This window comes from Pipra filicauda, unplaced genomic scaffold (assembly GCF_003945595.2).
Source record: "Pipra filicauda isolate LSUMZ 115617 unplaced genomic scaffold, ASM394559v2 scaffold765_size102362_pilon, whole genome shotgun sequence".
NCBI classification, from domain to species: Eukaryota; Metazoa; Chordata; class Aves; order Passeriformes; family Pipridae; genus Pipra; species Pipra filicauda.
Window position 1 is genome coordinate 1 of NW_024104937.1, and position 70,037 is coordinate 70,037.

Genomic DNA, 70,037 nt, shown 5'->3' on the forward strand with positions numbered 1-70,037 from the left:
GGGGTTTTTCTGGTTATTGGGTTTTATTTGTTATTTGCTTGTTTTTTGTGTAGCTTTTCGTAGTTTGATTTTTTGATTGTTCTTTTTTCTGATTATTTGATTAATTGGTTTTTCTGATCATTGAGATTTTTTTGTTTTTATTTGTTATTTGCTTGGTTTTTGTGTAGCTTTTGGTAGTTTTGTTTTTTGATTATTGTTTTTTCTGGTTATTTGATTATTTGGTTTTTCTGATTTTTGGTTTTTTTTGCTTTTATTTGTTATTTGCTTGGGTTTTGTGTAGCTTTTTATACTTTGATTTTTTGATTGTTGTTTTGTCTGATTATTTGATTATTTGTTTTTTTTCTGTTTTCTTTTGTTTTTATTTGTTATTTGCTTATTTTTTATGTAGATTTTTGTAGTTTGCTTTTTTGACTTTGTTTATTTTTCGTTTTGCTTTGTTTTTTTTTATTATTATTTCGTTGTTGCCGTTGAGGTTTTTTTTGTTGGATTTTGCTTTTCTTCGCTTGTTTTTGTGGGACATTTTTGCCTGTTCTTCCCAGCTGCACTTGGGATGTTTTTATCTCCTTCAAACTCACATTTTCAGCCTTTTTGCAGTGGTTTGGGGACACAGGAAATGCAACCAACCCGAGGTGTTACCCCACAGCTGAGGGGTTTGGCAGCCCAATTTTGCAATGTGGGCAGAAATATCTGCTCAGAGTGGTGAGAAAATCCCCTGGGGAAGGAAAACTCCTCCTCCAGCTCCTTCCTCAACAATGGGATGAGCCTGGCAGGAAATGTGGGCTTGGATCACACGGAGAGGTGTCAAAACAGAGCCTTGCTAATGAGTGCAAATGAGCCTTGTCATTAATGACTCTCAGGGGAGGAAGAGCTTGTCATCATCTTCCTCACAGACATTGATTACAGTGCTCAGAGCCTCCAAAATTCATCTGACATTAATTAGCTCAGAGCCTCCAAAATTCGTCTGACATTAATTAGCTCAGAGCCTCCAAAATTCGTCTGACATTAATTAGCTCAGAGCCTCCAAAATTCATCTTGATTTTAGTGGTTGGTCCAGAGAAATCTGGTCTTTATCCAGAGCTGGAATGGGCCTCCTGCCACGAGCCAGGAGGATTTCAGGCTCCTGTTCCAGGATATTGTTTGGCTTTGGCTTTAATTAAATCCTCCAAGTCTGAGTCGAGCTGCTGCATGTCCTGGGTTTGCCTCAGAGAATTTAGGTTTGCCTTGGGAGCAGCCAACTCCCAAGTTTTCCAAGTTTGAAGGTGTTTATGGTGAAGGTCATGTGATTCCCCCACACCTGGGAGGCCAAAATTCCCTGTGGTTTGAGGGAAAACTGGGAGAAATCGAAGCTTCATCCCTTCACTCCTGTTTAGTTTAAACTATTGTCAGATTTAGGGCAGATTTAATAACTCAAAGGAGATTTTGAGGGTTTGTAGGGAATAATGCAAAGGGTTTAATCTGGGATTTTTGGGATGTGTTGGCTCCAGTTGCTGCCACTTTACTGACATCACTGAAGCTTCATCCCTTTGCTCCTGTTAGTTTAAACTATTGTCAGATTTAAGGCAGATTTAATAACTCAAAGATTCTGAGAGTTTGTAGGGAATAATGCAAAGGGTTTAATCTGGGATTTTTGGGATGTGTTGACTCCAGTTGCTGCCACTTTATTGACATCATTGAAGCTTCATCCCTTCAATCCTGTTTAGTTTAAACTATTGCCAATTTTAAGGCAGAGAATTATTAACAACTCAAAGGAGATTTTGAGGGTTTGTAGGGAATAATGCAGAGGGTTTAATCTGGGACTGTGGGATGTGTTGGCTCCAGTTGCTGCCACTTTATTGACATCATTGAAGCTTCATCCCTTCAATCCTGTTTAGTTTAAACTATTGTCAGATTTAAGCCAGAGAATTATTAATAACTCAAAGGAGATTTTGTAGGGAATAATGCAAAAGGTTTAATCTGGAATTTTTGGGATGTGTTGACTCCAGTTGCTGCCACCTTATTGACATCATTGAAGCTTCATTCCTTCAATCCTGTTTAAACTATTGTTAAATTTAAGCCAGAGAATTATTAACAACTCAAAGGAGATTCTGAGAGTTTGTAGGGAATAATGTAAAGGTTTTAATCTGGGATTTTTGGGATGTGTTGACTCCAGTTGCTGCCACTTTATTGACATCATTGAAGCTTCATCCCTTTACTCCTGTTTAGTTTAAACTATTGTTAAATTTAAGCCAGAGAATTATTAATAAATCAAAGGAGATTTTGAGGGTTTGTAGGGAATAATGTAAAGGGTTTAATCTGGGATTTTTGGGATGTGTTGGCTCCAGTTGCTGCCACTTTACTGACATTATTGAAGCTTCATCCCTTCACTCCTGTTTAGTTTAAACTATTGTCAGATTTAAGCCAGATTTAATAAGTCAAAGGAGATTTTGTAGGAAATAATGCAAAGGTTTTAATCTGGGATTGTGGGATGTGTTGGCTCCAGTTGCTGCCACTTTATTGACATCACTGAAGCTTCATTCCTTCACTCCTGTTTAAACTATTGCCAATTTTAAGGCAGAGAATTATTAACAACTCAAAGGAGATTTTGAGGGTTTGTAGGGAATAATGCAAAGGGTTTAATCTGGGATTGTGGGATGTGTTGGCTCCAGTTACTGCCACTTTATTGACATCATTGAAGCTTCATTCCTTCACTCCTGTTTTGTTTAAACTATTGTCAGATTTAAGCCAGATTTAATAAGTCAAAGGAGATTTTGTAGGGACTAATGCAAAGGTTTTAATCTGGGATTTTTGGGATGTGTTGGCTCCAGTTGCTGCCACTTTATTGACACCATTGCTTTGGCTGCTGGAATCTCCACCTCCGGGGTGGAAGTTTGTCCTGAGCCACCTTTTCAAGAGCTGGCGCTGCTGAAAAGAGACTTTGAGCTCTTGGTCCAGCTCGTTTCCTGCCTCTAACGAGCTCCTGGCAGAGTAACCCTGGATTCCTCCTCCGCAGGGAAAGCTCTCCTTCGCCAACGGCTTCGTTTTGGAGGGAACCTTCACCAACAAGTCGGGCCAAGGCCTCCAGACCCACGGCGTCCTCAACACCTCCAGCGAGCAGCTGGATGAGAGGATCACCAAAACGTGAGCAGAGCCGGCGGATTCCCCGGCCAGGGCTTGGATTTGGGCTCCGGGAGGGGTCGTGGATAATTCCTGTGGGGATCAAAGCAGCCCTGGCAGAGATTGGAGCTGAAAACTGGGTTAGGGGAGAAGGAGGAAAGGAGAGCAGAGGTTGTCGTGGTGTTAATCACAGAATTATAGAATCATGGAATCAGCTGGGTTGGAAGGGACCTCCGAGATCATCCAGTCCAACCCTTGATCCAACCCCGCCGTGGTTCCCAGCCCATGGCACTGATGCCACATCCAGTCTCAGCTTAAACACCTCCAGGGATGGAGAATCCCCCCCTTCCCTGGGCAGCCCATTCCAATGGCTGAGCACCCTCTCTGCAAAGAAATTCTTCCTGATCTCCAACCTAACCCTCCCCTGGCACAGCTGAAGACCCAGCCCTCTTGTCTTGCTGATGGTTCCTGGGAAAAGAGACCAACCCCCCCCTGGCTCCCCCCTCCTGTCAGGGAGTTGCAGAGAGTGAGGAGGTCTCCCCTGAGCCTCCTCTTCTCCAGGCTGAGCCCCCCCAGCTCCCTCAGCCTCTCCTCACAGCACTTGTGCTCCAGTCCCTTCCCCAGCCTCGTTGCTCTTCCCTGGACCTGCTCCAGGACCTCAATTAATGCCAGGTGGGAAGGGGAGAAGAGATGTTCTCCTCCCACCCTGCCACTGCCCTCCACGTGGAAGATCAGAGCTGCTGCTCCTGTTTTGGCAGGAAATGGTGGGAATACAAGGCAGGAATGGCTGAGCTGGAGCCATCAGACCACATCCCTCATTTCAGGGCTGAACCCTGCCAAGGGATGCCAAGCTGGAGGACCTGGATTCAGCCAGTTTAACTCACAGGAGGGAGTCCCAGTGGGGAAAAAAACCCAGCTGCCTGTCCTCACAAATTCCATTTCCTCTCACAAACCCCAGTTCAGTTTCCTCCTCTTTCCTCTGCAAAACATTTCCAGTCCGTCATTCCTGTTGCAGAAACAGCTCCTGTTCTTTCCAGGCAGAAATAGCTGCTGGTGGTGGTTGCTCTTCTGAAGGCTTTGGGGTGAGATAAATGGTCTGGGTTTAGGGACATCCACCAGGGGCCAAGGAAGTCTGTGACCAGCAGAAGTTGAGGTTATTTATGTTCCACACACCAGGAATTTTTCTTCGCCCAAAGCACCTCATTGTCAGGACAAGGGACCTGAGTTGCTTTTATTGAATTCCCAGTTGGGCACTTCCATGTTCCTCTGCTCCTACAGAACATCAGGGAGTCAGCATGGAATGGTTTGGGTGGGAAGGGACATTAAGGTCACCCAGTCCCACCCCCTGCCATGGGCAGGGACACCTTCCACTAGCCCAGGTTGCTCCAGCCTGGCCTCGGACACTTCCAGGGATCCAGGGGCAGCCACAGCTTCTCTGGGAAATCCATCCCAGTTCCTCCCCACCCTCACAGCCAGGAATTCCTTCCCAATATCCCACCTAAATTTATCCTTTTATAGCTTAAAGCCATTCCCTGTGTGCTGTCCCTCCATCCCTTGTCCCCAGTCCCTCTCCAGCTCTCCTGGAGCCCCTTTAGGCCCTGCCAGGGGCTCTCAGCTCTCCCTGGAGCCTTCTCTTCTCCAGGGAAACCCCCCCAGCTCTCCCAGCCTGGCTCCATCCCTGAGTTAATCCCAACCCTGGAGAACCTCCCCTATTTGAAGGTGAGGTCTGAAGTGATTAAAGGGGGATCCAGGAAATCCTAATGCCACGTTCCACTTTCCAGTCAGCTGGGCCTCAGGGAGTTCCCAGTGGAGAAGAGGTGGAAGGGAATCTATGACCAGTTCCTGGAATTCCTCCAGTCTGGCTGCAAGGAAGAGATGGAAGAGTCTTTCACAGGGTTCCACATCCAAACCAGCAAGGAGCTGAGGAAATCTCAGGAATATCTCTTCTGCCAAAGGTAGGAATATTCCAGGGCCTCGTTGCCACAGAGGAACCCATTTAAATCAGGGTCTGATTGAAATCATGTTTTAAAGTCGTGAACTTGAGCATTTTCCAGTTGTTCCTTCTCATGAAGCAGGAGGAGGGATTTTACCCCTCAATTTAAAGTCGTGCTGTTGAGGTTGAGTCTGACAAGTGAAAAATTCATTCCTTCTAATTGTTTTATTGCCCCTTTGGAATCTACCTGTGATACCCACCTGGATTTATCCCAGAGCTTCCTTGTGGGAAGCTCACCTCTTTTTTCCTCCCTCACTTCTCATCCTTTCAGGGGGACTGAGGACGTATCCTGGAAAATTGAAGATATCCTTGAAGAGCTTGTCCAGCACCAGGAGCTGGAGTCGATACAGAGTTATTTAGAGAAGGTAAAAAGCTTAAAATAATCCAGGTTTGGCCACCAGACATGGACACAGGGCCGGGCAAATTGCTGTTAATTTGACAGCACATAAAACATGGCCAGAGGCTTCAAGAACTTCCCTAAATTATGTCAAGAACAGGCTTGTCCCTCATGCTCTTTGGCCACTCATTTTGTGCAGAGCTGTGGAGAAATCTTGGTTCTCCAGCTGCTGGAAATGATGTCACCTCTGGGCTTGTCCTCCTTTGCTGCCAGGAGGAGGCTGGGGGGCCTTTTGGGGTGTTTTCCTCCACTGATGGCAACGCCGACGTGTGGCATTGAATTTTCCCGCCTCCTGCAGGCGTTGAAGTCCTCCCTGCACCCTCTGGGCAAGCTGCTGAAGGCCCTGACAGTCGCTTTCCAGGCAACATATTCCGGGATCGGGGCCAACAGGCACCTGCTGACCATGGCACAGGAGGAGGTCAAGTACTACGCCAAGAAAATTTGGGAATTCTACCGGTGAGTCGAGCGGGTTGAGTCCTTCCAATGGGGAGGAGAACATTGGGATGGTGTTTACAGGGGATGTGCTTTAATCACATGTTTTTTGGGGGGAGGTGCTTCAGAATGGTGTTAAATTAAGAGTTATTTGCAATAACTGAGATCATATGGACCTGGAAAACCTTTATTATGGCTATTATGTGGTTATTATATGACCCAGGGGCTTTATTGGGAATCTCACTGAGCTGTGGCAGCTCAAGGAGCTGCTGCCCATAATAACACTTCATTTAGACGAATAGGAAGCAAAAAAACCTCCCTAAGAACTGAGGGCAGCAAAGTGTGTCAGGGCACACAGCAGGGGTGTGATATCCGTGTTTGAAGGAGAAATAGAATCCCAGAATGGTTTGGGTTGGAAGGGACCTTAAAGAGGATCCAGTGCCACCCCCTGCCATGGGCAGGGACACCTTCCACTAGCCCAGGTTGCTCCAACCTGGCCTTGGACACTTCCAGGGATCCAGGGGCAGCCACAGCTTCTCTGGACAACCTGTGCCAGGGCCTCCCCACCCTCCCAGCCAGGAATTCCTTCCCAATATCCCATCTATCTCTGCCCTCTGTCAGTTTGAAGCCATTCCCTGTGTCCTGTCCCTCCATCCCTTGTAAACAGTCTCTCTCCATCTTTCTTGTGGCTCCTTCAGGTCCTGGAAGGCCACAATTATTTCCTCCCAAAGCTTCTCTTCTCCAGGCTGAACAATCCCAGCTCTCCCAGCCTTTCCTCCCAGCAGAGCTGCTCCAGCCCTCGGATCATGTTGGTGCCTCCCTGGACTCTTTCAGGCAGCTCTGCAAGGAGGGGGTCTCACCTGAATTCCCCCCTCCCCAGCTGTGGGGTCATCCCAGGACACCACTGGCTTTCCAGGCTGCCAGAGCACATGGATGGGGCATGTCCAGCCCTTTTTCCACCAACAGCTTAAGCTCAGCAAGGCCCAACCCAGCAGGAGTTTAGGACGTGCAGCGTAAGCACGACATTGAGCTCGGCCTATGTGGGCAGAGATTACTCAACCATGTGGGTAATTAAGGCCTGTGGATCAGAATTAAGGCCTGGATCAAAGGCATCACTGGGATCCTGTTGCTCTTTGATTATCCCTAAAAAAAAAAAGGAGGGAGGGAACTAAACCTTGTTCCTGCTGCTCTTTCAGGGGTTTGCTCCATTTGGCACTGGAACAGAAAGGCCAACTGTCCCCAAGGGCTGTGGATGGAGACATGAGGTAGGTGTCACCACTGGGAATGTCATTCCAAGCTGTTTGGACAATGGGGTGTCTCCTAAAACACATCAGGTACTGAACTCTCTGTGTGGGTCCCTTTGGGGCAGGTTTAGTGCCCACACTTCCCTCAGGGTGCAAAGAGTTCAGGAGTTCTGCTTGAAGCAAGAAAACAACTTCTTCTACTCATGTTCTGGAGCAGAAGCCACTGGCAAAGGAGGGAGAAGATGTGTTGTTCCTAGAACAGGAAAGTGGGAATAATAGTGGGAGACACAGATTTGGGGTTTTTGGGAGTGAGAAGAAGCCTCTTTTCTCAGCTGTCCCTGTTTGGCCTGGATTTCTCTTTGAACCTGAAACCATTCCCATGGGGGCTGAACGAAGCCAAGAGGTTGGTGGCATTGTGGGCAGCTGGAAAAGGGCTGCAAGGGAATTTATTTGGGGCTTTTCCCTTAAGAAATAACAAATGCTCCACTGAAAAGAGCTCAGAAGGAAAAGCTGGAGATGAATTTCTGCTGAAAGAGCTCAGAAAGAAAAGCTGGAGATGAGTTTTTACTGAAAGAGCTCAGGAAGAAAAGCTGGAGATGAGTTTTTACTTAAAGAGCTCAGGAAGAAAAGCTGCAGATGAATTTCTGCTGAAAGAGCTCAGAAGGAAAAGCTGGAGATTGAGTTTCTCTTGAAAGAGCTCAGGAAGAAAAGCTGGAGATGAGTTTCTGCTCAAAGAGCTCAGGAAGAAAAGCTGAATTTCTACTGAAAGAGCTCAGAAAGAAAAGCTGGAGATGAATTTCTACTGAAAGAGCTCAGGAAGAAAAGCTGGAGATGAATTTCTACTGAAAGAGCTCAGGAAGAAAAGCTGGAGATGAGTTTCTGCTGAAAGAGCTCAGGAAGAAAAGCTGGAGCTGAATTTCTGCTGAGACAGCTCAAAAAGAAAAGCTGGAGATGAGTTTTTACTGAGACAGCTCAAAAAGAAAAGCTGGAGATGAGTTTCTACTGAAAGAGCTCAGAAAGAAAAGCTGGAGATGAGTTTCTGCTGAAAGAGCTCAGAAAGAAAAGCTGGAGATGAGTTTCTGCTGAAAGAGCTCAGGAAGAAAAGCTGGAGCTGAATTTCTGCTGAGACAGCTCAAAAAGAAAAGCTGGAGATGAGTTTTTACTGAGACAGCTCAAAAAGAAAAGCTGGAGATGAGTTTCTACTGAAAGAGCTCAGAAAGAAAAGCTGGAGATGAGTTTCTGCTGAAAGAGCTCAGAAAGAAAAGCTGGAGATGAGTTTTTACTGAGACAGCTCAAAAAGAAAAGCTGGAGATCGAGTTTCTCTTGAAAGAGCTCAGGAAGAAAAGCTGGAGATGAGTTTCTGCTCAAAGAGCTCAGGAAGAAAAGCTGGAGATGAGTTTCTGCTGAAAGAGCTCAGGAAGAAAAGCGGAATTTCTACTGAAAGAGCTCAGAAGGAAAAGCTGGAGATGAGTTTTTACTGAAAGAGCTCAGAAGGAAAAGCTGGAGATTGAGTTCCTCTTGAAAGAGCTCAGAAAGAAAAGCTGGAGATTGAGTTCCTCTTGAAAGAGCTCAGGAAGAAAAGCTGGAGCCAGGTCTCTGGTGCTCCAGGTTTCTCCCAGGGATGAAGGAAATCTTGTGGAGCTCTGTCCTATCCCACAGCACAGGATGCAGCAGGATCTCCAGCTGGGATGAGTGTCCTGGAGGTCACTCCAGCCCAGCTGGGACACTGAACTCGGGAGGGGGAAGGAGGGGAGAACAAGGAGAACACCTCGAGGTCTTGGAAGCTGCCTCTTCCCTCGTGTGCCGGGTGGTTTGGGGAATGTTTGAGGTTGGAATGTCACTGTAGGATTGTTTTTCTCTGCCCCAGTGACCAGAAGGCCTCCAGTGTGGTCCTGCCCCTGATCCTGCCCTGCTTCTACCCCGAGCTCTTCATGCTCTACATGCTGTACCACGAGAGGGAAGATGACCTGTACTGCCAGGGCATCGTGGACCTCAGCCTGTTCCCTGACATCAAGCTCCTGGAATTTCTGGATGTGCAGAAGTAAGTGGCGTTTTTCCATCCCTGGATACGTGGCTGGGATCCTGGGAAGGACCTGGAGCCTGTTCCTGGTCCGTCAGTGGCTGTAGCACTGAGGTTTTGTGCTGCCAGAGGAAATCCTGCCAGGAAGTGCCTGCCTGTCCTGGAAGGGCAGCATTGACTAGGGAAAAGCTGCAAATAGCTGGACTAATTTTAATTTTTGGCTGGAAAACCCTTTTATTACCTCAAAAAAAAAGCTTTGTTCCGACTTGGGACCGACCAGCCAGAGCTTATAAATGTGTCTTAGAAAGGGCAACAGTGGTGTCTGCTCTGAGAGTGGAGACACACAGACTCAAAAATGAGGAGTCAGGTGATCCCTTCAGCCATTCCTGCTGCTAAATCCACCTCTGGAATGGGATGTGGGGCCAAACTCCACCAGCTTTCCCACCACAGCATCATCTGCACCTCAGGGACACCCGGAGTGCCCGTTGGATTCAGTCTGGGCTCAGTGGGAGGAGTTGAAGCTGAAGGTTCCCAAACTCTCCCAAATTGATTATTTTCAGGAGAATCTCGGAGTAAAATCAACCCTTTGCCTGGATTAATGAGCCAAATTAATGAATAGTAATTATCCCTGGAGCAGTGGAGGTGGATTTAGGGCGGGCTCAGCCCTTCTCAATGTCTCTGTGATCTCCTTCCAGGCACCTCTGGCCTCTCAAGGATCTCACCCTGACGACCAACCAGGTGAGAAACATCCCGGAATTCCGGCTCTTCGGGATGGGATTGGGAATGTGGCGCGGGGCTGGAGCTTCCTTAGGGATCCATCACCTCCTTGGCAATTCCTTTGGGGCTGGGAGATGTTCCAAAGGCTCTGTGTCTCCTTTCCAGAGGCGCTCCCTGATCAAGGACAAGTGTTTCCTGTCGGCCACCGAGTGTTTGCAGAAGCTCATGTGAGTCCGGGAAATTTGGGATTTCATTCAATGTTGTTAATATAGACGGGGGAGAAAATTGAGCTAAAATGGAGGTAAAATTTAGATAAAATAGAGAGAAAATTGAGAGAAAATTCAGCTAAAAATCAGCTGAAATTTAGATGATATTTAGCTAAAATTTAGATAACATTTAGATAAAGTGTAGATAAAATTCAGCTAAAATTCAGCTAAAGTTTAGATAAAATTCAGTTAAAATTTAGCTGAAATTTAGCTAAAATTTCACTAAACTTTAGCTAAAATTCAGCTAAAATGTAGATAAAATTTAGCCAAAATTCAGCTAAAATTCAACTAAAATGTAGATAAAGTTCAGCTAAAATTCAGCTAAAACTTAGATAAAATGTCGATAAAATTCAGCTAAAATTCACCTAAAATGTAGATAAAATGTAGATAAAATTTAGCCAAAATTCAGCTCAAATTCAACTAAAATGTAGATAAAATTTAGCTAAAATTCAGGTAAAATCTAGCTAAAATTTAGATGAAATGTAGATAAAATTCAGCTAAAATTTAGATGAAATGTAGATAAAATTCAGTTAAAATTTAGATGAAATGTAGATAAAATTCAGCTAAAGTTTAGATAAAATATAGATAAAATTCAGCTAAAGTTTAGATAAAATATAGATAAAATTCAGCTGAAATTCAACTAAAATTTAGCTAAAATGTAGATAAAATTCACCTAAAGTTTAGATAAAATTGAGCTAAAATTCAGGTAAAATTTAGCTACAATTCAGGTAAAATTTAACTAAAATTCAGGTAAAATTTAGCTGAATTTCAGCTAAATTTCAGCTAAATTTCAGGTAAAATTCAGCTAAATTTCAGGTAAAATTTAGCTGAATTTCAGCTAAATTTCAGCTAAAATTCAGGTAAAATTTAGCTAAAATTTAGCTAAAATTCAGCTAAAATTCAGGTAAAATTTAGCTAAAATTCAGCTAAAAGTCAGGTAAAATTTAACTAAAATTCAGGTAAAATTTAACAAAAATTCAGCTAAAATTTAGCTGAAATTCAGGTAAAATTCAGGTAAAACTTAACTGAAATTCAGCTAAAATTCAGGTAAAATTTAGCTAAAATTCAGGTAAAATTGAGCTAAAATTCAGGTAAAATTGAGCTAAAATTCAGGTAAAATTGAGCTAAAATTCAGGTAAAATTGAGCTAAAATTCAGGTAAAATTGAGCTAAAATTCAGGTAAAATTGAGCTAAAATTCAGGTAAAATTGAGCGAAAATTCAGGTAAAATTGAGCTAAAATTCAGGTAAAATTGAGCTAAAATTCAGGTAAAATTGAGCTAAAATTCAGGTAAAATTTAGCTAAAATTCAGCTAAATTTAAGGTAAAATTGAGCTAAAATTCAGGTAAAATTTAACTAAAATTCAGGTAAAATTTAGCTAAAATTCAGCTAAATTTCAGTTAAAATTGAGCTAAAATTCAGGTAAAATTTAACTAAAATTCAGGTAAAATTTAGCTAAAATTCAGCTAAATTTAAGGTAAAATTGAGCTAAAATTCAGGTAAAATTGAGCTAAAATTCAGGTAAAATTGAGCTAAAATTCAGGTAAAATTGAGCTAAAATTCAGGTAAAATTGAGCTAAAATTCAGTTGCTGCCTGTGGAGTTGGGAGCCCCTTTGCCAGGGTTCTTTTCCCGCCCGCAGCACGACGGTGGATCCCAGGGAGAAGCTGCTGATCCTGCAGAAAACCTACGAGGAGCTGGAGGGCACCGTGGGCAGGGTGCTGGGCAAGGACTACAAACTGCCCATGGATGACCTGCTGCCCCTCCTCATGTACGTCGTGTCCAGAGCCAAGTACGTGGCACCTTCTCCTTTCCTGATCCTGCTGCTAAAAACTGGGATTTTGGGGATTTAATGGGCTTTTGCCTCAGCTTTTGGGTTTCTGTGGGTTGGGATCTGCCAGCTCTGCTGGGATGGGGTTGGCCAGCATGTAAAATGACTTCCTGAGTGTCCAGCTCTTATCCCAGAGGATAATAAAGGGTTTTCCTGGGAAATGGGGTCCTACAGGCCAAAGAATTCAAAGTAAAAACTGGGATTTGGGGTTTTAAGGGGCTTTTTCCTGAGCTTTTGGGTTTCTGTGTAACCCCAACCCAGCTGGTGTTGCCCAGAATATAGAGTGATTGGGGAATTCCTGAGTGTCCATCTCTTATCCCAGAGCATAATTCTGGGTTGTCCTGGGAAATGGGGTCTCACAGGCCAAAGACTTTAAGTAAAAACTGGGATTTGAGGATTTAATTTGCTTTTTCCTGAGCTTTTGTGTTTCTGTGGGTTGGGATCTGCCAGCTCTGCTGGGATGGGGTTGGCCAGGATATAAAGTGACTTCCTGAGTGTCCAGCTCTTATCCCAGAGGATAATTCTGGGAAATGGGGTCCTACAGGCCAAAGAATTGAAATTAAAAACTGGGATTTTGCGATTTAATGTGGTTTTTCCTGAGCTTTTGGGTTTCTGTGTAACCCTAACCCAGCTCTGCTGGGATGGGGTTGCCCAGGATATAAAGTGATTGAGGAATTCCTGAGTGTCCAGCTCTTATCCCAGAGGATAATTCAGGGTTGTCCTGGGAAATGAAGTCTCATTTTCCCACAGAAAACAGGGACATGGAGCTTCTGAAGGCTGATTTTTGGTGCCTTCAAGGCATCATCTCCCTCCTCCATCTCTTTTCCATTCTCTGCAGGGCACTGGGATCCAGTTTGGAGACTGGGAAGGTCTTGGCCGTGATATTTGTTAATTAGCCCATTAGATTAGAAGGTTATATTAATTATTAGAACCTCAGATTTGTTTTCCTGGCTGGAATGCCTGTGGGTGTGACACATTCCTGCCAGAGGCTTCCAGTGGAACTGCAGGAATTTGCCTCCATCCAGCCCAAGGAAACTGGATCTCCTGGCAAATTGGAGCCAAAATCCTTGGCTGATTGTCGAGGATTCCTGGATATGTTTGGCCTCCAAAAAAAAAAAAAGGGTGGAATATTTAAAATTTTTATATGGAATCTTAGAATTGTTAAGGAAAAGACCTTTAAGATCTTCAGTCAACTCATGTTCACCACTAATCATGTCCCCAAAGTGCCACATCCACGTGTTTTTGAACAATTCCAGGGATGTGATTCCACCACTGCCCTGGACAGTCTGTTCCAATGCTTGGCAACCTTTTCCATGGAGAAATTTTCCCTAATATCCAACCCCTGGAGCACCTTGAGGGTGTTTTTTCTCTTTTCCTGTCAGAATATCCCATGGCCGTGCTGGGTGAGGGAGGTTTTCTAAGGATCTTCCTGGACTGTAAATGAGATCAGGAGGGAATAAAAGAGGGAAAAATGAAGTTTTCTTATGCTGGAGCATCAATAAATTGTGGCTGCCCCATCCTTGGAAGTGTCCAAGGCCAGGTTGGAGCAGGCTGGGATAGTGGGAGGTGTCCCTGGATGATCCTTAAGGTCCCTTCCAACCCATTTGTCCAAACTGGGACCTTTTCCTTCCCTAGAATCCAGCACCTGGGAGCTGAAATCCATCTGATCAGAGACTTGATGGATCCCACCAACCAAGGAGGAATGTTTGACTTCCTGCTGACAGCACTGGAGGTGAGGGAATTTTTTTCCACTTGCAGCAAAGCTGGGCTGGGATGGAATTTTAGGGGCTGGTTTTGTGCCTGGAACAGGAGTTGATTTTCCCAAACAATCGGGAGAATATCCTTATCCTTCACTGACAGCAGATTTAATCCTGAACTTGGGAGCAGCACAGCTTCTTTGGCTGCAAGAGCCCTTATTTTGGCCCCAGAGTTCCCAAATTTTAGCCCCAAAGTTGCCAGATTTTAGCCCCAAAGTTCCCAGATTTTGGCTTCAAAGCTGCCAAATTTTGCCCCCCATGTTGCCAAATTTTGGCCCCAAAGTTGTTAAATTTTGGCCCTGAGGTTCTCCAGTTTTGACCCCAACATTCCCAACTTTTGACCCCAACATTCCCAACTTTTGGCCCCAAAGTTCCCCAATTTTGGCCTCGAACTTGCCAAATTTTGGCCCAAGCTGCCAAATTTTGCCCCTGAAAGTTGTCAGATTTTGGCCCCAAAGTTGCCAAATTTTGGCCCCAAGGTTCTCAAGTTTTGGCTCCAGTTCCCAAAATTTGCCCCAAAGTTCTCAAATTTTGGCCCCAAGTTCTCCAGTTTTGGCCTCAAAGCTGCCAAATTTTGGCCCCAAAGTTGCCAACTTTTGTCCCCAAAGTTCCCAAAATTTGCCCCACAGTTGTCAAATTTTGGGCCAGAAGTTCTCAAATTTTGACCCCAACATTCCCAACTTTTGGCCCCAGAGTTCTCCAATTTTGGCCTCAAACTTGCCAAATTTTGGCCCCGAGCTGCCAGATTTTGGCCCCAAAGTTGCCAAATTTTGGCCCCAAGGTTCTCAAGTTTTGGCCCCAAAATTGCCAACTTTTGGCCCCAAAATTCTCAAATTTTGGCCCTGAATTTGTCAATTTTTGTCCCTAAATTCCCAACTTTTGTCCCCGAGTTCCCAAATTTTGTCCCTGAGTTCCCAACTTTCTCCTCACTCCCTTGTTCTGCTCCTTCCCAGTCGTGCTACGAGCACATCCAGAGGATGAGGCTCCACCCGAGGGAGAACTGCCCCCTGCCTCCCAGCTCCTGAGCCCCAGGATCCCAAGGGAACGTCCTTCCCGCTGCACTTTCCTGCTGGATGAGGAATCCCTCGTGTCCCTGCTGCTCTGGCTGCCTTTCAAAGGGAAGAATTCTTGGATCAGCTGCGGGTTTCCTTGGAATAACCCTGCTCCTAAAGCACACGCGGGGGTGCCGATGGATAAAACCCTTCGCTATCCAACCTCAGCTGGTGGTTGGGAATCTCTTCCCGAGTGGAAAAGGTTTCTTTTGGCCCTGGGGTTTCGTTTTCCTTGTCCTGCAAATCCCAGGGAGCTCCTTTCCCTGCTCTGGTGAACGGACAGAAAGGAGAAGGGTTTATTGGAGAGAAACCACAGGAATTCGGGTGGGACCATTTCTGGTTGGAGAGGTCACCCCCACATTCCTAAAAAATCCATTCCTGGAGGGCAGAGGGGGTTTCTCCACTCCTCTTCCTCCCTGGGCTAAACTCAGGACCTGTCCATGGCATTTGAAAGCTGCTATTCCCCAATTCCCATGGTTTTAGGAGACTAAAAGATGTGGATTTATTGAAGCCTCAGGGAATGTCACACCCGCACCTTGGATCTGCTCCTGCTGCTCTGGAATTCTGCAGGGATTTCCCGTGGGCTTGGAAGAAAAGGAATGTTGGTCTGGGGGGAGAAATCCCAACTCCTGGGAAGAGAAAACATGCAAACACCTGGTTTTCCTGCTGCTTTTCCGAGGAGATTTGTGCTGACAGACCCCCCTAGACACCAAAATCAGGTTGGGATTTAGCCTTCCTTTGGAAAATCAAAGGGATATTTGGGATTTTTTGTCCCTCCCAGTCCCGTGTGAGGTGTATTTGGAGAGGTTTCGACACAGATTTTAACCTGCTTGTTTTTTTAAATTATTTTTTAAAGTTTGACTCTGAATTAATTGTCCAGGTAACTAATGAACTATCCAGGCAAAACACAAGCTCTTGGCTCCTGTTTCTCACATGGATTGATGCTTTAATAAATAATAACACTGATTACAAGAATTAATATATTGGGATGAGAGTCTCCTACTGGATGTATTTAAATAAAGCTGGTTGGAAATTTGAAGGGAGATTCCAGGCTTGCCTCCTCCTTATCCCAATCTCTTTGCTGCCTTCAAGCATTTGGGAATTTGCTTGGATTCGTTGGTTTTTAGTGCTCATTCTTGGGAATGAAGGGATTGGAAGTGCCAAATCTGGATCCATAAATCTCATTTTACGTGGTTTTAACCACCAGTGTCACAACATGCAGGAATGCAAGGCCCAAAAACGTGCTTTTCCTACCAAAAACCAGGATTGGCAGCTGGGAATCCTTGTCCCTCACCTTTAGGAAACGTCCCTTTCCTCGTTAAAAAGGAGGAAAACTCCAGCTTGAGTTTTGGAGAATGGAAAGAGCCCCGAGGACCAGGCTGTGAAATTGGAATTGTGGAGCTGCTTAAAACTGGTGCTTTTCCAACCTCCTGCCAGAAGGTTGGAGCACTGGGATGGTTTGATCCAAAATAAAAAAAGAAAATGCTGTTTTCTCCACGTTTTTTTCCATGCTCTGGGTGAGGAGTTTTTCATTCCAGGTACCACTTGCTACTCAAAAATGCAGATTTTTTTTTTTATTTCTACTAGAAAAAGGACATGCAAAAAGTGCATGCGAGTACAAACCCAGGGAATTATCTAGAAAACGAGGGAATTCTCAGCCTACTCCGGGTTTCTGCTGTTGCACTTCCTAAAAATACAGTTTGTAGCTGCTTTTCCTTGGGGGGGAAAAAAAAAATTGAGGAAGTTCTTGAGCAAGAATTCAAGTGAGCCCTAAAGTGGTAACAGTGTGCAGCCATTTGTGCTTCTCTGGAAGAGCTAGAGGGAGGTTTCCCCGGGAATATTTGGGCATTCCAGTTGGGAATTGTGCTGTTGGAACCATGCAAAGGGCTTGGTTGGTGTGTGCCCACCACAGTGGAGCAGCTGAGAGGAGGCTCCTGGCTGACTTCCCTGATCAAAGAAATCCCTGCTGTGCCTTGGAATTGTGGGTGGGAATGTGGGAGTGCATTCCAATTCCTCCTTTTCAGCTTGGGGGAAAAGGGGTGGGGGGGGGGGTCACATGCTTAATTAATAGTGCTCTAATTGCAATCAGGGCTCCAGTGTCTTAATTAGGATGTTAAATTTAACCCTGGAGCTGTTGGAGGGCTGATTCCACCTGAGAATTCCAGCTTTGGAGGACACAAGTAGAGCCAGCACTTCCAGGCTCCAGCTCAGGCTTCCAAGGGAGCAAACTAGCTCAAATTCCCTAAAAAAAAAAAAGAAGGAAAAGATAAGCTGAGCTGCACCTGGAAGCCTTCAAATCATGGAGCTGTGAGGAGACAAAGCAGAGCTGGAGTGCAGCTTTGCTCTTGGAAGCACAGGGAATTTGGTTATCCACAGGGAACTTCTGTCCCCCTTCCCTGACTGGGAAGAAAATCCTGCCAAGATTTGAGGGGGGTTTTCCTTTATCTGGGATTGTTTTTTCCCCTCCTCCATCCAATGACTCCCAAACGAACGTAGGGAAGCTCTTTGTGCTTCAGCCGGTGACCGGGGGAGGAGGAACCTTCTCCAAAGCCTTTGGGAAAGGTTGGTTTTCCCAAAGAACCCAGGGACTGGGAAGTCAGAGCAGGGCTGTATCTATGGCAGCTTTGAGGTGGTGCAGCAAAGCCTCGGGAGGGGGGGAGAGGGAGGTCAGATCCAGCTTCTTGAAATCCTCGTTGGCGCTCAGCGACGTCAAGACCTTCACCGTCCTCTTGAGGTCGAACACGGCGTGGAGCATTCCCAGGGTGGAAATGGCAGCCTTGGAAGTGTTCTTGGCCAAAGCCTCGTCATCCAGGCCCTTTTCCAAGACGGAAATCCTGTTCTCTGCAATGACTTTGAGGAAGTTGTAGAACTCCTTGTAGTCGATGCCCGTGCAGGACTTCATGATCAGCTAAAATCGGGGAGGGATTGAAATGGAAATAACACTGAAAATTCCAGGGGAAAACATCACCAAATCATGTTATAATTGTCTGGAATCATAAATCATTGTGTTTCATAGAATTCCAGGATGGTTTGAGTTGGAAGGGACCTTAAGGATCATCCAGTGCCACCCCTACCATGGGCAGGGACAACTTCCATTATCCCGGGTTGCTCCAGCCTGGCCTTGGACACTTCCAGGGATCCAGGGGCAGCCCCAGCTTTCCAGTCAAAATTCCAAAAATCAGATTTTATCAAGGTAATAATTATATGGGATCATAAATGATTATATTTAATCATTTTTGGTGATCTGTGTTTGAAGTGTCACCGGCCCCAAAACCAACGGCCTGATTTTAATCAGGACTGAATTGCTGTGTTTTCCAAGGAGTTCTGGAGGAAATCCATCCAGGAACAGCCTCCAGAAATAAGCTTTGCATTTGTTTCATGGCAAAGATTTTGGGAGGGAAGGAATTCTTTCCCAGCCAGAGCCAGGAGAGCACCCAAGGTACAACCCTGCTCAGCAGAAATATGGGCTCTTAAAGCATCAATTTGCAGACATAGAAAATTCCCCTAAATTATCCTTGTTTTAAATTCACTGTTTCATAGAATTCCAGGATATTTTGAGTTGGAAGGGACCTTAAGGATTATCCAGTCCCACTCCTACCATGGGCAGGGACACCTTCCACTGGCCCAGGTTGCTCCAACCTGGCCTTGGACACTTCCAGGGATCCAGGGGCAGCCACAGTTTCTCTGGGAAATCCATCCCAGTCCCTCCCCACCCTCACAGCCAACATTCCTTCCCAACATCCCATCTAAATTTATCCTCTTTCAGCTTAAAGCCATTCCTTGTGTCCTGTCCCTCCATCCCTTGTCCCCAGTCCCTCTCCAGCTCTCCTGGAGCCCCTTTAGGCCCTGCAAGGGGCTCCAAGGTCTCCCTGGATCCGTCTCTTCTCCAGGTGAACCCCCCCAGCTCTCCCAGGAATAGTCTTGAAAGGAGAAGTTGAAGGAGAGCAGTTGAAACATTTGCTTTCCAAACAACATCCCAACCAGGACATACCAAATATCCTCTGGCACAAGCCATTCCCAAGCTTATTAAGGGAATGTTTTGACTTCCTGCAAAATCAAGCTGCCACCAGTCCCTAATTCTTTAGGAAACACGTAAATTCCAGGTAGGAAGGGAAGGAATTCTGTGTCTCAGAGTGCTAATAAGTGACACAATAAATCCCTGGAATATCTGATCCCTTTGGAGAGTGAGATCCATGTTGTACCTGGCACTGGAGGTGCCAGTCATCCATAGGATCCTTCCACTGGTTGATCTCCCTCTGGACAGCTGCCAGTTCATCCTGCAGGAAGCACCACATGATGGCCACGTTGCAGCCGTTCACCCAGTTGTGGTTGATGGAGATGGTGTCCTCCTGAGGGAATAAATCATGGAATCATGGAATCAGCTGGGTTGGAAGGGACCTCCGAGATCATCCAGTCCAACCCTTGATCCAACCCCGCCGTGGTTCCCAGCCCATGGCACTGATGCCACATCCAGTCTGTCCTTAAACACCAACAGGGATGGAGAATCCCCCTCTTCCCTGGGCAGCCCATTCCAATGGCTGAGCACCCTCTCTGCAAAGAAATTCTTCCCAATGTCCAACCTAAACCTCCCCTGGCACAGCTGCAGACCCAGCCCTCTTGTCTTGCTGATGGTTGCCTGGGAAAAGAGACCAACCCCCCCCTGGCTCCCCCCTCCTGTCAGGGAGTTGCAGAGAGTGAGGAGGTCTCCCCTGAGCCTCCTCTTCTCCAGGCTGAGCCCCCCCAGCTCCCTCAGCCTCTCCTCACAGCACTTGTGCTCCAGTCCCTTCCCCAGCCTTGTTGCTCTTCCCTGGCCCTGCTCCAGCCCCTCCATGTCCTTCCTGAGCTGAGGGCCCAGAACTGGACACAGCACTCCAGGGGTGGCCTCCCCAGCGCTGAGTCCAGGGGCAGAATCCCTTCCCTGGCCCTGTTGGCCACCCTGTTCCTGAGCCAGGCCAGGATCCATTGGCCCTCTTGTCCCCCTGGGCACACTCGGGCTCCTGTTCAGCTCCCTGGCCATCCCCACTCCCAGCTCCCTTCCTGCCTGGCTGCTCTCCAGCCCCTCTGGCCCAGCCTGGAGCTGCCGGGGGTTGTTGTGGCCAAAGGGCAGGACCCGGCCCTTGGCCTGCTTGAACCTCATCCCGTTAATCTGCTGCCTGATGAGCAGTTTGGTGCCAGGGGTCTCACCAGGTTGTAAACCTGGTGGTGCCATCCACTGGGAATGAAGACAATCTCTCCTGCTTCCTGAACGATCTCCACGGGGGGTTGGCTTTGGCTGTAGCGAGGGTACACCCTCCTGTCCTGCAGGCTGGGGGCAGTCACGTCGAAGGGTAGGTTGCCGTGTCTGTCCTTCAGGAATTCCTCCTGTCCTGCTGGATACAGCAGCCACTTCTTCCTGCCACAGATGTTTGCTGACCAGCTGTAGGAGCGGAACACGTCGGCATGGAACGGTGTCCTGGGGGAAAAACAGAGGTTGGAGTGAAGGCAGAGCCAAAACACTTTAATGTAAATCCTAAAAACACCAAGAATCTGGGACATTGAGCCCTTTTCTTCCTGGAATTTTGGCTGGTTTAAGTTGTTTATCTACAGATTTATCTGTATCTCCATAGTGTCGAGTGTTTCCTGTCAAATCCAGTGTTTGTCTCTCCAATCCCTCCATTTGTGGGATATTCTGGGATGGAGACTGCAAATGCCACTTAATAACTGAGGCCAGGTTGGAATTTTCACCTGCAGAACATCTGAGTCCCGAGGGAAAAACAGAGGTTTAAGGAAAGGCAGAGCCAAAACACTTTAATGTAAATCCTAAAAACACCAAGAATCTGGGACACTGAGCCCTTTTCTTCCTGGAATTTTGGCTGGTTTAAGTCGTTTTCTCTATCTACAGATTTATCTGTATCTCCTTAGTGTCGAGTGTTTCCTGTCAAATCCAGTGTTTGTCTCTCCAATCCCTCCATTTGTGGGATATTCTGTGGGATATTCTGGGATGGGAACTGCAAATAACTGTCATTAATTCCGGGCTGGAATTTTCACCTGCAGAACATCTGAGTCATCGGTGCCTCCACGAGGCTTCTGCTGACCCTGCAAATCACAAGTGGCTGATGATCCCAAGGGAATTCCTGCTCCAAATCCTTAAATAACCTGGGTTTGGGGTGCACAATTCAAGGCTTTTCCTGTGGCTGATGCAGGAGTTCAGCTCACAAACAGAGACGAGCTGCCTGGGACGGATCCAGGCAGATCACTGGACTCTGCAGCGTGGTGAGATCCCGAAGGATAACGTGATAATTCCCTGGAATATTAACCTTCAAAATGGGTGTCTAAGGATGACAGAGAGGCCATTTCCTTACCATGAGCCCTTGGGTCCCATGTAGACAAACCTATAATCGTCCACAGCCACAGCATCCCAGTACTCGTTGAGCCAGTCGGAGGAGAAGTACACGGGAGTCGTGTAAACATCCTGCTCTGGGAAAGCCCTGGGAAAGGGAAAGGGTTGGAAAGGGGGCTCAGGAATATGTGGCATTGCTACCTCTCCCTTATGTCCAAAATCTCGATCCAAAGACCGATCATCCTGGATTAAGAATCATGGAATGGGCTGAGTTGGAAGGGAGCTTAAAGATCATCCCTGCCATGGGCAGGGATGCTTCCCACCATCCCAAGTTGCTCCAACCTGGCCTTGGACACTTCCAAGGATCCAGGAGCAGCCACAGCTTCTCTGGGCAACCTGTGCCAGGGCCTCCCCACCCTTCCAACCAGGAATTCCTGCCCAATATCCCATCTATCCCTGCCCTCTGGCAGTGGGAAGCCATTCCCCCTTGTCCTGTCCCTCCATGCCTTGTCCCCAGTCCCTCTCCAGCTCTCCTGGAGCCCCCTGAGGCACTGGATGACCATCCCCAGCCATGGTTCCATGTGGGATCACGTTCATGGAGTCATGGAATTCTACAAGGGTTTGAGTTGGAAGGGATCTTAAAGATCATCTCATTCCACCCCCTGCCATGGGCAGGGACACCTTCCACCATCCCAGGTTGCTCCAACCTGGCCTTGGACACTTCCAGGGATCCAGGAGCAGCCACAGCTTCTCTGGGAAATCCATTCTGGGGCCTCCCCACACTCACAGCCAGGAATTTTTTCCCCATATCCCAGCTAAATTTATCCTCTTTCAGCTTTAAGCCATTCCCTGTGTCCTGTCCCTCCATCCCTTGTCCCCAGTCCCTCTCCAGCTCTCCTGGAGCCCCTTCAGGCCCTGCCAGGGGCACTCAGCTCTCCCTGGAGCCTTCTCTTCTCCAGGTGAACTCCTCGAGCTCCCCTAGCCAAGAATTCCTTCCCACTATCCCATCTATCCCTGTCCTCTGGCAATGGGAAGCCATCCCCCCTTGTCCTGTCCCTCCAGGCCGTTGTCCGGAGTCTCTCTCCATCTTTCTTGGAGCTCCTCCAGCTCCTGGAAGGCCACAACCAGTTCCCCCAGGAACAATCCCAAGAGAATCCCAAATCCCTGAGCCTCAGGAGCTGGGCACTGAGGGCACTGCAGAGCTCCCACCTGCTGAGGTGCCAGTCCTTGAGGTAGAGGCAGCCCCGGGAGGAGCGGTAGCCGTTCCGGATGTATTCCTGCCAGTACTTCACGTAGTCCTTGAAGGGCAGCTGCTCCTTGGGGTTGGAATTGTATTCCTTCATGTCACAGTTGGCCACGGGCACCACGGCCTCGCCTGGAAAACACAACCACCCTCAGGGCAGGGCAGGAGGACAGATCACCCTCAGAGACCTTCAAAGGTTCCCAAAGATCCAGAGGAACAATCCCTATCCCAGGATCAGCATTCCAGGCAAACGGGACCCAAAATCGGGATTGATTTATTTAATGCCACCTGAATTTTCCAGTTATTTCTTGAATGTGACCCAACTTTTCCTGTTATTTGGTGACAGGCACCACGGCCTCTCCTGGAAAACACAACCACCCTCAGGGCAGGGCAGGAGGACAGATCACCCTCAGAGACCTTCAAAGGTTCCCAAAGATCCAGAGGAACAATCCCTATCCCAGGATCAGCATTCCAGGCAAACGGGACCCAAAATCGGGATTGATTTATTTAATGCCACCCGAATTTTCCAGTTATTTCTTGAATGTGACCCAACTTTTCCTGTTATTCCACGGCTTCTGCTGGAAAACACAACCACCCTCAGGGCAGAGCAGAAGGACCACGTCACCCTCAGGGACCTTCAAAGGCTCCCAAAGACCTGGAGGAACAACCCCTATCCCAGGATCAGCATTCCAGGCAAACGGGACCCAAATTGGGATTTATTTATTTAATGGCACCTGAATTTTCCAGTTATTTCTCCAATGTGACCCAATTTTGCCTGTTATTTATTTAAAATGACCTGGATTTTCCTTTGAAACTCCACTAGAAGTGGGGTACTGATGCTATTAAATATTTATATATACATAGGTTTAGATCTATCTTTATATAGATATATATGTATGCTTAGAAAATATATATTTTATATATATTATTATATATGTATGTCTATAAAATATATATTTATATATACTATTACATATGTATGTATATAAAGTACATATTTATATTTAATTATATATGTATGTCTATAAATATAAATATATATTTATGTATTATGTATATATATTTAATATATATATGTAATATTATTACATATATATAAAACATATGTACATATATACATATTATATATATTATACACATGTAATATGTATATATTATACATATATAATATAGATATTATTACATATGTATATAAAATATATATTTATATATATTATTACATATGCATCTCTATAAAATATATATTTATGTATATTATTACATATGTATCTCTATAAAATATTTATCTATATATTATTACATATATATGTATATAAAATATATATGTATATTATTATATAAGTATGTCTATAAAATATATATTTGTATGTATTATATATGTGTAAAATGTATATTTTATATATATTATTAATATGTATATAACATATATTTACATATAATTATATATAACATTTTTATGCATTATACTTAAATATATATGTTATTATTTTAATATATATTATATATAATATATTATATATATAAATATATATATAATATATATATAAATAATATATAAACATATGTAAAAATATGTATTATTAAAGGCACATTAACTATTTAAGTATATTAACTAATATATATAATTTAATAGAAATATATTAACTATAATAAATATCTTAACTAACTTGTTAATAATTAACTAATGGCTATTCTAATTAGTCATTCTTTAAAAAGATTAGGCCTATTATTTCCAAATATTATTTTTATATTGAGTAGAAATATTATTGTTTATATTACTTGGAATGTACATGTTCACTTTTATGTATTTATTATTTATTTTATATAGAAATTTTACATATGATACAATATCTATATATTTACCTATATTATAGATAGACATTATATTAGTTATTATTTATAATTATTCAATCTATTAATATTTTAGAGAGATTTTACTGTGACTACAGAACCTTTTCCCCTTTCCTGAGGGAATTTTCAGGCTGTTCCTCTGGTTAATGTGAAGCAGGGGAAGAAATTGGTGTGGTTAAATTATAAAAGGGGTTTTTTTTTCAGTTATTTTATTGTGGAATTAAATTTGGGATTGGAATCTGCGAACCAAAATGTGAATAAATCTCCAAAAGTATAAATAGAATAGTTATGTGGTTAAGATTAAATATATTGTAGTTATTAAATATAATAAATGTGAGATAAGGAGAGAAAAAGTATCAATTAATAAGGGAAACGAGGGGAAAAGTATCAATATAAAAATATGATAAGTAGGGGGAAGTATCAATCTAAGAAGGAAAAAGGAGAGGAAAAATATCAATTAAATAAGGAAAAAGAGAGGGAAAGTGGAGGAAAAAAAGGAGAAAAAAAGGAGAAAAGGAAAAATAATAAGGAAAAATAATAAGGAAAAATAATAAGGAAAAATAATAAGGAAAAATAATAAGGAAAAATAATAAGGAAAAATAATAAGGAAAAATAATAAGGAAAAATAATAAGGAAAAATAATAAGGAAAAATAATAAGGAAAAATGGAGAAAAGATGGAGAAAAACAGAGAAAAAGGGAGAAAAATAATAGAGAAAAACAGAGAAAAGTGGAGAAAAAAATTGAAAATAATAGAGAATAATGGAGAAAAAAAGAGAAAAATGGAGAAAAATTGGAAAAATTTGGAGAAAAAAATGGAGAAAAATAATGGAGAAAAATTGGAGAAAAATAATAGAGAAAAACAGAGAAAAATGAGAATAATAGAGAAAAAATAGAGAAAAATGGAGAAAAATCGGAGAAAAATAATAGAGAAAAATGGAGAAAAATAATAGAAAAAATAGAGAAAATGGAGAAAAATTGAGAAGAAAAGTGGAGAAAAGTGGAGAAAAAATATTGGGGAAAAGGTGGGGAAAAGGTGGGGAAAAGGTGGGGAAAAGGTGGGGAAAAGGTGGGGAAAAGGTGGAGAAAAGGTGGGGAAAAGGTGGAGAAAAGGTGGAGAAAAGGTGGAGAAAAGGTGGAGAAAAAAATGAAAAAATAATAGAAAATAATAGAGAAAAGTGGAGTAAAGGTGGGGAAAAGTGGAGAAAAAATTGAAAAAATAATAGAAAATAATAGAGAAAAGTGGAGAAAAGGTGGGGAAAAGTGGAGAAAAAACCTGAAAAAAATAACAGAGAATAATAGAGAAAAGTGGAGAAAAGTAAAGAAAAGGTGGAGAAAATTAATTTTAATTTAGGAAAAAAAATAAAAAGGTTGGAGAACTGCTTTTGTTTCTGGTCCCACTCCTAAAATCAGCTGAAGTCAAAGGTGTGTCAGGGAGGACTCACCAAACTTCTGCAGCAGATGCTCAAAGTTGGGCTTCCCATCCCGGGTGACCCAGTTCCTCCTGCTGCCCCAATCCTCGGTGAACTTGGCTGAGAAAATACAGGGCTGGTTGGGAATCAAATAATCCCGGAAAAAATCCGAGTACGTGAAGGAATCGACTCTCTCAATGAAGTCAACGTGACCCCCGGGAAGGCCTGGAGCAGCCTGGGATGAGGGGCTGCAGTCATGGAAAAAGGCAGTGGAACAGGCAAAGGTTGCCCTGTCCATGCAGGCTGGATGCAATTCCTGGCTTAGCCAAGAAAGGCTGGATGCAATTCCTGGCTTAGCCAAGAAAGGCTGGATGCAATTCCTGGCTTGGCCAAGAAAGGCTGGATGCAATTCCTGGCTTAGCCAAGAAAGGCTGGATGCAATTCCTGGCTTAGCCGAGCAGATTCCGTTCTCCCACGGCAAAAATAAAACGGGATTGGAGTCTCTAAATCTGGGAAAACTCACGGCAAAGGAGAGGGAAAACAGGGAGTGGTGCAGGAGCATCCCAGCAGGGCGGGATAATTGGGATCTTCCATAGTTTGTGGAGGTCAGATGGGGTGGGATGGCTGGCAAGAGGCACCCTGGGGATGGTGAAGGTGCTGCTTGTCCCTTGTCACCTTCTTGCCAGGGCTGGTTCCTTCCTGGAACAGCAGAGACATTAAAATCAGTGGGATATTCCTGATAAATTCATTAATTGAAGGGATGGAGGGAAGGAAACCCCCTAAATATTTGGGAAAGTGATCGTAGTGGGATCATCCCTTTGTTGGAACATACAAGCTCTGGCACCTCTCCCCTTCCCCAGACCTTTTTCTCAGGATCTGGCAGCAATCATCCTAAAAATAAGGGGGATAATAGGGAATAATAGGAATAAAAAGGAGGGAAGGGGGAAAACTGAGCCCAGAGGGGAAGAGAGGGCAAATAAATCACATGGGATGTAGGGCTGGGATTGGGGAGACACTGAGGGTGAAGGGGGGGATAAAGGGGCTCCAAGGGAATACAACAGTGGGATTAAGGGTTCTCCATGATTGGATTCCAAGGGAACACCAGGACACCACAGCAGGATGAAGTGTTTTCCATGAGGGAATTCTAAGGGAACACCCGAACACCACAGTGGGATTAAGGGGCCTCCATGAGGGAATTCCCCCCTCACGGAGCCCCAAGGGAACACTAAAATGGATTAAGGAGCCTTCATGAGGGGATTTCCCCTCCCAGAGCTCCAAGGGGATACTTCAGTGGGATTAAGGGACCTCCAGGAGGGATTTCCAAAGGAACACCTGGACACCACAGCAGGATTAAGGGACCTCCTTGAGTAAATTTTCCCCTCCCTGATCTCCAAGGGGACACTCCAAGGGATTAAAGGACCTCCATGAAGAAATTACTCCCTCCCAGAGCTCCAAGGGAACACCACAGTGGGATTAAGGGTTCTCTATAAGAGGATTCCAAGGGAACACCAGGACACCACAGCGGGATTAAGGGGCCTCCATGAGGGAATTCCCCCCTCACGGAGCTCCAAGGGAACGCTCCAAGGGATTAAGGGACCTCCACGAGGGAATTCCCCCTCATGGAGCCCCAAGGAAACACTAAAATGGATTAAGTAGCCTCCCTGAGGGGATTTCTTCTCCCAGAGTTCCAAGGGGATACTTCAGTGGGATTAAGGGACCTCCAGGAGGGAATTTCAAGGGAACACCTGGACACCACAGTGGGATTAAGGGACCTCCAGGAGGGAATTCCCCCCTCACGCAGCTCCAAGGGATTAAAGGACCTCCATGACGGGATTCCCCTTCCCGGACCTCCCAGCTGGGGGGGGGGGGCACCCGGACACCACAGCGCGTCGCACACCCCATCCTCACATCGCGCTGCCGCTCCACCCGCCCTCCCGCTTCCCGCCGAGGCTCCGAGCCCACAGAGGGAGCGATACTCACCCGCACCCCCCGCGGGACATCCCTCCGGAGCGAGCGGTGGCGGCAGCGGGGACGGCGACGGGGCGACGGGGCGACGGCGGGCGCGGCCGGAACCTCTGCGCGGGGCGGGCGGGGTGGGGGGGGAGGCGAAAAGGGGAGCGCAGCGGCGCGGGGCTCGGCCAATGGGAGCGCGCGGTGTGCGCAGGCGCGGAGCGGGGCCGGGGCCGCGCCGAGGGAGGTGCGAGAGGGGAGGGGGGGAAGGAACGGGGGGGTCTGGGGGCTCGAACCGGGGACGGGGGGGTCCGACCGGGGGGCTACGGCCCGGGCGGGACTCCCACCGCGGCCGAGGGGGGCACGAACCGGGGCGGCTTCGAAATGGGGCCGGGGGGGAGCTCGGGTTGGAGCTGGGGGTGGAGGTGGGGTTGGGGGGATTCGAACCGGGGTCGGAGGGGCTCCGGCCGGGGCTGGGGGGGTTGGAATTGGGGCTGGGGAGCTCCGAAGTGGGGTTGGGGGGACTCGAATTTGGGCTGGGGGGAGCTGGAATTGGGGTGGGGGGGGTTAAATTGGGGCTAGAGGGGGTTAAATTGGGGCGGGGGGGTTAAATTGGGGCTGGGGGGGTAAATTGGGGCTGGGGGGAGCTGGAATTCGGGCTGGGGGGGCCTCCGATCAGTGCTGGGGGGGCCTCCGATCAGTGCTGGAGGGGCTCGAATTTGGGCGGTGGGTGGAGGGAGGGACTTGAAATGGGGCTGGGGGGGTTCGAACCGGGGCCGGGAGGACTCGAACTGCGCCGGAGGGCTCCGAGTTCGAGTCGGGGGGGCTCGAATTGGGGCTTGAACCGGGGGAGTTCGAACCGGGGCGGCTTCGAAATGGGGCCTGGGGGGGAGCTCGGATTGCGGCGGGGGGGTGGGGTCTGGAATTGGGGCTGGGGGCTCTGAAATGGGGCTGGGGGGCTCTGAAATGGGGCTGGAGGGACTGGAATTTGGACTGGGGGGGCTGGAATTTGGACTGGGGGGACTGGAATTTGGACTGGGGGGACTGGAATTGGGGCTGGGGGGAGCTGGAATTGGGGCTGGGAGGGGTTAAACTGGGGCTGAGGGGGGTTGAATTTGGGCGGGGGGGGTCGAATTGGGGCTGGGAGGCTCCAAATTGGGGCGGGGGGGGGTCCTAAAATGGGCCGGGGGCTCCGAATTGGAGCGTGGGGGGCTTGAATTTTGGCTGGCGGGGGGGCTCTGGCTGGGGGCCAACGGGGACTTGAACTGGGGCCGGGGGGGCTGGAATTGGGGCTGGGGGGACTTGAACTGGGGAGGCTCCAAATTGGGGTGAGGGAGAATGGAATTGTGGCCTGGAGGGGCTCGAATTGGGGCTGAGGGGAATGGAATTGGGGCTGAGGGGAATGGAATTGGGGCTGGGGGGCAGCTGGAATTGGGGCTGGGGGGCAGCTGGAATTGGGGCTGGGGGAGGAGCTTGATTGGGGCTGGGGGGACTTGAAATGGAGAGGCTCCAAATTGGGGCCGAGGGGGAATGGAATTGTGGCCTGGGGGGGAGCTGGAATTGGGGCTGGGGAGGAGCTGGAATTGGGGCTGAGGGGGAGCTGGAATTGGGGCTGGGAGGACTTGAACTGGGGAGGCTCTGAATTGGGGCTGGGGGGGGAATGGAATTGTGGCCTGGAGGGGCTCGAATTGGGGCTGAGGGTCTTGGCCAGGGGCTGGGGGGAGGAGGGGGAAGGCAGGGAGGGGGTGGAGGTCTGGCTTAGGCAGGAGCAGGGATTTGGGGAGGACATTTGTGGCAGGGGAGGGATGGATGGGATGTCCCCAGGGCTCAGGGGGAGCCCAGTCCTGTTTGATGTCCCTGTCACTGCTCTGGGTGGGGGGATCCAGGGCACCCTCATGGATAACACCAGGTTGGGTGGGATGTGGATCTGCTGGAGGGCAGGAAGGCTCCACAGAGGGATCTGGGCAGGCTGGATCCATGGGATCCATGGGCCAAAGCCAACGGGGTGTCAAAAGGACCAAGTCCTGGGTGACAACAACCCCATGGAATGCTCCAGGATAGGGCAGAGGGGCTGGAAAACTGGGAAAGAACCTGGGGGTGCTGGTGACAGAGGCTGGACGTGAGCCCAGGTGGCCAAGAAGGCCAAAGGCAGCGGGCTTGGATCCCAAATAGTGTGGGATCTGGAGCAGGGCAGGGATTGTCCCCCTGTGCTGGCACTGCTGAGGCACCACCTGGAGTTGTGGGTCCAGTTTTGGGCCCTGGGGACAAGCCATGGAGGGGCTGGAGTGTGTGCAGGGAAGGGAACAGAGCTGGGAAGGGGCTGGAGCAGCAGGAGCAGCTGAGGGAGCTGGGGGGGCTCAGCCTGGAGAAAAGGAGGCTCAGGGGGGACCTTCTGGCTCTGCAACCCCCTGACAGGAGGGGGAGAAGGGTGGAATCAGTCTCTGCTCCCAGGGAACAAGGGACAGGAAGAGAGGGAACGGCCTCCAGCTGTGCCAGGGGAGGGTCAGGTTGGACATCAGGAGGAATTTTTTGCTAGAAAAGGGTGGTCAGGCCTTGGCAGGGGCTGCCCAGGGGGGTTTGGAGTGCCCAGCCCTGTAAGTGCCCAAGGAAGGCCTGGATGTGGCACTCAGTGCTCTGGGCTGGGGGACAAGGTGGGCATCGGGCACAGGGTGGGCTCTGTGACCTTGGAGGGCTTTTCCCACCTCTGGGATTCCATGAGGAGAATGGAGGGTTCTGGAGGACACAACAGGGCTTTGGGTGACTGACCTGCAGCTTCCCCTGGTAGGTTTTGTAGGGCGGGGGCGGCTCCTGGGATGTAAAAAAGGGCTCCAGGCTGAGATTTTATTAAGAAAAAATCTGGTAGGATTGGGATAAAATGGGCTGTTTTCTGGTATTAGGAAAAGGGTCCAGGGAAAGATCCTTCCAGGACCTGAAGGGAGCCCTCAGGAGACACGGAGAGGGACTTTTTACAAGAGTGTGGAGGGACAGGACACAGGGAATGGCTTCAAACTGCCAGAGGGCAGGGATAGATGGGATATTGGGAAGGAATTCCTGGCTGGGAGGGTGGGGAGGGACTGGAATGGATTTCCCAGAGAAGCTGTGGCTGCCCCTGGATCCCTGGAAGTGTCCAAGGCCAGGTTGGAGCAACCTGGGATGGTGGAAGGTGTCCCTGCCCATGGCACTGGATGATCCTTAAGGTCCCTCCCATCCCAAACCATCCTGGAATTCTGTGCTGTAGCTGGTGACTGTGTTGTGTTTGGGATGAGGAGGAAGAGAAGGACTTTGGAGTGGGGGAAAAAGGAAAAGGAAGGGCTGGAAATCCTTTCCAGGATGGAGAAGTTGTGGCTTGGGGTGAGGAAATATCTGGAGAGGGTTGGGATTGGCACTGGAGGAGAGGGAAGGGAGTCTGGGAGGAAACATGGGAGTCACCTCTGAGTACTTGGTGTCTTGTAGCATCTTGTGGAGAATCCCAGAGTTAAAAACCTCCTGGAAGTGTGTCTTGGTTAAAAAAAAAAGGGAAGATCCAGTTGTTAGGCCTTGGGAACATCTTTATTGAGGGTTGTTGGGCTCCCAGGAGCTTCAAACTCCTCATTTCCCAGGTGGTAAATTGGGAATAAACCACCCTGGGAAAACTGCAGCCAGGAGGGAGGAGAGAAAACAGATAAAACAGGAGATGAAAATAAACCCCAAACCCCATAAAATACGGGATTATGTGCAGGAATGTCGTGCAGATCGTTCTCAAGGGCAGGAGAGAAAAATCCAGGATTGGAATTTTGGTGGAAAACTGGCAGAGGGAAGGTGGCAGCTCCTTGTCCTGGTGTTTGGAGCAGCTCCTGGGATAATTAGTAACACTCCCAATTAATTGGGGAGCTCACACGAGGTGAGTCACCTCCTTTTCATGGAAGCACAGCTGAGTCTCGTGGAAAGAATTCCCACATTGGGGTGACTCTGCAGGAAATCCAATCCCAGCTCCCTGTTCCCAATATCCCAGGTGCTGCTCCCAGTGGAGCTGTGGAAGGAACTGCAGGTTTTTGGGGCAAAAAGTCAAACTATTTGTTAAAAAAAATTGTGATTTCCAGAGTGTGGATCCCTAAATCCCCACTTTGACACTAATTCCACCTCTGAATTCCACACAATCTGCTCCCTCAAGGAACTCTCTGGGAATCCTGAAGCCAACAAAACAGCCAAATCCTTTTCCAGGGATCCTTGGGGGAATTCCCACAGCACCCACGGAGATCTCCCAAGTTGCTGCATCATTATTATCCCTTAAAAACTCCAATGATATTTTGAATTAAACACTCCAAATTCCATATTCCTGAGATGAGGACTAACCACAGTTTGTTATATCCCACAAAACCCCTGGAATTTGGGTTCCAAACCTTATTTTCGTGGCCTTTTTTAAACCCCTTGAAGTTTAAATTTCTTCTCAGAGAGAGAGAGAAGAAAAGGAAAAAAGAAACATCCAGATGTGATGTTGATGAAAATGAAAATATTGGGGGAGGGGGGGGAAAAAAGCTGGAAAAATGAACGGATTGAATTCCCAAAGAGGTTTTTTTGCTTGGAAAATTTGCCCTCGGGCACCTTTAGGAGCTGAGTGAGGTCTCAGGTGAGTCAAAAGTCACAAGACCTGAGGTATGAAAACCTATAAATACCCCGGGCAGGGACTGCTCTGCTTTTCCTGGACTCAGAGCACTTGTTTTCCCTCAGTTTTTAAATATCCATCCGCTGTTCTTCATGGATTTGGAATTTTGGGGACAGGACCGGTGGTATTTTTGAGACAACTTGGAGCTGGTTTGGATTTGAAGAGAAAGAAACGCTCGGGGAACAAATTCTGCCCCTAAAAAGGAGCCCCCAAAAGGCTCCCTGAGAATTCCATGGCTGCACATCCAGGTAGGACTTTGGGATATGGATTAGGATGATCCTGTTTTATGGCACAGGTTGGGAGGCTGCTTTAAATATCAATATTTTCTGAGTTTTGAGAGCAAAATGTTGTCTTGCTGAGGAGCTGGAGGTGGTTTTGTAGGGCTGGGGTGTGAAAATGGGCTCCCTGAGAATTCCAGGGCTGCACATCCAGGTAGGACTTTGGGATATGGATTAGGAAGATCCTGTTTTATGGCAGAGCTTGTGAGGCTGCTTTAAATATCAATATTTTTATAGTTTTGAGAGAAAAAAAGTTGTCTTGCTGAGGATTTGGTGGTTTTGTAGGGCTGGGGCAGCTCCTGGGGTGTGAAAATGGGCTCCCTGAGAATTCCAGGGCTGCACATCCAGGTAGGATTTTGGGATATGAATTAGGAAGATCCTGTTTTATGGCACAGGTTGGGAGGCTGCTTTAAATATCAATATTTTCACAATTTTGAGAGAGAAACGTTGTCTTGCTGAGGAGCTGGAGGTGGTTTTGTAGGGCTGGGGCAGCTCTTGGGATGTGAAAATGAACTCCCTGAGAATTCCAGGGCTGCACATCCAGGTAGGATTTTGGGATATGGATGAGGATGATCCTGTTTTATGGCAGAGCTTGTGAGGCTGCTTTAAATATCAATATTTTTATAGTTTTGAGAGAAAAAAAGTTGTCTTGCTGAGGATTTGGTGGTTTTGTAGGGCTGGGGCAGCTCTTGGGGTTTGAAAATGGGCTCCCTGAGAATTCCAGGGCTGCACATCCAGGTAGGATTTTGGGATATGGATTAGGATGATCCTGTTTTATGGCACAGGTTGGGAGGCTGCTTTAAATATCAATATTTTCTGAGTTTTGAGAGCAAAATGTTGTCTTGCTGAGGAGCTGGGGGTGGTTTTGTAGGGCTGGGGCGGCTCCTGGGATGTGAAAACAGGCTCCAGGCTGAGATTTTATTAAAAAAAATGAGATTTCTTTGCTGATTTAGGATTTTTTTTGCCTCCCTGGGCCTGGGGGAAGGGGGGCGGTGCTGCCAGGAGCAGGTTTTTTTTTTTAGGAGCTGCGGGCAGGGGAGGGGGGGGGTGCGGTGGGGCGGGCCCAAGCGTGGGGGGCCAGGGGGCCTCGGGCGCATGTGAGGGGCTGACAGTCCAGTATGTGTTAACATTATTGATAGTCCGCTTATGTGAACAGTGGATCAGCTTATAAGGGAAAAGAAGCTAAAATAATGAGATATAGGGAGCGAGAGGATTGAGGAGAGATAGAATCTATATCTGTAAATAATACATATTTATATTAGTCTTTTACATATAGTATCTCTTATACTATGCTAGGATATAATATATATTATAATGGATAAGAATATATCAGATAAAATGAGAGAAAAGAGTAAATGTAATTATTACTACTGTTCTATATTTATTATCTCTTTTCTCTATCCTTAAAACCTCTTAAAATATAATCTTATCTAGTTTATATTTCATTTATTATTTATATATTTATATATGTTATATGTTTATTTTTTATTTTTATATGATATGTATTATGTGTATTCTTCATAATATATGTTTTAAATCTATATAATATATAATATAATACAAAATAAAATAATAATTATACTATGTTTGTATATGTTTATATCTACTTATATATATTTATATACTTTTAATATAATATATATTATATATATTAAAAATAATATAATATATAGTATATATAGATAATATATATTATAACACACAATATATAAATGTAAAAGTATTATAATATTTATCCTAAATAATATATTATTTATAATATCTATTATAATATAATATTTATAATATATTATTTATCATATATGCTGATATATATTAATATATATACTCTATTTATACTTTATATATAACATAAAAATACATAAAACAGAATATAAAATAATATCAAATAATAAATATAATCAAATAGAATAATATATATATATTATAAATAATATATGTAAATAATTATGGAATTAAGGCAACAAGTTGTTGTGAGCTGGGTGCTGATATTTGAAATTTTCCAAAACCAGTGAAAACAGGAAAAATGATACAAAATGTTAATTTTTATCATCTTTACTGTATTTATTTCACCTCTAGGCCCTGTCCATCAAGTTAAGCTTAATTTGGATTTATAAATGATTAAAAAAAATTTAAAAATATCTATATGTTTATAAACTAAAATGTTTTTAATATAAAATATATTATGTGTATAAAATATGTATATTTATAAATTAAAAATATATTATATTAATTATATTAATATATTAAAATATAATTTATAAATTATAATTTATGGATCCTGGTTAATAAACCCTTAACGTGATTTATCTTCAACTCTCATTGATTTCACTGCTCAAATGGTTGTTTAACCTGATTTATTTGTCATTTATAGGACTAAATTATTACTGTAATAATTAGAAACCCATAATAGGAACATTTCCCACTTCAATTATCCTGGCAGAAACATTCCCTGGATTTTTTGGAGTCCCACTGCTGATGTTTTTGGAATCCCACCGTTTATTCCTTTATTATTTGACTGATTATTAAAGTCTGACATTGAAGATTATTAAAAAGCATTTTCCTTTCTCCCCGTATTTGCCACAGGAAGAAAATAACCTTGACCTGGAAATTTAAATAATAAATCAGTGGAAATTAAAATCATAAAATATCAGAATTATAACACCCCCAAAGGGTCATAAAATCAAAATTCTCTCCATCAGATCCTTCTGCTCCAACCTGTGTTGGAGGAACAACCCTGTTTTTCTACGTGGAAAATTATCTCCAAATTAGGAATTTTATGTAGGAAACGATAAAGAAATAAATAATATTTCCTAGACTTTGTTTTGTTGGCTGGAATCTCATTTAAATCCAATTTCTGGGGGCTTTTTCTCCCTCTCTTTGCCCCCAGTACAATAGATTTATATATTTATATTATATATATATTTTTATATATATTTATACATATATAAATATATATACATTTTCTTATATATAAATATAAATAATATATTTTATATAATTATTATATTATATATAATATATAATATAATAATATGTAATATATTATATATAATATATATGATATATAATTATGCATATATATAAATTTATATGTATAAATATAAATAATATATAATATATAATTATTATATATATTATATATAATTATTATATTATATAATATATAATATGTATAATATATAAATATATATATTATATATAATAAAAATATATATTTATATATTTTTTTTATATATATATATATATATATATATATATAAATCCAGTACAGAGGGTTTATTATATATAAAAATCCAGGACTGTGTGGATTTATTGGGAATTTTCACTTTAAACTCCAATTTCTTGGTAAATTTGTGGCCTTTTTTTTTTTTTCCCCCCATTTCATCTCTACAATTAATAATGAAAATAAGGTTTTTAAAAGGCCATGAAAATAAGGTTTGGAACCCAAATTCCAGGGGTTGTGTGGGATGTAACAAACTGTGATTAGTCCTTTTCTCAGGAATATGGAATTTGGAGTGTTTAATTCAAAATATCATTGGAAGTGGAGTTTTTAAGGGATATTAATGATGCCCGAGCTGGGAGATCTCCGTGGGTGCTGTGGGAATTCTCCCAAGGATCCCTGGGAAAGGATTTGGCTGTTTTGTTGGTTTTGGGATTCCCAAAGAGTTCCTTGAGGGAGCAAATTGTGTGGAATTCAGAGGTGGAATTAGTGTCAAAGTGGGGATTTAGGGATCCAACTTCCAGCTGCTCCCTACAGACACCCGGAGCTCGTGTTCTGGGATTAATCCCTAAATTATCCCGTGATCCATCCGAGGAGATAATGAGCTGGGGAGTGATTAAATCCCCGTGACGTGCTGGGTGTTCCCAAATTAATTGTGGGATGTCAAACTGTAACGAGGAATTGAGATGTTCCGGGGAATAATCCAACCCTCGGGAACAAGAAACCTCTGGAAGTGTGGACAGAAGCCACTCCAGGTGTGTTGTGTTTCATCTCCCATTCCAAAGGTCGGATTTTTGGGATAGAAGGAAGTGACAGCTCTTTGTTTTCCTCCCGGGATTCCGGATCCCGCTGAGCAATCCCTGCGGGATTCATGTGTCATCCCAGAGCATCCCATGCTCCCAGGAAAACGTGACCCATCCAGAAGTGCTGTGATTATTTCCCAGGACAAAAACTATGGATTTGGGAGTGATTTTGGCTGGTTGTTCCACCAGAAGTTTGGCTCCCCTTGAATTTGGAAGGAAGCTGATTTTTCCAAGTTATTATTCCAAAGTAATATCCAAGAGATAGTGACAATTCCTGAAGAATATGGATCCATTTATGGCCGGGAGTTTCTGCTCTTTAATCCTTGGGAATTCTGCTCAAAAATGTCCCTGCCCATAGTAGAGGGTTGGATTAGAAGATCTTTAAGATCCCTTCCATCCCAGATCATTCCGTGATTCCATGGATATTCTGGAGTGTTCCCGACACACCTGGATGTTGGGATATCAGAGTGGAAAAGGAAGGAGCAGTTATTCAGTGTGGTCCCTGTAGATACACATTCATGGGATGTGTTTTGGGATATCCTGGATTTTCTCCGGGACCTGTTGGTCTGTGGGAAGCTCCTTCTGAGGATGGAGTGGGAATGGGAATATTCCAGGACATTTAAGGCAATAAATATTGGAAGTTTGTGCTGCTGGGAATGGGGTGGCCAATGCTGTTGACAGTCCTTTCCAAAGGAAATGTTCAGGTGGTTGGAAATGATTATGGAACAATGGGTGGGTTGAATTCCCAAAGAGATTTTTGCCTGGAAAATTTTCCCTCGGGCACCTTTAGGAGCTGAGTGTTGGGTAAAGCTTTGGACGTTCTGGAGTGTTCCCAACACACCTGGATGTTGGGATAGAGTGGAAGGAGAAGGAGCAGTTATTCAGTGTGGTCACTGTAGATACACATTCATGGGATGTGTTTTGGGATATCCTGGATTTTTCTCCAGGACCTGTTGGTCTGTGGGAAGCTCCTTCTGAGGATGGAGTGGGAATGGGAATATTCCAGGGCATTAAGGCAATAAATACTGGAAGTTTGTGCTGCTGTGAATGGGGTGACCAATGCTGTTGACAGTCCTTTCCAAAGGAAATGTTCAGGTGGTTGGAAATGATTATGGAACAATGGATGGATTGAATTCCCAAAGAGGTTTTTGCCTGGAAAATTTGCCCTCAGGCACCTTTAGGAACTGAGTGTTGGATAAAGCCCTGGAGCGTTCAGGGGACTCAAAACTCATCCACATCCATCCACAGCTGTTCCCAAACCTGTCTTGCATCTCCACCTGGAATGTGAGAGTACTGGAAGCAAACTGTGGATGGAATTAACGTTCCTAAAGATTCCTGCTCTTTTTTTTATTCCTTTAGTTTCTCCCGGCTTTGAGAGCGTTGCCCTTGGAGAGGAGGCTCAGCCCGACGAGCTGATGAACGAGGACATCCGTATCCATAGCTGGCCTTGCTCCTACTACCTGGACACCGGGAAGCAATGGATCTCTGGGAGACTCTCCCTGACTCCCGTCGGGATCAAATTCACAGCTGACAAAACCGGGGAGCTCTTGGTCGACTTCCACCTTTCCGGGATCAGCGAGATCAAGAAGGAATCTTCCAACCTCATCTTCAGCTCCCTCACCATCCTGGAGAAGAACACCAAGCACTGGTTCAGCTCCCTGCAGCCCAACAGGAATGTGGTGTTCAACATCCTGGAGCACTTCTGGAGGGAGCAGCTGCTGGAGAGCCGAGGGGCGGGAGCGGAAGGAGCGGCTGCGCGGCCCGGGAAGGGGAAGGAACTGACGGGAATGTTGGCGGGATCCCAGAAACGCCTGGAGGACACGGCCAAGGTGCTGCACTACCAGGGGGAGCAGTTTGACAACATCATGAAAGGGCTCAACAAGATCGAGGGGGACATGGATGTGGCTGACAGGTAACGGGGTGGGGGCTGGGAATTCCGGGATGGATCCGCAGGAGGGTGTTCCTCAGACCAGGAATTCCCAGGGCAGATCCACAGGAGGGTGTTCTTCAGACCAGGAATTCCCAAGGCAGATCCACAGGAGGGTGTTCTTCAGACCAGGAATTCCCGGGGCAGATCCACAGGAGGGTGTTCTTCAGACCAGGAATTCCCAAGGCAGATCCACAGGAGGGTGTTCCTTGGGCCTGGAATTCCTGGGGTAGATCTGTAGGAGGGTGTTCCTCAGACCAGGAATTCCTGGGGTAGATCTGTAGGAGGGTGTTCCTCAGACCTGGAATTGCTGGGGCAGGTCCACAGGAGGGTGTTCTTCAGACCAGGAATTCCCAAGGCAGATCCACAGGAGGGTGTTCCTTGGGCCTGGAATTCCTGGGGTAGATCTGTAGGAGGGTGTTCCTCAGACCAGGAATTCCTGGGGAGGATCCCCAGGAGGGTGTTCCTCAGACCAGGAATTGCTGGGGCAGATCCCCAGGAGGGTGTTCCTCAGACCAGGAATTCCTGGGACAAATCTGCAGGAGGGTGTTCCTCAGACCTGGAATTCCCGGGGCAGATCCACAGGAGGGTGTTCCTTGGACCTGGAATTCCTGGGGCAGATCCACAGGAGGGTGTTCCTTGGGCCTGGAATTCCCGGGGCAGATCCACAGGAGGGTGTTCCTCAGACCAGGAATTCCTGGGGCAGATCCCCTGGAGGGTGTTCCTCAGACCAGGAATTCCCAAGGCAGATCCACAGGAGGGTGTTCCTCAGACCAGGAATTCCTGGGACAGATCCACAGGAGAGTGTTCCTTGGGCCTGGAATTCCTGGGGCAGATCCACAGGAGGGTGTTCCTTGGACCAGGAATTCCTGTGGCAGATCCACAGGAGGGTGTTCCTCAGACCAGGAATTCCCGGGGCAGATCCACAGGAGGGTGTTCCTTGGGCCTGGAATTCCTGGGGCAGATCCACAGGAGGGTGTTCCTCAGACCAGGAATTCTGGTGGTAGATCTGTAGGAGGGTGTTCCTCAGACCAGGAATTATCCACAGGAGGGTGTTCTTCAGACCAGGAATTCCTGGGGCAGATCCACACCAGGAATTCCCGAGGCAGATCCACAGGAGGGTGTTCCTCAGACCAGGAATTCCCAGGACAGATCCACAGAAGGTGTTCCTTGGGCCTGGAATTCCTGGGGCAGATCCACAGGAGGGTGTTCCTCGGACCAGGAATTCCCGGGGCAGATCCACAGGAGGGTGTTCCTTGGACCTGGAATTCCTGGGGCAGATCCACAGGAGGGTGTTCCTTGGGCCTGGAATTCCTGGGGCAGATCCACAGGAGGGTGTTCCTCAGACCAGGAATTCCCAAGGCAGATCCACAGGATTTTATGTATAAATCTCCTCTTTCCTTCAAAAAACTTTCCCAACCCTTATGAATTCCCACTCCAAGTGACAGAAATAATGGAGATCTCCAGAATATCAGCACCCTATAAATTATTAGTGAATGGGTAACTAATTAGGGGAAATAAGGGAATTAATGTCCCCACTGGCATTCAGGTGTTCATTAATACGACATTCCCACTTTTATTGGATGGCCTGGAATATTCCTAAATCGAAATCCTGGCATTTTGCTGCCTTTTAGACAAGTTGGAGGAAGAGATTTGGAGCCCGTTGGAGATGTTGTTTAACTGGAGCTGCCCCAAAACTCGAGGGAATGGTAAATATTTGGTGTTAATCAGAACATTCTGGCTTTCCTGTTGGCTGATGAACATTCCAAGGGGAATTCTTTGATGTGTTCCGTGTGAAATTCCGGTCCAAAACGGACAGAAAGGTCGAGAGCAGCGGTGGAATATTTAAGGGATCTCTGGTTTGGGAGTGCCTTTGGAGCAGCTCCGACACCTGCAGGAAGAAACAAAACACAATAAAAGTTCAAACCGGTTGTTCTTGGAAGCAGCAGCTGGTTTGAGATGGATCGGCTGGAAAGGGAAGTGCTGCTTTCCCGATGATTTTGGGGATGTTCTCCGGGGCCTTTCATGGAAAGCCAAAAGACTCGGAGCTTCGGCGGGAGCTTGGAAAGTTCTGGGGCAACAAACAAAGAGCAGGAAAAGCGATGCCGGCTCATTGTTTTTGGAAGGGAGCTTTGCTTTGGGGTGAAGAGGCGCTGCCAGGGATTTATTTGTCCTCCTGAAGCTGAAAATTTGGAGGCAGGGACTTAAAAATGGGAAAATAAGGGAAAGCAGGGAGCAAATGTGCAGGTGACACCAAGCTGGGGGGGAGTGTGGATCAGCTGGAGGGCAGGAGGGCTCTGCAGAGGGACCTGGACAGGCTGGATCCAGGGGCTGATTCCAAGGGGATGAGGTTCAAGCAGGCCAAGGGCCGGGTCCTGCCCTTTGGCCACAACAACCCCCGGCAGCTCCAGGCTGGGCCAGAGGGGCTGGAGAGCAGCCAGGCAGGAAGGGAGCTGGGAGTGGGGATGGCCAGGGAGCTGAACAGGAGCCCCAGTGTGCCCAGGGGGACAAGAGGGCCAATGGATCCTGGCCTGGCTCAGGAACAGGGTGGCCAACAGGGCCAGGGAAGTGATTCTGCCCCTGGACTCAGCGCTGGGGAGGCCACCCCTGGAGTGCTGTGTCCAGTTCTGGGCCCTCAGCTCAGGAAGGACATGGAGGGGCTGGAGCAGGGCCAGGGAAGGGCAACAAGGCTGGGGAAGGGACTGGAGCACAAGTGCTGTGAGGAGAGGCTGAGGGAGCTGGGGGGGCTCAGCCTGGAGAAGAGGAGGCTCAGGGGAGACCTCCTCACTCTCTGCAACTCCCTGACAGGAGGGGGGAGCCGGGGGGGGGTTGGTCTCTTTTCCCAGGCAACTCTCAGCAAGACAAGAGGGCTGGGTCTGCAGCTGTGCCAGGGCAGGGTTAGGTTGGACATTAGGAAGAATTTCTTTGCAGAGAGGGTGCTCAGCCATTGGAATGGGCTGCCCAGGGAAGGGGGGGATTCTCCATCCCTGGAGGTGTTTAAGGACAGACTGGATGTGGCATCAGTGCCATGGGCTGGGAACCAGGGCGGGGTTGGATCAAGGGTTGGACTGGATGATCTCAGAGGTCCCTTCCAACCCAGCTGATTCCATGATTCTGTTCCATGAAATGTGAGCTGAAGAGTTTGGCCAAGGCTCAAGGGGGGGCAAAATCAGCTGTGATTTGATTCACAAACCTGTTCTGGTTACACCGGGCAGGAGGATTTTGTCCATGGAGCAGGAAATTTGGGAACAAACTCCTCCTTCCAGTTTGGGGGGGAGGGGGGTGTCTCTCCTAAAAAGAACCAGAGCCCTTTATCCCCTTCCCTGTGTTCAAAGCTGGGATGGATCTGATCTTGCCTCTGTGGGTGGCCTTGTTCTTTTTGGATTCTTCATTCCATGTTTGTGTATCCCTGGATGTTCCCAGCTGCTTCCAGAGGAGCAGAGCTGAGTGTGCCGTGCTCCAGATGGGCAGGGCCCCCAAAATCAGCAGGAATCCAGATCCTGTTTTAATGCATTCTTAATAAATATATTTTAAAATATATTTTTAATATATAGCTAATAAAAACCTATAATATATTTAATATATACAAAAATATAATATATATAATATATAAAATATATTGTATATAGGGATATAAGATATATTTACATATAATACATATAAATATATATTTATTCTATGCCTATTAAAAACCTATAATATATATAATATATACAAATATATAATATATAAAATATGTTCTATATAAGGATATAAGATATATGTACATATAATACATATAAATATATATATAATATATACCTATTAAAAACCTATAATATATAATATATACAATTATATAATATATAAAATATATTATATATAAGGATATAAGATATATTTACATATAATACATATAAATATATATTTAATATATTCCTATTAAAAACCTATACAATATATAATATATATAGTATATATAAATATATATACAATATATTTATATATAATATATACATATATTTTTAATATATTCCTATTAAATATATTTTAAATATCTTTTTAATATATTCCTATTAAAAACCTATAATATATATGATATACATATTTAAGACATATAAATATCTTTTTAATATATTCCTATTAAATATGATTTTAAGTATCTTTTTGATATATTCCTATTAAAACCCTAAAATATATATGATATACATAATGTATATATTATAAATAAATATATATTATGTTTTTCTATTTAATACATATAAATATCTTTTTAATATATTCCTATTAAATATCTTTTTAAATATCTTTTTAATATTTCCTATTAAAAACCTATTATATATATGATATATATTATATATATCATATATATATGATATACGTAATATATATATAATAAATAAATATATATAATATATATTTATATTTAATGCATGTAAGTATCTTTTTAATATATTCCTATTAAATAGATTTTTAAATATCTTTTTAATATATTCCTTTTAAAAACATTTAATATATATGATATGCATAATATATGCTATATAAATGTATAGAATATATATTTATATTTAATGCATATATATCTTTTTAACATATTGCTATTAAATATATTTTAAAATTTCTTTTTAATATATTCCTATTACAAACCTATAATATATATGATATACATAATGTATATAATAAATATATATAATATATACTTACATTTAATACATATAACTATATTTTTAATATATTCTTATTTAATATTTTTTAAAATATATCTTTAATATATTCCCATTAAAACCCTATAATAAATATGATATATATGATATATATGTATTATATATTATATATATTATATAATATATAATATATATTTATATATTATCTATAAATATATTTTTAATATATATTATATAATATATAATATATATTTATATATTATCTATAAATATCTTTTTAATGTATATTATAATATATAAAGTATATATTTATATATTATCTATAAAAATCTTTTTAATGTATATTATAATATATAAAGTATATATTTATATATTATCTATAAAAATCTTTTTAATGTATATTTTATAATATATATATATATTTATATATTATATATAAATATCTTTTTAATATATATTATAATATATAAAGTATATATTTTTATATTATTTATAAATATCTTTTATATATATATAGTATATAATATATAATATATATTTATATATAATATATATAAAAATCTTTTTAACATATTCCTCTTAAAAAGTGCTCTGGTGCAAGTTTTCCTTTGTATCTCTGGCTTAGGGATTTGTTGATCCAGAGGGGTGATTCCACCATGGAATTCTGGCAATAATTGCCTGGAGCCTTTTTTAGGGCTCTTCAGCAGGAAAATCCTGCCTGGAAATCCCCCAGGGAATCTCAATCCCTGGGAAAAGAGGGAAGGAGCTGGGATGAAGTGATAAAAATTCAGGATTGGAGTTATCCAGAGAAATCATCCCAATGGAAAGGGAAGTTTGGATCATCTGGGAGGAGATTCCTGGAATTCTGCCTCTGCTATCCATGAATTCAGTGGTTGATTCCCAACATGGCTTTTCCTAGGAGAGGAATTCCTTCCAGTGGATCCCTTTGGAAAATTTTGTTGGCCAACAAAGCGTGTTCCAGTTGGAGCTTCCTCCTTCAACTCCCACTTGGACAAATTAAACAGGATGGAAAAATTGCAGGATTTAGGAATTTTTCTGTGGAAACACGGGGATTCTTTCCTGGAAAATAAAACCTTACAAAAAGTGAACCAAACCCACCGTTTTTCCTCTCATTCCCACTTTTTTTTGGGGGTGAAAAGAATCCTGGTGAGGCTTAGACTCAAAAATCAGGGATTCTTTCCTGATCCTTTCTTTGGGAAAGGACCCCGGGAAAAGGGAACGTCTCCCTTGGGAGCTGCACCAGCGCCGAGGGGGAGGTGGACTCTGCACACTGGTGGGAAGTTTCTGCTGGACTTTTGAGCCTCAATCTTAGTGGGAATTTTAACTGGGAATTAGGGTGTGGGGGCAAAGCCAAAGGTGGTATCAGACTGTGGGATTGAGGGATAAAGGAACAGGAAAAAGCAGCGGGAAAAGGAGTGGAAAATTGAGGAAAAGGCAGCGTGAGCTGAGCAACAGCCTGGAAAAATCCAGTTGGAAGTTCAGTTTCTTGCATCCCAGCAGTGAGATTCCAGCCCAGCAGTGAGATTCCAGCAATGCTTCCCATTTTTTTAGCACATGAGGAGAAGCTGGGTTTGGAAACGGATGGATCCTGGGAAGCTGGGAATAGGTTTGAGGAGTGAAATAACAACGGGCTGGATTCCAGATTAAGGAATTAAGGATTTGCTTTGAGCTGGTGGGATTACAGGACCTTCCCACCGGTTTTCCCTGTTCTAACCTTCCCTTCTCCTGCCAGGTTGTTGACAGAGCTGGAATCTCCTTCCTGGTGGCCCTTCAGCAGCAAACTCTGGAAAACACCTCTGGAATCCAAGCCCAAGGAAGCGGCCGCAGCTTCCGAGCCCAAGAACCAGGAAGGAATCATCCTGAGAATTCCAGTCATTATCACCCACAGAACAGACTCCAGTGCCAAGCCAGGAAAACTCACCCTCTTTGCTTCTGGCCTGGAGATCAGTGACTGCAATTCCCAGGTGATCCACAGGTTTGAATCCCGGGATGTGGATGATATCCGGGTGCACACTCCCTACGAGATCAGCGTCCGCCAGAGGTTTATTGGGAAGCCCGACACGTCCTACAGGCTCCTGTCAGCCAAGATGCCAGAGCTCATTCCCGTCCTGGAGATGCAGTTCAGCAAGAAGATGCAGTTCCTGGAGGATGCCTTGGGATTTGGGGGAGCCAGGAAGTCTCCTCAGGTGGATTTGGGGACGTCCATCTGGCAGGCGGGTAAGTGGGACAGGGAATCCCTCTGGAATTCAGCAGATTTGACTCCAAAGGTTTCCAAGGGTTTTCCAACCCCAAAGTACTTCCAAGGCAAATTCTCTCGTCCCTGTCCTAACAGTGGTGATGATAAAATCCAAGGATTTGGCCTCAGGTGGATTTGGGGACCTGCATCTGGCAGGCAGGTAAGTGGGACAGGAAATCCCTCTGGAAGCAGCAGCTTTGACTCCAAAGGTTTCCAAGTGTTTTCCAAACCCAAAATAGTGTAAAAAAATTCCCAAGGCAAATCTTGTCCTCCCTGTCCCAACAGTGGTGATGATAAAATCCAAGGAATTGGGGCCAGGAAGGGAATTTGGGGACTTGCATCTGGCAGGCAGGTAAGTGGGACAGGGAATCCCTCTGGAAGCAGCAGCTTTGACTCCAAAGGGTTCCAAGTGTTTTCCAAACCCAAAATAGTGTAAAATATTTCCCAAGGCAAATCCTCTGCTCCCTATCCCAATGGGACATTTTTCCTTGATAAAATCCAAGGATTTGGCCTCAGGTGGATTTGGGGAGCTGCATCTGGCAGGCATGGATCTGGGACAGGGAATCCCTCTGGAATTCAGCAGATTTGACTCCAAAGGTTTCCAAGGGTTTTCCAACCCCAAAGTACTTCCAAGGCAAATTCTCTCCTCCCTGTCCTAAGAGTGGTGATGATAAAATCCAAGGATTTGGCCTCAGGTGGATTTGGGGAGCTGCATCTGGCAGGCATGGATCTGGGACAGGGAATCCCTCTGGAAGCAGCAGCTTTGGCTCCAGAGGTTTCCAAGTGTTTTCCAAGCCCAAAATATTCCCAAGGCGAATCCTCTCCTCCCTGTCCCAACGGTGGTGATGATAAAATCCAAGGAATAACCTCCAGGTGACTTCAAACCCTCCATCATTGCTGTTTTTCCTTTGTCATTCCTGGCTGGAATAGATGAATTATAATGACATTAAACTTGTCCTTCAGTTAAATACAGGAAGTTCAACCCAAATCTCCATTCCAGGAATTCAATAAATCATGGGAGAAACATCATATTGATCTTCCTAAAAATTTTTTTCCTAAAAACCCCTAAATTTTGGCATTTGAGGAGTCCAAGTGTTTAAATTTGGGGGATTTTAAGCCTCAGATTTGTTGATTTTTAAGATTTCAAGGAAACAATGGAGACTGAAACCCTTTCCCAACAATCAGCTTGACATTCCTTACTCCTCTTCATTCTCCTAAAATTCCAAGGAGTGTTTTTCCCCTTTAGTTTTTTTTTGTAATTCAACCCTGGATTCATTTAATATATATCACTTAGGAATTTATTTAATTTATTTATGTAAATCCTCTTTTTTTTCCCCCCTAATTTTTTAGTGACAAAAGAGCAACTCGAGGCCTGGATTTATTCCCAGCTCATTAAAAACCAAGCAGAAAACAGGATAAAATAATAAATTGACATCTTTCCTTGCACCAAACATCCTGGAATTCAGCAGGGGAGGGTATTTTGAAAGGGAAAAAACTTGGAAAAACTTTGTTAATTTTGAAGGAAGGAAGTTTTTGGGCATCTGGCACTTCAAATCCAACAGCAACTTAGAGGAAAAACAACCTGCTTTGAGTTATTCCAGCAAGTTGGAGTCCAATTCCTGAGGGCCTGAAGGCTGGTTATATAAAATCCTTGTTTTTTTCCAGCCCTCTCCAGGTTTTTCCCACTGTTCTGAGCGAGGGAAGGAAGGATTTGCTCCTTCCTTGCTGCCTTTTCCCTGTTTCCTTTGGAAATGGGCTTAAAAAAACCCGGATTTTATGGCAATCCTGATTTTTCCAGCTCCACCAAAGCCCTTGTTTGTCCCTTCCCAGGAATTTATCCCTGTTTTTTTCTGCTGTCACAAGGTGGCACCCACGGGCTGTAGTTCAACCTCTGGGATTTTTTCCATGGATATCGTCATTTTTTTTCTTCTTTTCCCTAAAAACTGAGGGGGAAAAAAATCCTTGTTTTGTGCCCCTGTGCACAGAAAAAGCTGTGTTTTTTCAGATAATTAATTAATTAATTTAGGGATTTCTAGGAGAAATATCCTGGCATGGGAGGTCCATCCACCTTAAAATTAAGGATTTTGCCCTTTTTACCCCAAACTGTCACAACCTCACCCGGAACCTCTGTTTAAAGTTGTGCATATTCCACAAAAATACCAAAAAAAAAGAATCCCTTTTCCTAAGATTTTTGGCGTAATTCCACCTGCAAGAGGAATTTCTGGAGGGTTTTCTGCACCCCCAAATTATCTGAAAGGATTTTGAGGTGATTTGCACTTCTTTTCTCCCTCTTTTTTTTGGCCAAACAGGAGTGTTTAAACTCTCAGGGCGTTCGGTTTATTCGATTTTATTCAGTTTTTAGCCAATTCCACCCTCAGGAATGGCTGAGAACACCTTCCCAGGATTAAAAAAAAACAGGATTAAAATCCTAAAGTGGCTCTGAGCACAATTTAGGGCTGTCTGGGTCCTGTAGCTGAATTTTGGCATCCACAGGTTTTTTTTATCCCTTTAGAAGCTGCTGAATTTTTCCCGTTTCTCCCCGAATTTGCTCATTCTTTGGAATTCCCAGCGCTTTGTTCCAAGCTTTGGTGGCTTTTTGGAAGTAACACCCATGAAACCAAATTCCTTTTTAAGTATTTCTGCCTTTTTATCCCTAAAAAAAATCGCTGGGAAATTCCAGCTCTCCTTCCTCATCCCGCTCTTTTTGTCCTCGGATTAATGGAGATGGATGGATGGATGAATTGATTTTAATTAATTAATTAGCACAGGGTGACACTCAGCTGATAAGAAACACAAAGAACCTCCTCTGGCTGTTTGTTACCAGAGGGAATTCTGTCATTCCCTCCCCACTTTTCCTGGGAAGGACACCAGGACACCGATTTCCCATTTTTCAGTGCCTGTTTTTTATCCCTCTGGAAAACAAGGAGCACAATCCAGTGAAGGAGCCTGGACAGTGTCTGAGTCCAGGGACTGATAACGGAGTAATTCCAGGGATTAGGAGTTTGCAGGAATTCCCTGGGAGGGATTTAGGGTTTGGTGCTTCTGGTTTTTCCCGGGAAAAGGAATGGGATCCAGAGCTGGGCTGTGGCAGCACTTGGAGCTCTGGGATCTGCCAGGCTTTGTGTCCTCATGGATTCCAACCAGCTGTCCTTGGCCTTGGTGCTCCCAGGTGCCTGTGGGACAATGGGTTCCTTCCTGGTGTCCAGGTGGGAAAACTTTGGAGATAAAATTCCCAGAAGGGTTTGGGTTGGAAGGGACCTTCAGGATCATCTCATCCCACCACCTTCCACTAGCCCAGCTTGCTCCAACCTGGCCTTGGACACTTCCAGGGATCCAGGAGCAGCCACAGCTTCTCTGGGAAATCCATTCCAGTCCCTCCCCACCCTCACAGGGAAGAATTTTTCCCAATATCCCACAGGGAATTGTCAGTCTGACCGTGGGAATTTCTCTTGCAGCCACAGGACTCCTGGGAGGGGTGGTGCAGCCTGGATCTCCAGCAGGAAGCAGGGAAGGGATGGACAATGAGCAGGTTCAGCTGCAGCAGCACGAGAAGGTCTCCCAGGAAGAGGCAAAAGAGCTGAGACAGGTAAAGTTGAGATAAATTTGCCAAATTTGATATAAATTTCCCTCCCAGTGTCTCCTTAAAAACACACGTTTTCCTCATCACAAAGTCGTTGCCTTAACAAAAGAATCCTTCATAAATTTCCATGGGAATATTTTAAAGCTTAATCCAGCCTGTGGTAAAAATACCCTCTTCCCTGAGGGTCTTTAATCATCATAATTAATAATTATAATTCGTAATTTCCAGGTATAAGCTGTGATAGATGTGGAAGTGAAGGAAAATGGGGTCGAAGGGGGAATTCCTTCCCAGGAAAAGCAGGTTTGGAAGGTGTGGAAGTTTGGGATTCACATGGGGCTCCATAAAGTCCATATAGAGCCTTTGGGGTTTGGAACCCCTGGAAGCATCAAGGAAATGACACCTGAGCAAGGTGAATGTTTGGGAAGGAGCAGGATGATGGATCATCACCTTTACAAAGAATTCAGAGAGTAAAGAGGGAAAAACAAGCATTGAAGACAGACATCCTTGTGCCATCACCTTTTATCCATTAATTAAAGATATTTGAGGGCTTTGTGTTTGTAATTGGTGTTTTCCTGAGCAATTCCCTCTCCTGAGGATTGGGATCTTTTATTCCTTGTGGTGAAAACACTTATTTTTCACCAAACAGAGGAGGATTTTGCTCCCTCTCCCTCGTTGTTTGTGATCTGGGTGGGTCAGGAGAACTTCCAAAGCTGGAGAAGAGGAATTTGTGGTGAACAAAGAGCTCTTGCTCTTCCTCTCTCCTCCAGGGATAACAGCAGGTGTTTTCCAACAGGAATTGTTGGGGAATGCTCAATTCCTTCCCTCAGAGCTGGAATTCCTTCCCTCAGTGTGATTTGGGTGCTCAAGGAAAGGACCTCAGCAGGAATTCCTGAGGGGGCATTTATGTTAAAAAACACATTTTCTGGCAATTTGAGGCTGTTTCTGAACTGGGTTATGGAGATGGAGGAAGAATCCTACAAAATTCCAGTGATGGAGGAAAAATCCTACAAAATTCCAGTGTTGTGTGGCTGGGAGTGACAGAATGTCCCCAGGAATGGGAGGGGCTGTGACAATCTTGGTCCTGGGGCTGTGCTTGGAGGGTCTGGATGGTCCCATTCCAGTCCTTTGGACCTCAGCAAGAATTCCTGAGGGGACATTTATGTTAAAACCCACATTTTGTGGCAGTGTGAGTGTTCCTGAACTGGGTTCTGGAGACAGAATCCTACAAAATTCCAGTGGTGTGTCTGGCTGGGATTGATAAAATGGCCCCAGGACTGGAAGGGGATGTGACAGTGGTCCCATTCCAGTCCTTTGGACCTCAGTAGGAATTCCTGAGGGGACATTTATATTAATGTGGTAATGTGAGGGTATTCCCTGAACCTGACTATAGAGATGGAGGAAGAATCCTACAAAATTCCAATGATATATGGCTGGGATTGACAAAATGTCCCTGGGAATGGGAGGGGATGTGACAATCTTGGTCCTGGGGTTGTGCTTGGAGGGTCTGGATGGTCCCATTCCAGTCCTTTGGACCTCAGCAGGAATTCCTGAGGGGACATTTATGTTAAAACCCACATTTTGTGGCAGTGTGAGTGTTCCTGAACTGGGTTCTGGAGACAGAATCCTACAAAATTCCAGTGGTGTGTCTGGGATTGATAAAATGGCCCCAGGACTGGAAGGGGATGTGACAATGGTCCCATTCCAGTCCTTTGGACCTCAGCAAGAATTCCTGAGGGGGCATTTATATTAAAACATGGAGTTTGTGGCAGTGTGAGGAAATTCCCTGAAGCTGGCTATGGAGATGGAGGAAGAATCCTACAAAATTCCAGTGATGGAGGAAGAATCCTAAGAAATTTGAGGGTTGTCTGGCTGGGATTGACAAAATGTCCCCGGGAATGGGAGGGGCTGTGACAATCTTGGCCCTGGGGCTGTGCTTGGAGAGGGTCTGGATGGTCCCATTCCAGCCTTGTCCTCCTTCCAGAGCCTCTGGAGTGTTTATTTACCCTTTACGTGCCTTCAACTCAGGAAATCACAACTGTGAGCTCACAGAAAACTTGTTTGGTGGAGGAACTGCTCATTCCAAGGGCTGAAGACCAAATTTCCTCATGGGATGGCCTCGTTCCATGGCCTGTGGGGATCACAGACACCTGAGCTTAACACATGGAAAACCAGGCCCTGGAGCTGTTTTTTTGGGAGGGGGGAGAACTGAGGAAATACTTTGTATTTCCTTCTGTGTAACTGGAACGATTGGGACCAAAATAAAAGGTGGGAATTAAGCCTGTGGAGCTGCTGGAGTCTGTTTTTTTTTTTCCAGTGGTACCACGAGTGTTTATTCGCTTGAAAATAAGTGAATAAAATCAGAATTCTCTGGCAATCCGAGAAAAAATGACAGGAGAAATGTCCTCCAGTTGGGATTTAAAATCTTCCTGCTCCCTCCTGTCCCTGCCCATTCCAGGTGCAGCAGGAGAGGGAATTGCTTGGGAGTGACTTGAGTGGCTAAAAATGCAGGAGAAAAAAAAATCCCCCCCCTCCAGTTTGGGGAAATGAGGGAGGGAAATTCCCTGCTTTCCTGTCCCAGGGGAAAGAACCTGGAGGAGTGTTTCATTTTTGGAACAGGAACAGGAGTTTCCTCACTTGTAGTTTTGGGGAGAACAGAGAAAGGTGGATTAAGTTTGATCCGGGGTTTATTTTGTGTTTTTTTTTTGCTTTGGCAGCCAAAGCGTGACTCGGGTTATTCAAATTTCTGGGATTTATGGAAAGAGCTGGGAGATACTTTACAAGATAAATCCCACTCCTGGGGCTGCCATCCAGCTTCAGGCTGTGTCAAATTCCCTTCCCATTCCAACTAGATGGGATATTCCTGCTTTTCCCAGACCAGGAGCAGCAAATGATGGAATTCACGTGGATAAAGGGGCTGCTGATGTTTCCCAGCAGCTTTCTGGGGGCTGATTCTACAGATTCCAACAGAAACTTTACCAGTGATGGCAAAAATAAATATAAATATGTATAAAGTGTAGGGGTTTTTTTCCTATTTTACCTCAAGGGTTGTTTTGTTGGACACTGAAGTCCTGGAATGTTCAGGATGGAACTCTTGTCTTGGGCTGCTGCTAAAAGGATCCAGGGGAAGGAATTTGGGCGGATTTTTCAGGTGGTGTTTGGATCTGCCCTCAGGCTTGGTCGTGGGAAAATTAATCATGGAATATCCTGGGTTGGGATAGACCCACGGGGATCATCCAGTCCAACTCCTGCACACCCCAACAATCCCTGAGGGTGTTTTCCAAACACCCCTTGAGCTCTGGCTCAAAGTTTGGTTGCCCAGGTGTCACTTTTTTCCTTCTGCTCCATCCAGTGACACTTTTTTTTTTTGTGAATTGTAGAAAAACAACATTTTCTGTCCTTTGACCTGCTCCCTGCCTGACCTTTGTGCCCCTTCAGCCACTGGATCCCCTCTGGCTTTGCTCCAACAGGCACATCCTGGGGAAAACCTCCTGCTCTGGGGTGCAGATCCACAGGAAAAAAGGATGTTTACAGTGATTTTTACCTCTCATTTCCCCTCTGCCCCAAATAACCCCAAGATTTCAATTGTGAGTTCGCTCTTTAGTTCGTCGTTTAGTTCATTTTAATTCAGTTTATCAATGATTTGGTCACTTGGGCACTGACCCCACCTGGAGTTCTGTGTCCAGCTCTGGGGCTTCCAGCACAGGAAGGATGTGGAGCTCCTGGAGCAGCTCCAGAGGGGCCATGGAGATGCTCCCAGGGCTGGAGCCCCTCTGCTCTGGAGCCAGGCTGGGAGAGCTGGGGGGGTTCCCCTGGAGAAGAGAAGGCTCCAGGGAGAGCTGAGAGCCCCTGGCAGGGCCTGAAGGGGCTCCAGGAGAGCTGGAGAGGGACTGGGGACAAGGCATGGAGGGACAGGACACAGGGAATGGCTTCCCACTGCCAGAGGGCAGGGAGAGATGGGATGTTGGGAAGGAATTCCGGGCTGTGAGGGTGAGGAGGGACTGGACTGGATTTGCCAGAGAAGCTGTGGCTGCCCCTGGATCCCTGGAAGTGTCCAAGGCCAGGCTGGAGCAATTTGGGCTAGTGGAAGGTGTTCCTGCCCATGGCAGGGGGTTGGAACTGGATGATCCTTCAGGTCCCTTCCAACCCAACCCATTCCATGATGATTTAAAATCCTGAATGGATTGGAACTGGATGATCTTTAAGGTCCCTTCCAACCCATTCCATGATGATTTAAAGTCCTGAAGGGTTTGGAACTGGATGATCCTTAAGGCCCCTTCCAACCCATTCCTTGATGATTTAAACCCTGAAGGGGCTGGAATGAGATGATCCGTAAAGTCCCTTCCAACCCAGCCCATTCCATGATGATTTAAAGCTCTGAAGGGATTGGAACTGGATGATCCTTAAGATCCCTTCCAACCCAACCCATTCTGTGATGATTTAAAACCCTGAAAAGGTTGGAATGAGATGATCCTTAAGGTCCCTCCCAACCCAACCCATTCCATGATTTAAAACCCTGAATGGGTTGGAATGAGATGATCCTTCAAGTCCCTTCCAACCATGATAATTTAAAACCCTGAAGGGGTTGGAACTGGATGATCCTTCAGGTCCCTTTCAAGCCATTCCATGATGATTTAAAACCCTGAAGGAATTGGAACTGGATGATCCTTCAGGTCCCTCCCAACCCAACCCATTCCATGATGATTTAAAGCCCTGAATGGGTTGGAATTAGATGATCCTTCAAGTCCTTTCCAACCATGATAATTTAAAACCCTGAAGGGGTTGGAACTGGATGATCCTTAAGGTCCCTTCCAACCCATTCCATGATGATTTAAAGGCCCGAAGTGCCTCATTCCCACAGCTCCGTGCCTTGTCCCAGAGATGCCACTGAAAGCTCTGAGTCTTTCCTTCTGGCAGATCCTGAAGAAGCTGAAGGGCCTCGCCCTGGAGACGGAAGCAGAGCTGGAAAGGCAGGATGAGGCCCTGGATTCCATCAGCAGCTCCGTGGACAGGGCCACGCTGACCATCGACAAGCAGAACCGCAGGATGAAGAGGCTCACGTAGCCCTGGGAATGGGAATGGGAATGGGAAGAAGAGGAGGAGCAGGGAACTGGATTCATCCACACTGTTCCTGCAGGGACACTTTGATTGCCTGGGAGGTGTTTGGGAACACCTTGGAATTCTGTGCTGCTGGTGTGGACTTCCCGGAGCTTTGGTTTTCCTGAGGGTTTGGTTTTCCTGAGGGCTTGGTTTTCCTGAGGGCTTGGAATTCCTGAGGGTTTAGGAAGTATTTCCAGGTGTTTTAGGTTGAAAAAGGGGAAAACTTTTAACCCTGGGAGTGAATCCTTCCCTGCAGAACCCGTGTAAATAGGAAGGGATGTGACCGACCCTGACTCGACTTGGATGTTGCTTTTTTATGTTGCTGCTTCCGAGGGGTTTTATTTTGGGGGGGAGGTATTTGTAGCCCTGGAGCCCTGGGAATGGGAATGGGAATGGGAAGAAGAGGAGGAGCAGGGAGCTGGATTCATCCAGACTCTTCATCCATGGACACTTTGGTTGCCTGGGAGGTGTTTGGGAACACCTTGGAATTCTGTGCTGCTGGTGTGGACTTCCCGGAGGTTTGGTTTTCCTGAGGGTTTTGTTTTCGTGAGGGCTTCGTTTTTCTGAGGGTTTAGGAAGTATTTCCAGGTATTTTAGGATGAAAAAGGGGAAAACTTTTAACCCTGGGAGTGAATCCTTCCCTACAGAACCCGTGTAAATAGGAAGGGATGTGACCGACCCTGACTCGACTTGGATGTTGCTTTTTTATGTTGCTGCTTCTGAAGAGTTTTTTTCCAGATATTTTTTAGTGAAAGGAGCTGCTTTGGACGATAATTTCGATTATTACAACCAATTAATTCCCTCCCAAGGTCTTTTAAAACACTTAATATCTGAATTAAAGCCCAAATACCCAACTGAGGCTTTTTTTGGGGGGGTGACTTAATGCTCAGGTGAGCAAATGATGGGGATAAAAACCTCGTGTTCCCTCAGCAAATGCTTTTAATTCTGCTTTTAATTCACCCAGAAATGAATTTATGAGAATCTTGAAGACTTTGGGGGAAGATTTGATGGTCCTGGTACATCATTTTTTGGCTTCTTTATTTATTTATTAACACTAAGTGCTGACAAAACATTTCAGGAGTTCTTATTATTTCAACTTCTTTTTCTCCAATAAAAAAGGGACTAATGGCAAGTGGTGTCCTTTGGAATTTCCAGTTGGGAATATAGGACAGGAGAGACCTTTCCCTCTCCTTAATTGTTGATATATATAGGAAAGATTCCAGGTAATCCATAGAAAACTCCCATTTCATCGATTCCCAGTTGATTTCCCCCCTTTACCACTTATTTAATTCAGAATATTTGGTGCAATATGTCCCTTTTTTCAGCGTTTTTATTTTGTTAAATTCAGTTATTCTGGTGTTGCTTGAAATCCAACACTTTCAGTGCAATATTTGTAACTTCAAGCTTCGATTTTCCATTTTTTTTCCCACCTAAACTGGAAAGAGAAATCCAGGAAATCCCGGAGAGGGGGTTGTTTTCCAGCTTTTCCTCTCCCTTGGTTTGTATCCCTTCAATAATTTTCCGGTCCTGGTTGTTCCTGGCATGCACTTTAATGCTGAAAATCGTGATTATTCTCTATAAATAAGTGATTTACTGTGAAATAAATTCGTGTTTGGGGTTCTCCTGTTGTTTCCCACCCCCCAAATCGCTGTTGTTGGACTGTGAAGCCAAGACAAGGTTTACACAAGGAATTATTCCCTGGATTTCCAAGTGTGTTTTGTGTGGGAACTGATCCTGGTGCTGCCTGGGATGGAACCTCTGAGCTGAATTTTCCCAAATCAGCACTGCCAAAATTAAATATTCCTTATTTTGGCCTTGAATTTTGCCTTTTTTTTGTACCATATTTTGAATTATTGTGGGTTTTTCTTATATTAATTTTAATTTTAAAATAATTAATAATTAATTTCAATTATTCCATTAATAGGCTGTAATTCCTGCCTGTTAAATATCTTGGAATATTGATTTTGTCTCTTGTGTTCACTTGGCTGAGAAATGGCAGGAAAATCCTCTTTTGGAACTGGATTTCCTGGAGCATTTCCTGTAATATTGAGATTTAATGGAGCATTTCCTGTAGGATTGGGATTTAATGGAGCATTTCCTGGGGGATTGGGATTTAATGGAGCATTTCCTGTAGGACTGGGATTTTAGGATGGGCTGATTTTTAATTGGAAAAGAGGGAAAAATCCCATCTGGGGGAATATTTATTGTGGGAACTGCCCCTGGTGCTGCCTGGGATGGAACCTCTGAGCTGAATTTTTCCAAATCAGCATTCCCAGAATGAAATATTCCTTATTTTAGCCTTGAATTTTGCCTTTTTTTTGTGCCATATTTTGAATTGTTGTGGTTTCAGCCCCAGCTGTTCCATCTCCCTGAGTCTCCTGTGGGTTGTGTCATTCCAACGTGTCCAAACCCATGGAATATTCCACGTAATCCAGAGCTGTACATTGGCTGAATTCCCTGTTCCACCTGTAATTCCTGCCCATTAAATATCTTGGAATATTGATTTTGTCTCTTGTGTTCACTTGGCTGAGAAATGGCAGGAAAAATCCACTTTTGGAACAAGATTTCCTGGAGCATTTCCTGTAATATTGGGATTTAATGGAGCATTTCCTGTGGGATTGGGATTTAATGGAGCACTTCCTGTAGGATTGGGAATTAGGACGGGCTTCTTTTTAGTTTAAAAAGAGGGAAACCAATATCTGGGGGAATATTATCCATGTGAATATTTATTGGATGATGAAGTGGGGGAATGGCAGCACAGTGGGGGTTCAATCCTGGGAATTTTGGCATTGGAGAAGGGATTAAGAATTCCTTGGACATGTCACAGCCTCTTGGGACCGAAAGATGAAGGTTAAAACTTCTCTTATTCTGTAAAAATCCATTCCTGGTATTCCCAGAATTGTTCAGAGCCTCCTAAATTCCTTTCTCCCTTAGTTCTGCAAAAACATGGAAAGAGGGACTTTTTCTTTGGGGGAAATAAGGGAAAAAATGAATAAAAATTGAGGTTCCAATGCTAAAAATAAAGAGATTTTCCTTGGAAAAGCTCTTCAGCTCCTGCAAACCAGGACTGGATTGTCCTGGATCGTGTGGGGGGGGTTTATAATCCAGTGGGTTTTCATGGAAGGGATGAGACCTGGAAATTGTGGCATTGGAGATGCTCCAGCTCTTGGAGAAGGGATTGGGAATTCCTTGGATGTGTCATGGCCTCTTGGGACAGAAAGATGAAGATTAAAACTTCTCTTATTCTGTAAAAATCCATCCCTGATATTCCCAGAAATGTTCAGAGCCTCCTAAAGGCCTGAATTTCTAGGAATTTCTAGGAAGAAATTCCTCCTGATGTCCAGCCTGCCCCTCCCCTGGCACAGCTGGAGGCCGTTCCCTCTCCTCCTGTCCCTTGTTCCCTGGGAGCAGAGACTGATTCCACCCTTCTCCCCCCTCCTGTCAGGGGGTTGCAGAGCCAGAAGGTCCCCCCTGAGCCTCCTTTTCTCCAGGCTGAGCCCCCCCAGCTCCCTCAGCTGCTCCTGCTGCTCCAGCCCCTTCCCAGCTCCCTTCCCTTCCCTGCACACACACAGATCCCACCATGGGCAGAAAGTCAGCCCAGGCCAGGCCAGGCTGTGCTTCCAGCTGCTCCCATGGATCCCCCATGGGCAGATTCCCTGTGTAACACAATCCTGACCCAGGCTGGGACATACCTGGCTTAGATATTCCCTAACCTGGGTCATTCCATGCCTTCCATCCACTGGCACCCACAGCTTGTTCTGCCTCTTGGCCCTTGGGTCACTTTTCCACCCATTGCAAAGAGCCAGAAAACATGAAAACTGGATCCTTCTGGAAGTGGGAATGTTTTGTGTTCAGCTTCCAAAGTGCTTTGCTGAGGCCAAAATCTCGCCCTTGGTTTTGGGGTTACTGGTCCAGGAAATGTCTTTGGAAGAGCCTGAAGGGGCTCCAGGAGAGCTGGAGAGGGACTGGGGACAAGGGATGGGGGGACAGGACACAGGGAATGGCTTCCCACTGCGTGAGGGCAGGAATAGATGGGATGTTGGGAAGGAATTCCTGGTTGGGAGGGTGGGGAGGGACTGGACTGGATTTCCCAGAGAAGCTGTGGCTGCTCCTGGATCCCTGGAAGTGTCCAAGGCCAGGTTGGAGCAACCTGGGATAATGGAAGGTGTCCCTGCCCATGTCAAGGGGTGGCACTGGATGATCCTAAAGGTCCCTTCCAACCCAAACCATTCCATGATTCCAAGATTTCCAGGAGCAGCTGAGTGATGCCCACAGAGCACCTTGCACAAGAGAACACCTAAACCCCAAATCCATGTTTCCAGTCCTATCTCCCCATCCCTCTGATCTGCCCAAAATCCAAACACAACTTCCATCTCCTTTTTCTTTTCTTTTTTTTTCTTCTTTCTTTTTTTTTTCTTTCTTTCTTTCTTTTTTTTTATTTTAATTTTCTTTTCTTTTTTTTTTTCTTTTCTCCGTTTTCCCCGTTATTTAATAATTTGCCCCCAGGTATTTCTCTGTAAATTCAAACAGCATTTCCCCCCCCACTATGATTTCCAGCTCTTTAAAAAGAGATGAAAAAAAAACCCCAATGGTGGCCAAAGCAGAGGAAAAAGGGGAAAAAAAAATCCCCTTTTCCCCCCAGGGGGGTTTATTATTATTATTATTATTAGCTCAGGTTCTCTCTGCTGTTTGTTTTTATGACAAGGTGCAAAAAGCTGCCTTTCAGAAGCTTTAGCACCTTTTTTCTCCTTCATCCCACTGCTCCCCCTCCACTTGGAATCTTTTCCCTAATGGCTCTCTGGGATAACAACCCGTGGGCATCGTGTCATAAAGCACAAAACCAGCCCAAAATTGTGTAAGAGAGGAGCCAAAACCACCTGGAAATGAGCTTTTTCTCACCCTGTGAATTTTGCGTGGCTCGGAGCTGGCAAATCATAAATTGAATTTTGTGTGTGGAAAAGCAGGATGCAGGGAATGGTTGGCACGGGGTGGCACTGCGGGGTTTGGGCTCTCTGGGTTACAACACTCTCGTTTCCTTCCCTTCTGGGTTGCATTTTCCAGGCTTGACTCACCCTGAGCAGTGGTTTTTTCCCACCTCAGAGGGGGTGGAAAGGCTTTGGAGAGGGTGTTTGGGGGATTAGGGATGGAGGAAATCCTGAATTCAGGACTCTCCAGGCTCCTTTTGTAATCCCTGGTGAAGGGTGGGTTGTTCCAGAGGGCAGGGACAGTTCCTGTGGCAGATCCCTGAGGAGTCTGGAACTTCATTTTGGGTTTTATCCGTCCAGCTGGGACAGGGAATTGCCTTTGGGCCAGCAGTGGACCCCTCAAAACCAGCAGGACACGGGGATTTCGGGATTCCCTTGTGGAATTTCCACCCAAGTCAGAGCAGATGTCTCAGCCCGGGGTGGGCTCTGCAAATCCAACATCCACAGGGGCAACAAAGAGAAACTGGGAGATGCCAGAGGGTGGCAACCACACCGAGCCTCAAAACAGGGAGTGGAGCCCAAGGTCACAGAATCATGGAATGGTTTGGGTTGGAAGGGACCTTAAAGATCATCCAGTGCCACCCCCTGCCATGGGCAGGGACATCTCCCTCTATCCCAGGTTGCTCCAAGCCCCATCCAGCCTTGGACACTCCCACTTAGTGCTCAGAATTCCCCTGGCATCTCCTGACAAACCTGGGATTCTTCAGCCTCGGCGCTGAATAAGAACGTGTGAGTTCACTCTGTCAGGGCTGGTATCTTTGGAAAACATGGAAACCCTCGATTTTCTGGCAGGAATAAGAGAGATCCACTGTGAAAGCTCTGCCTGTCTCCTGCTCTTGGAGCCCGGGCTGGAGCGTTGGGATCCTGTCGCTCCCGGCAGGAACCGGAGAGGAGGAAAAGAGGAGGGAAGAGTGTTTGATCCTTTCCCTTATCTCTCTGGCCTCCCACTCTCCCTTATCTCCAGGCCCTGTTTGTTTTTCCCAGGTGTGGGCAGGTGCAGCTCCTTCCCTTGGGTGGTTTTTCCCACTCCTGGGCCGTGGATGGAAAATGTGAGCGCTCGGATGAGCTCGGGGGCAAAGAGGGAGGGGAGGGAGCAGCCAGGACACCTTAGCTCAGCTCTGCCAGGGCTTTTTCAACAGTCCTCTCGTGGGCCTTGGGAGATGGGATTAATTGAGGGCTTTATCCTGCCCTCAAGGATGCTTTTCCTTTGGATTTAGGGGTCTGGAAGGAGGTCTCGGCTCCCCAGCCCAGGGCAGAGCTCAGGGGCAAGGCAAGGCAAGGGTTGACTTTTTGCTCCAATTTGGGAGGTTGGAGGTGAAGAACATCCATGATCACGGGAATAAAATCAGCTCCTTCCCAGGAGAGCTGCCAAGGAGGGGAAAATCCACACTGTGGAATCCCAATCCCCAATCTCCAATCCAGTGCAATCTCTTCCCCCTCCTTTAATAGTTTTGCTTAATTTGGTCTCTTCTACCAATTTCCAAACAGTATCAGCTGGGGTGGTCCCCATTTGATTAATTTGGCCCTGATTTCATTAGAAAAATTTTGATCCACATCAAACTCCTACTTGAGGGACTCCAAAGCAAGAAACGACAGTGGAGTTTAAAATGAGTTTTTCTTCCTCCCTCCCTCGTGCCATTCCTTCCTTCCCAGTGTTTCCACTGCTGTGATCCATCACTGTTTCTGTTATAAAATAGATATTTGTATTTATATATTTAATTATTTATATATTTATATTTATGTTTATGTTTATGTTTATATTTATATTTATATGTTTTATAAGGGCAAGGCAAGGGCAAGGGTTGACTTTTTGCTCCAATTTGGAAGCTTGGAGGTGAAGAACATCCATGATCCTGGGAATAAAATCAGCTCCTTCCCAGGAGAGCTGCCAAGGAGGGGAAAATCCACACTGTGGAATCCCAATCCCCAATCTCCAATCCAGTGCAATCTCTTCCCCCTCCTTTAATAGTTTTGCTTAATTTGGTCTCTTCTACCAATTTCCAAACGGTATCAGCTGGGGTGGTCCCCATTTGATTAATTTGGCCCTGATTTCATTAGAAAAATTTTGATCCACATCAAACTCCTACTTGAGGGACTCCAAAGCAAGAAACGACAGTGGAGTTTAAAATGAGTTTTTCTTCCTCCCTCCCTCGTGCCATTCCTTCCTTCCCAGTGTTTCCACTGCTGTGATCCATCACTGTTTCAGTTATAAAATAGATATTTGTATTTATATATTTAATTATTTTTATATTTATATTTATATTTATATTTATATTTATATTTTTATGTTTTATAAAGGCAAGGCAAGGGCAAGGGTTGACTTTTTGCTCCAATTTGGAAGGTTGGAGGTGAAGAACATCCACGATCATGGGAATAAAATCAGCTCCTTAGCACAGGAGCTGGACAGAAGGGGAAAATCCACACTGTGGAATCCCAATCCCCAATCCAGTGCAATCTCTTCCCCCTCCTTTAATAGTTTTGCTTAATTTGGTCTCTTCTACCAATTTCCAAACAGTATCAGCTGGGGTGGTCCCCATTTGATTAATTTGGCCCTGATTTCATTAGAAACCTCCTGCTTGAGGGACTCCAAAGCAAGAAACAACAGTGGAGTTTAAAATGAGTTTTTCTTCCTTCCTCCCTTCCTTCCCAGTGTTTCCACTGCTGTGATCCATCACTGTTTCTGTTATAAAATAGATATTTGTATTTCTATATTTAATTATTTATTTATATTTATATTTATATTTATATTTATATTTATATTTATATTTATATTTATATTTATATTTATATTTATATTTATATATTTTATTATTATCCAGTTATATATTTAATTTCTGTATTGAATTTCTGACACCTCACAGGTCCTTGGAGAGGGTCAGGCTGAGCTGAGCCGGGCACTTGTTCTGTTCACACCGAGGGATCTCTTCTGTTCCCTGAGATGTGACCAAATCCAAACCCTTTGGATCTGAAACACTGTCCCAGGGGGGATTACATATGGAAACTGGGAGTGAAAATCCCCAGTGGATACAGTAGATTATTTTCTGGGAATTTTTATTTTGTGCCACATATTTGGTGGTTATGACCAGGAGAAGCTGCAGCAGCCACAGAGAGAAATTCCACCCCCACCAAAAGGGCAAGGACAGGTAGAAAGCCTAAAATCCTTGGAAAAAAAGCCCTTTTCATGTGGCTTTTCAGGGTCATTGTCTTTGTGGGGATGGATACTCCTGGGAATCCAGGTCCAGGTGCTCTGCCCCTTGGGCAGAGCCAGCAAAGGGGCAAAAGGCTTTTTTATGGTGAATTTTAAGGCTCCTTGAAGTGATGCCAGGTGGGAATTGGGTCTTGCAGCCCAGCGGTTCCTATTTCCATGTTTTCCTGGCCAGCTGGGTTTTCCAGGGCCGTGGTCTGTTCCCGAAATCTCTTTGCTTGGGCTGTGAGGGGCTGTTTTCAGGGGAGGATCCTCCATCACCCAACAAGTCAGTGCCACACTCTGTGACACCAGAAAAGGAGCAACATTTGCCTCCTCCTCTCCACACAACCTGCCCAGGATCATCTCCCACTGCAGCCAACTTGGTTGGGAAAACTGGAAGAGAAAAACAGGGAGTTTAGTGGAGGAGGGAAAGCAGCAGAATTTGGGCACCGGGAGCTCTGCTGGACACCCGGGCGGGTGGATGTGGGAGATGAGGCAGCCTGGGCAAAGCCAGACCCTGGAATGGGAGAATCATGGAATTCTAGGATGGTTTGGGTTGGGAGGGACCTGAAAGATCATCCAGCTCCATGGGCAGGGACACCTCCCACTAGCCCAGGTTGCTCTAACCTGGCCTTGGACACTTCCAGGGATCCAGGGGCAGCTTCTCTGGGCAACCTGTGCCAGGGCATCAACACCCTCCCAGCCAGGAATTCCTTCCCAACATCCCATCTAACCCTCCTCCCTTTCAGTGAGAAGCCATTCCCTGTGTCCTGTCCCTCCAGGCTCTTGGAAAAAGTCTCTCTCCATCTTTCCTGTGGCTCCTTCAGGTCCTGGAAGGCCACAATCAGTTCCCCCCGAGGCTTCTCCTCTCCAGGCTGAACAATCCCAGCTCTCCCAGCCTTTCCTCCCAGCAGAGCTGCTCCATCTCTCTGATCCTCTGGGACTGGATGAGGCCTCTGGAGCCTCTCCAGCAGCTCCATGTCCTTCCCATGCTGGAGTCAGCCCTGCAGGGGGGTCTCACCTGAGGGGGCAGAGGGACAGAATCCCCCCCTGGACCTTCCAGCTTCCCTTCCTTCAGATCCTCATCTCTCTCCAACAAAGCTGTACCAAGACTTCCTTAAAACCTCCCAAGATCTTGTTTGATGACAGGTTTGATTTCATTTTGCTTTCCTTCTGGAGCTTTCAGGCTTGGTGCTTCCAAACGTTTCTCCACGGGGAGCAACGTGGGCACCTCTGGCTTTTTCCCCCGGGATGTGGGATCCACATCCCTGTGTGATTTCAGGCAATAATTCCTGAGATCTTCCAACCCCTCCAGGCTCAGCCCATCCTGGAGGGATCACATTAGACAGAGACCCACAAACTGCTCTCCTGCTCGCTCTTTGAGAGCAGGGGCCACGTTTTCAGGTGTTGTCTGAACTCTGCCTGGACCTTCCAGCTTCCCTTCCTTCAGATCCTCACCTCTCTCCAACAAAGCTGTACCAAGATTTCCTTAAAACCTCCCAAGAGCTTGTTTGATAACAGGTTTGATTTCATTTTACTTTCCTTCTGGAGCTTTCAGGCTTGGTGCTTCCAAACGTTTCTCCACGGGGAGCAACGTGGGCACCTCTGGCTTTTTCCCCCAGGATGTGAGATCCACATCCCTGTGTGATTTCAGGCAATAATTCCTGAGATCTTCCAACCCCTCCAGGCTCAGCCCATCCTGGAGGGATCACATTAGACAGAGAGACCCACAAACTGTTCTCCTACTCGCTCTTTGAGAGCAGGGGCCACGTTTTTGGGTGTTGTCTGAGCTCTGCCCCTCTTTGGGAGCCGGGAAGGTGCATTTTCAAACACAAAACAGAGGGAAAACGGAGCCAATTCCCAGCTCGTGCAGTGCCAAAGGAGTTTGGCACTAAGCAGCTTTTTTGCTGCTGGTGTCTGGCAGTGCTGGGTCTTATTTTCAGCAAGCCCTGTTAAAGGATTACAAGAGCCTGTTAAAATAATGCCCTTCCAGCTTATTCCTTATTGGAAGGAAAACAAGGATAAACAGAAAGGGTTCTCTCCTGCCCGGGGTTATTGCTTGTAGTGCTTTGAAAGAAGGAAAAAAAAAAAAAAAGGGGCAAAAATGCCAAGTCTTAGAGAAATATATAAACACACACACACTTGTCTGGAAATATAAAGTGAGTTTTGTTTCATTTCTGGTTTATAGCCCTCCCAAAAAAAAAATAATTAACAGCTCCCCCCCACTACTTAATCTAATTACTGCTGATGTTTTGAAGAGTTTTACCTCTGAGGAATAATCAATTAAGAAAGAAAAGGTAAGGAAGGAATTCCAAAGGGGAGTTGCTATATTTACCCTTTTTACTAGACTTTATTAAACCTGGATTATGAAGCCAAGGAGGAAGAACAACAAGCTAAATGGTAAATGGTAAATAGTGTTTGCCACAAGTGGTCATGTTTTCCAAATAAAACAACCTCTCTTGGAAGGCTGGATGGCTCCATGGGGAGCTGAGGGAAGAGGGGCCTTTTCCCTCAAGGGAACTCCATCTGGATTGGGAAAACAGATGGAAGGTCCCAGTTGTGCCCAGACCTCAGCCCCTGAGCTCTTCTGTGCTTTCAGCAGGTGAGATCCACCCTGTTCCTTCTGCAGATGGAGAAATGAAGGACTTTGGGTGAATGGGAAAATGGGAACGTCGCAGGATCCTCTGGGATATCATCCCATGACATCCTGGCCTATAAAGCCAAGGAGGAAGAACAACAACCAAATGGTAAATGGTAAATTGCCCCAAATGGTCATGTTTTGGTTTCCAATAATTCATGTCCAGAGGTGCTTAAGAGCTGGAGACAAACCTGCCTTTGGAATCCCACTGGTATCCAAGGATTTTTGGGGACAAGGAGTTCCAAAGCTTGTTCAAGTGCAGGATGTGCCACACCCTGATTTCATCTGCCCCTCCTGGTCCTGGAGGGAAACAGGAACACTCAATCCCTTTTCCCGTTGTCTTCCCCCTCAGTTTTCCTGCCCTCCACAATCTCCCAGCAATTCATCCTGAATTGTTTTATTGTAAGGGAGCCCTCCCTTCCTTTGGATCTTTCCCCTGGAAAAGTGCATTTCAATCTGGTTTATTGAGCGTTGCAGGGATCGTTTGGCTTTAGGACCCGCGAGGAGCAGAAAGGTTTGGCAGGAATGAAGGAGCAAAGGGGAGGTTTTCCTCATCCCACTCCCAGTCACACCTGCACTGGCACCTTCTCCCACCATTTCCTGATTTGATCAGAGTAACAGAACAGCCAGAAAGTAAATTAAAGTATTAAATCCCATTAAATTATGGGATCATATTCTGAGCAGGTCCATTGCATTCTGTGTTGTGCAAAAGCCTGAATTCCCTGGAGGAAGGAGCAACAAATTCCCAAAGGTTGCCCAGGAATGGCTTGGGAAGGTGAGAGCTGCCCAAGACAAAAAGCTGTGCCATGGGTTGTTCCGACAGGTTACTGGGATTTAGTTGGAGTTGAGTGCTCGGGAACATTCCTTGGCAAAAACAAGCCACTAAAATCAGCGGAACCATCCAGGTTTTGGGCTGAGGATGGAAAAATCCACCTCCTTTTCGGATCCATTTGGGTTCCTTCGGTGAGTAGGAGAAGCACAACTCTCCTTTCCTGAAGCTTCCCCAGAGACACCTCAGTGAGCCTTTGGGGAAGGGGAAAAACCCCTGATTTTAGTGCCCCAAATAGCTAATATTTGAGATTTAATCTGATATCATCTCAGCCAGTGGAGACTTTAATCTGCTCATGGAATCCTGGAAGGTTTTGGAGTGGAAGGTACCTTTAGGATCATCCATTGCCACCCCCTGCCATGGGCAGGGACACCTTCCAGTGGCCCAGCTTGCTCCAACCTGGCCTTGGACACTTCCAGGGATCCAGGGGCAGCCACAGCTGTGCCAGGGCCTCCCCACCCTTCCAGCCAGGAATTCCTTCCCAATAGCCCATCTATCCCTGCCCTATGGTAGTGTGAAGCCATTCCCTGTGTCCTGTCTGTCCATCCCTTGTCCCCAGTCCCTATCCAGCTCTCCTGGAGCCCCTTTAGGCCCTGCCAGGGGCTCTCAGCTCTCCCTGGAGCCTTCTCTTCTCCAGGGGAACCCCCCCAGCATTCCCAGCCTGGCTCCAGAGCCAAGGTTCTCCAGCCTTTGGAGTATCTCCGTGCTTCCCTCTGGAATTGTTCCATCACCTACAACTCAAGTCCTTCCCCCGCTTTGTGGCTGCACAGGAGGTCCCCGACGGGCTGAAGGTCCTATTCCAACTTTTAAAGTTATGTTTGCACATCACATTTCCTCCAGAGCCGAGAATTCCCCTCGTTCTTGTTTCCTGCCCTCCCAAGTTCCTGAGGCCTCTCGTTTGGCCTTCTCATCCTCCCCGAATGCCCCAAAGCAGAGTCCCTGGTGTGGAGAAGGTGCAGGGAGGGGTGAGCCCTCCCTGGTCCTCTATCCCCACACGGTAGAGGGCCAGGAAAATGTGGGATCGGGGTGGGAAATGCTGGAGGGACGTCAGCACCAGGGGGATGTTGAGCAGGGACACCCAAATCCAGCCCAAACAGCAGCTCCATCATTTTTGTTGGTCGGGATGGAAGAGGGAAGTTAAAGGAGGGGGACATCCTTTAGGAGGGACAATTTTTCTGGAAAGACAGTCTTTGGCTTAGCAGGAAACTAAAACTTTTATTAGTATTTTCTGCCTTTTTGCCTCTTTTTCCTCTGCCAAAATTGAGGAAAAGTTTCTTTCTGCTTTTGCCCCCGTTTTTGCTTATTTGTTTTTAAAATAATTATTGATTGATATTCTCCTTTGTTTTTTTTTTTAACAGGTTAAATTGAAGAGTTATAGCTTAAGATTAAGGGATTTTATTTATTTATTTATTAGATAGTTATGTATGTATCAGAAATATAATAGTGAAATAAAGTTGTAAAATAATTATTAGATAGTTATTAAATATGAGTTAAAATTTATTTAATTTATTAATTTGAATATAGATAATATAAAAAGCTCATGTTGCTTCAGCGCTTTCTTAGAACAAAAAGGCGGAAACAACATCCCTTAATCTTATTACCAAATGAGGTTTAGTATGTTTTTGTTTAGATTACCCCAAAATTATAATAACATTTCAATTATTTTTAGATTTAGATATAAAAGTAGTTAATGTAAAATATAAATACATTACGAAATATATAATCCATATACTCTATGTATATAATGTATATTATCAGCTCCTCCCCCATGGTATTGATGATAATAATCTAATTCAATATCTTAATATATAGATAATAATATATAATAATCTCTTATATCTTCTTATATATCTGACATCGCCATCCTAATGCAATATTCTAGGTACGATCTCTCTCTACCCTCCTTCATATAAGGTATTTCTCTATTCTACATTAATTCATTCGACTTCTACATAGAAGATAATGCCTATCTATATAAGCTCCTCTCTAATCTCCTCGACTTCCTCCCTCTCCTATAACTGTCCCTACATCTCCTATAGCCCATTATATAATATTCGGCTCAATACTAACTCCTATTCAAATCCATCAATTCTTCTTTTACCCCTACTCATCCCTTCATAAAAAACTTCGCTTAATAAGTCCCTATAAGTCTAAAACTCCAGTTTAACCTGGTTAAAAAACCTCCAGTTTCACCTGTGTTTTTTTTTTTAATAAATAAATAAATATTTTTTAAAAAAATCAGCAACAATGGGGCAAAAGCAGAAAGAAAATTTCCCTCAATTTTGGCCGAGGAAAAAGAGGATAAAAGGTGGAAAATACTAATAAAAGTTTTAGTTTCAGTGGGTGGCAATGGAGGGGGGAGGGCTCTGCAGTTTTTCAGGCAGCAGAATTTCTATTCAAAGTTGCTTTTTTCCTTTATCTCTGTTCCAGCAAAGCATTTCTGAGCACCTGGGAGAGCATCTGAGAAATCCCTGGAAGCAAATGTTCCGAGATAAGGAAGCGTCTGAACACTTCCAGGAGTCGGGATTCCAAACACGTCGGGCACGAAAACCCAAACACCCTAAAACAAAACTGCCCCCTCCTCAAAAGGGGCTTGGAAATATTCCATCTTCCTTTATTTTGGTTTTTTTTCTGGATTTCTGAGAAAAGAGCTGGTGATTTAGGGGGGAAACCTCGGATTTTTCGGGAGCCAGGAGCGTCTTCCCGGCTGGTGGAATTGCCCAGGAAGTCTCGATGATCAAGATCAAAGGCTTGATTTTTTTGGGATAAAAATGGGGATGGTTTAAAGACGTTCTGAGGAGTTTTGAACCTAAAAGAGGGATAAACCCCAGAGGGCTTTTCCAACCTAAACAATTCCATGATTCCATGAGATTCTACGGCAGCTAAATCCTGCCAGTCACTGCCACAGTGTCAGAGTAGTGTCATAGTGTCTTTTGGGATGAATGCAACAGAATATCCGTTAAATTGTAATAATTCAATATATTAATATAGCAAATTCTAGTAAATACAAGAAATTATGGAATTATCAAACCTGTTAAATTTCTTTATAGAATAAAGTATGGAATTATCAAAGCCATTAAATTTATTTACAGAATAAAGTATGGAATTACCAAACCCATTGAATTTCTTTACAGAATAAAGTATGGAATTATCAAACTCCTTAAATTTCTTTACAGAATAAAGTATGGAATTATCAAACCTGTTAAATTTCTTTATAGAATAAAGTATGGAATTATCAAACCCATTAAATATCCTTACAGATCAAAGTATGGAATTATCAAACTCCTTAAATTTCTTTATAGAAGAATGTGGGATTATCAAACCCATTAAATATCTTTATAGAATAAAGTATGGAATTATCAAACCCGTTAAATTTCTTTGTAAAATAAAGTATGGAATTATCAAAGCCATTAAATTTCCTTACAGAATAAAGTATGGAATTATCAAAGCCATTAAATTTCCTTACAGAATAAAGTATGGAATTATCAAACTCCTTAAATTTCTTTACAGAATAAAGTATGGAATTATCAAACCCGTTAAATTTCTTTATAGAATAAAGTATGGAATTATCAAACCCATTAAATTTCCTTACAGAACAAAGTATGGAATTATCAAACTCCTTAAATTTCTTTGTAGAAGAATGTGGGATTATCAAACCCATTAAATATTTTTTCAGAATAAAGTATGGAATTATCAAAGCCATTAAATTTCTTTATAGAATAAATTATGGAATTATCAAAGCCATTAAATTTCTTTATAGAAGAATATGGGATTATCAAACCCTACTTGCTAAATCCGAAGTTTAACTCCCAGCAATGTTTGGGTGGGATGATAAATGCAGGTGTTTATTCAGGAATGCCAAGGAATCAGAGAAAAATCCCTTGACTGGAAAAAAAAACCTAAATGAGAGAATATTTTGGTCTTTTAGACAGAGATTTTGACCTTTGAGCTGAATTTGTTGCCTCCCAATTCTCATCCTCGCAGTTCCTGATGCTCATTTTCTCAAAATCCTAAATATTGGCTCGTTCCTCAGCGTGAAAAATTCCAGTGTTGGCACTGGCAGGGGGTTTTAATGTCCAAAAAGGGAAACTGTGGCTTGTTCTTGGGGGAGGGAATAATGGTGCAAGTCAGGGAATGTGAAAACATCCCAAACTTCATAAAAGAGGATTAAAACTCCAGGAGAAAAAGCCTCGAGCTTTGCAGAAAGAAAAAAAAAAACAATTACAATGTGAACCAGCTTGGGAGAATCGTGAAAAAAATGTAGATTTAAGGGTGAAAATTGAGGAAGCCTGAAAATAATAAACTTAACAGAATTAATGGGAATATTTTGGGAATATTTAGAGAATTGACCACCAAGGAAGACTTTTTTTTTTCC

At 44.9% G+C, this 70,037-nt stretch overlaps 3 protein-coding genes across 15 annotated transcripts; 2 read left to right on the forward strand and 1 right to left on the reverse strand.

Moving 5' to 3' along the window:
* Positions 1–2,989: 2,989 nt before the first annotated feature.
* Positions 2,990–16,297, forward strand: LOC113994318 (ALS2 C-terminal-like protein; the record flags this gene model as incomplete). Its single annotated transcript, XM_039389763.1, has 11 exons — positions 2,990–3,117; positions 4,875–5,048; positions 5,358–5,451; positions 5,782–5,939; positions 7,112–7,180; positions 9,027–9,200; positions 9,875–9,917; positions 10,062–10,123; positions 11,803–11,952; positions 13,627–13,723; positions 14,702–16,297. Coding segments are annotated over 11 exons (1,221 nt in total), but the record flags the coding sequence as incomplete, so codon positions are not given.
* On the reverse strand, positions 15,716–27,666 carry JMJD4 (jumonji domain containing 4). 5 transcript variants are annotated; one of them, XM_027733235.2, is made up of 7 exons: positions 27,604–27,666; positions 25,657–26,322; positions 22,329–22,494; positions 21,142–21,267; positions 19,985–20,252; positions 19,003–19,149; positions 15,716–17,708 (listed from the first exon to the last, which is right to left on the reverse strand). In XM_027733235.2, the coding sequence occupies exons 2-7, from the start codon at positions 26,183–26,185 to the stop codon at positions 17,397–17,399; spliced, it is 1,548 nt and encodes a 515-aa protein (XP_027589036.2). In that variant the 5' UTR covers positions 26,186–26,322; positions 27,604–27,666; the 3' UTR covers positions 15,716–17,396. The 5 variants fall into 5 exon arrangements, with proteins under 5 accessions (XP_027589036.2, XP_039245695.1, XP_027589037.2 ...); XM_039389761.1 differs by lacking the exon at positions 27,604–27,666 and adding an exon at positions 27,444–27,464; XM_027733236.2 differs by lacking the exon at positions 27,604–27,666 and adding an exon at positions 27,369–27,444.
* A 2,530-nt stretch (positions 27,667–30,196) lies between these two features.
* SNAP47 (synaptosome associated protein 47) lies at positions 30,197–55,843 on the forward strand. 9 transcript variants are annotated; one of them, XM_027733225.2, is made up of 5 exons: positions 30,197–30,354; positions 37,879–38,431; positions 44,843–45,327; positions 48,802–48,932; positions 53,841–55,843. In XM_027733225.2, the coding sequence occupies exons 2-5, from the start codon at positions 37,935–37,937 to the stop codon at positions 53,985–53,987; spliced, it is 1,260 nt and encodes a 419-aa protein (XP_027589026.1). In that variant the 5' UTR covers positions 30,197–30,354; positions 37,879–37,934; the 3' UTR covers positions 53,988–55,843. The 9 variants fall into 9 exon arrangements, 8 of the variants coding, with proteins under 8 accessions (XP_027589026.1, XP_039245693.1, XP_039245691.1 ...); XM_039389759.1 differs by having other exon boundaries at positions 30,206–30,224; XM_039389757.1 differs by lacking the exon at positions 30,197–30,354 and adding an exon at positions 30,719–31,453.
* Positions 55,844–70,037: the final 14,194 nt, after the last annotated feature.

Excerpts from the sequence above, each read along its gene's own strand:
- SNAP47 (XM_039389755.1), top strand. The coding sequence starts at position 37,830 with ATGGAATTAACGTTCCTAAAGATTCCTGCTCTTTTTTTTATTCCTTTA. Across the intron at positions 45,328-48,801 it reads GACGTCCATCTGGCAGGCGG|CCACAGGACTCCTGGGAGGG; the intron begins GTAAGTGGGACA and ends TTTCTCTTGCAG. Across the intron at positions 48,933-53,840 it reads AGGCAAAAGAGCTGAGACAG|ATCCTGAAGAAGCTGAAGGG; the intron begins GTAAAGTTGAGA and ends TCCTTCTGGCAG.
- JMJD4 (XM_027733235.2), bottom strand. The coding sequence starts at position 26,185 with ATGCTCCTGCACCACTCCCTGTTTTCCCTCTCCTTTGCCGTGAGTTTT. Across the intron at positions 22,495-25,656 it reads GCATCTGCTGCAGAAGTTTG|GCGAGGCCGTGGTGCCCGTG; the intron begins GTGAGTCCTCCC and ends TGTGTTTTCCAG. Across the intron at positions 17,709-19,002 it reads ACTGGCACCTCCAGTGCCAG|CTGATCATGAAGTCCTGCAC; the intron begins GTACAACATGGA and ends CCCCGATTTTAG.